General features: G+C 36.4%; 2 protein-coding genes across 3 annotated transcripts; one reads left to right on the plus strand and one right to left on the minus strand.

Annotated features, from left to right (window-relative positions):
• Positions 1-12426: 12426 nt before the first annotated feature.
• Positions 12427-27556, minus strand: LOC131079223 (DDB1- and CUL4-associated factor homolog 1). Of its 2 annotated transcripts, none has more exons than XM_058017134.2 (14): positions 27142-27556; positions 20497-20578; positions 20035-20151; positions 19692-19867; positions 18621-19551; positions 18423-18520; positions 17917-18340; positions 17172-17771; positions 16897-17076; positions 16158-16721; positions 15802-15918; positions 15574-15692; positions 13846-15463; positions 12427-13411 (listed from the first exon to the last, which is right to left on the minus strand). In XM_058017134.2, the coding sequence occupies exons 1-14, from the start codon at positions 27387-27389 to the stop codon at positions 12737-12739; spliced, it is 5949 nt and encodes a 1982-aa protein (XP_057873117.2). In that variant the 5' UTR covers positions 27390-27556; the 3' UTR covers positions 12427-12736. The 2 variants fall into 2 exon arrangements, with proteins under 2 accessions (XP_057873117.2, XP_057873110.2); XM_058017127.2 differs by having other exon boundaries at positions 16158-16724.
• An 8265-nt stretch (positions 27557-35821) lies between these two features.
• On the plus strand, positions 35822-38454 carry LOC131860240 (uncharacterized). Its single transcript, XM_059214620.1, has 6 exons — positions 35822-36567; positions 36684-36823; positions 36962-37403; positions 37575-37819; positions 37998-38062; positions 38167-38454. The coding sequence occupies exons 1-6, from the start codon at positions 35822-35824 to the stop codon at positions 38452-38454; spliced, it is 1926 nt and encodes a 641-aa protein (XP_059070603.1).
• Positions 38455-72089: the final 33635 nt, after the last annotated feature.

The raw sequence follows: 72089 nt of genomic DNA on the forward strand, positions 1-72089 counted from the left end.
ATAGTCAACAAGTCAACATATCTATTACATAAGAGGGTAAATTGCATTCCAATTCTTGCAATCCACTTGCTATTCATATCCTTATTTCCTTTGGATTTGGATCTAGTGGTTCAAACCCCTCTTTTGAATGTAAAGTATATCCCAAGTGAAAATCATCCTAGTGATTTCCTTTCTCTCTCCTAGGTGGGGAATCACTAAGGCTCAATTTTCCACTTTACAGTATGCATCCAACTTGTACAAGGTTCCTATCCAAACACCTCTAGCAAAAACCATATCTCCTCTTGTCACCTTACATCCTCCACTTAAGAAAAAATTTTGCATCCCCACATCATCCAATTTACTTAGTTAAAGGAGGATCCATACCAAACCTGGTATATGCAACACACCATCAATCCCTTTAACTCTACCATCAAGGAATTTATTTCTGACTTTTTCACGGAGAACTATCTCTAGATGAGAATCATCACTAAGTTACACTATTCCAACACCATATTCTTCATACTTTGAGAACCAACCTCTATGTGAGCTCATATGAAAAAGATGCCTTGGAATCTATCAACAACACATCTTCTAATGCACCTGTTGCCAAGTTTGCAACCAATACTTCACCAAAATAATCATTCTCCACTCCAATACCTAATGTGCTTGTCATCTTTTTCTACAATAGTATATCAAGAAAATCACTTCTACAAAATTCCCATTGAACTTATCTTACTACAAAAAACCTAATAAACCCCACAATTGAGATAAAACTTGATCAAGATTTGATACCAACTAAAAGGAAACTAGGTGATAGAATATAGTTTTCTACACTAATCTATACAAGAGAGAGTTGTAAAATAATTATAAACCCTATAACATTTAGAGTTTTAGATGCACATTCAATCAAATAAGAACATATATTCAAGACGAATTTAACACATAACACAACATATATGTGGGAAAACCCTTTCGAGAAAAACCCACATTACAAACACCTAGCTCAATTATATTAATCAGCAACAACAATAGTTACAATACAATTTCATAACTATGCTCTTCATGAGTCTTCACACTATCTGGAATAATTTTGGCAGCATAATAATGTCTCTTACAATCAACAACTTGTCATACAAATGAAAGCACCACATATTTATAACCACTTCAACATGGTCCTCGTCGCCTATGAAGAAGCTTCAGGACAGTTCATTAATAGAGGTAAATGTTCCCTCTTTTTCCTGAATGCTCCAATTGAAAGGCGGCAAAGAATAGCTAACATACTGGGGTGTATAGTTCGAGACTTCCCTTCAATTTACCTGGGTCTTCATTTAGGGACTGCACTGCCAGATTATTTTTGGATGTCTCTATTTGATAGATTTAATAAGAATCTTGTTGGCTGGAAAGATTCTATTCTCAGTCAAGCTGGTAAAATTCAATTGTTAAAGGCGACCTTGCAGAACCTTCCAGTCTATGCCCTGAGCCTATTCAGAATCCTAGCTAAATTTGTTGATTTAATTGATAGTATTCAAAAGAGGTTCTTGTGGTTAGGAGTTGAGAATAAAAAGGGAATTTTGTTGATTGCCTGGAATGAGGTGTGTAAACCAAATAAATTAGGAGGTCTTGGGTTGAGGGATATTAGATCATTTAATGAGCTGCTCTTGGCAAAGTAGGTTGCGAGGATTTTTTCAAAGATAATGGAATCTAATTCAATATTGCACAACAAATACTTAAGTCAAGTTACTTCTTTCAAGGAATTCATCACCTCTGATTATTTGTCCCGTGGATCCTATCTCTGGAACAACATCATCAAGGTTAGAAGTCTTGTTGCTAAAGGTGCAAGTTGGAAGTTAGGTAATGGTTCTAGCATCAATTTTTGGGAAGATCTCAGGATTGGAAATGAGCCTCTTTATCTCAACTCTTCATCCAACCCCTTAAGAGAAGAGTGTATAAGAATATTTGGTCACATGGTAGTGGATTATTGGAGGAATGGTTGTTAGGTTAATCTGGTTCAGATCCCTCTTCAAATTCTCCTAAATTCAGTATGTGTGGACCAATTGAATGATCTGATGGTGTGGAAAGTTGACCCTTCAAGTTTGTATTCAGTTTCTTTTGCCTTTGCTATTTTCTCTTAGAATCATAACTCCTCAAGCTCAATTTGGGCCAAGGCCTAGATTAAAAACCCCAAAGGTGAATATCTTTACATGGATTCTTCTCCAAAACAAGATCCTTACTACTGACAATTTATGCAAAAGGGGATTACATCTTCCCAACATCTACCTCCTTTGTATGGTCGATGCAGAGTTTGTTTCCCATCTTTTTATTGGGTACCCCTTTGCTTAGGAAATTTGGGGGAGATTGTTTCAATTATGGGGTCTATGTTGGTTCTTCTCTTCCTCTTTGACGGATTTGTTCCATCAATGGAGATCTCCTAGCAAAAATCAAGTTATCAAAATACTTTGGTCCTATACCCTTCCTTATCTTGTTTGGGGCATATGGAAAGAAAGAAACAATAGAATTTTTAGAGACTCTGCATTATCAGTTGAGGTAGTTTTCCACAAAATCCGGAGAGTTGTGAAGGAAAATTTCAATTGTCTTAATAGTGCCCAATTGAGAAATGAGGTTCAAAGTTGCACTGATTATGATTATAAGGTTGCAAATGCTTGGCAAATTCAAATGGATATTTCCAGAGTTTTCAAGCCAATAAGAAAGAGGTGTGATGGTAATTGTTGGCATGAGCCTCCTTCAGGTTGGGTAAAAATTAACTTTGATGGGGCGGCGAAGGGTAACCCGAGTCCTGCTGGGTGTGGGGGAGTGATCAGGGATATTAGTGGCAATGATATTTTTGTTGTGGCAATCCCCTTGGGTTGCCAGGCAAACCACATTGTTGAAGCCATTGGAGCCTATCAAGTCCTTTTAATTGCTAAACAGATAAATTGCACTAAGGTGTGGATTGAAGGAGATTCCAAAAATATAATTCATTGCCTCAAAAAAGAAGTGAATCCTTCATGGAAAATTGCTAATTGGATTGGCTTATCTCATAAAATTATTGACTCTTTTGATAAGTGTCGAATTTCCCTTACTTATAGGGAAGGTAATAAAGTTACAGACCATTTGCCAACCTTGGAGTTAAAGCCCATGATAAAATTATTTGGCGAAAAGGGAGCCATCTAGATGATGAAGCAAGATGGTTAATAAGGTTGGATAGCCTAACCAACTGAGAAGTTAATGTGTCATGATTATATCTAATTTGGACATGACTCATTTTGCAATGAGTATTAGTTGTGAGTGTTGTGCGAGGGACAAATCATGGGCATTCTGCATTTATTACTATTCTAGAGCCTTCTCCTTGCACATTTTATGGGTGTGATTGTATTATTATTGCATTCATTCTCAATTTTGGGCCATTTCTTGTTTGAAAAACGCTTGTGCTTCAGCCATTTGCAGACTTCTTTTTGGGTACAGTGGTGGTATTCAAATGGATAATGCGCAGGTTACAACTGAGAATAGCCCCTGGTTTGACAAGGAGAAGGCCTATGTCATCAATTTCCTTAAGACCATAATGGAAGCTTTTGATAACTTTAAATAAGACTATGAAGTTAGGATGGCTACTCAAGAAGAGCAAATTGCAAAAATTAAGGAGTTCATAAAAGTTGTTGTTAAGACCAGATGTGGTGTAATTGGTGCCATAGTGGAAAACTTCAAAAACATGATTTGTAGTCCTGAAGAGCAATTCTAGTTAAAAGATGTGGTGGATGTGGAAACCAATAATGAACTAGACATATCCACAAGCCCCAGTAAAAGGACAAGAGGCAATTTGAAGAGAAAGGCAGCGGGACCTCCTCCTGACTTTTAGAAGCTTAAGAATGTCACTAACACTATGATTGAGATCGAAAAAGAGATCGAACAATTTATGAAGCAGCTGGAGTAGTGTTGGTTTTCTGTTGTCGCTGTGTTGGTTCTAGTTCTTCTGGTGTTTTTGTGTCTAGTTTTATCTGTTGGTATCTGGTTTTGTAATTTTGGCTTGTTTAGCTAATGCCTCTTTGATGTAATGTTGTTTTTTGTTTTTCTATGGGGCTAGTTGGATCTTGTGGTTTTCTTAGGCTTAATGCCTTGTTAAGTCTAAACTACTCTTTGCTTTTCTGTTAAAGGGTTTCGGATCCCTTCAAAACCTATTTTTGCCTTAATCAAAAACCACTTCAAAATGAATAATGGATGCCAAACTTCCCAAAAATAACTCTCATGCCTAAGTGTGAACAAGAGTCCAATATGGAACGCTCTCATTGTGAGGACTTAGTAAAAATAACAATTTACCAATTCAGCAATTGTCAACTTATTACTATGAAAACTCAACATGCACGTGCTCAAAATCAACCTGCTATTAAGAAACTAAACTTATCCTTATTTGGACACATAAAAGTGATAAAATTAAATGCTACTAATTCAAACTACAATCCATAATAGAAACTCCATAACAAGACTCTCCAATCAACATAGGAAGTTGTCAAAACTATTTTTTCACCTTAATGGAAACACATGGCATCACTTCCCTATAAAATAGCACCAATTCATAAAAAATTGGAACCTTGTCATATTTTTTTGTACTCCACATCAATGCTTTTGAATTGATCTCATATTGTACTTGAGTCAAGTAGTTTTAATGCTTTGGTCATTTTGGGCCTTATAAAAGTCTGAAAGATATAATATTTTGCATTGTAAATTGCACTAATTATGAAGTACCAATATTGTAATTTGGGGGAGGGGATTTTAAAAAATAGAAAAAATTGGGGGTATCCCATGTGTGTATTGTTTTGTACTTTTCCTTTTGCATTTCAATCTATTTCTTTGCACTCGTGGATGCATCAACTATTCCTATTTTAACACTATATAATTATTTTCAACATAATAAAAGACGATGATATATCTCAAAAGGCATGGATATCAAAGAGGGTTGAATGGGACTTGAAACAAAACCGAAAGATGATGCAAAAAAGATAAAATGGTTCAACGAATTTGATGAAGATTTTGGTACTGTATGTATCTAAATATCTCTTGACTTGCTTTTTCACATCAAATTTGCCACTACACTAAAAGGAGTATGGATGATATTGGAAGGGAAAACCTCTTTGGTAAGTAGGACGAGTTAAGGGGTAATCAATTGGAGAATGAACTCATAGATTTAAGTCCCAACAATTTTGACAATATATATATAGGTCTAATACTACATATATTTAAAAGTGTAATCTGTAAAACAAAACAAAAAAATATGTTGTAGTTTTCGTCTTCATTGTTTAAATTATTAAATCGAGGGCTAACAAATTTGAGAATTTATTAAAATAATTGTGGTGTAATTGAAATTGTAGAGGGGTTGAATGAAAATGGCCTATAATAAAAAAAAAATGTAATATGGTTGTCCATATGAATTTAAAGATATCTTACTAGAAATTTACCAATCTTTACAAAAGAAGGATTTGTGAACAAAAAGCAATTTTTCTTCACTTTTTAAGGAATCAAATGAAATCATTTGAAATGTCATTTTTGTAATTATATAGGCCTTAATGTTGGTTATTTCTTAATAATAAATGTCTTTTTTCTTTTTATTTTGTAATGAAATCAAATTTTAAAAAATCCAATGACCTCTTTTCAAGATAACAAAAGAATTAGAATTATTAAAAAACTTCAAAAAAATGCATTATTTTTTCTTAAAATAAGTGAGAAACAAGGGTCTTGAACCCTTTGCAATAGGCCCACACAAGCCATAAATAATAGATAAACAACTAAAATCAAATAGCCAAATGCAAGGACCACTTGCATCCCACTTAGACAATCCTAAGGTAGTAGGGAGATGATTTATCACTCATACCACAAGTATGAGATTAGGGATATGAAGAAGAAAGACCTTTCATCTTTCCACAAGCTATTGTCGAAGTAATATTGTCATACAAACTCTTGTTTTTAATTAAGTGAAAAACATGTTTTGAAGGGACTGCTCAACCAAGGGGAGAGAACCACAACCAAAAAACAGAGTCTGCCCCGAAAGACAGCAAACAATCCATACTAGGACAAGGCCAGAAAAACCAACTCAAACAGCCCACTACAAGGTCCCTCAAGATTTACAACTGGCCTTGTGGGAATGAAGAGTCATATCAAAAGAAGGCTTGGACGTCTTTGAATGCTTCCCTTTAACAGTTATCCAACCCTCTTCAACTTTAGTTGCTACAGCAGACCAATCCAAAGACCCCGGCACCGATCTATCCGGAGTGGAAAAGGAGCAACAACTGTCGCATGAGAAGAAGCTCCCTTAGAGGGATCGTCAACACATGAAAAAGGAGCAACCACAAGTGCAAGACTAAGTGAAACAGTTGGGAATCGCCCATAGGGATCCCAACAACATGAGAAGAACAACAAGGAAGTTCCAAATTCAAAGATTGATCGATCTGCAAGGCGAGGGCATGGCATTCCACCCTAGAGTACAAGGGTTTTGAGGTCGAACCAAAAGCAAGAGACACATCATCCTGGAAGGAGTCACCCAACAAATCATTAGGAGCATTGACAGTTAAATGGTCATCAATAGTATCCTTCCACCATGTAGTGCCCTTGCAACGCACAAGAGGATAATTCGTAGCTAGGTGACGAATAGAGAAGCACCAATGACATCTAAAAGGGATGCTTGTCCCTCGCCATCAAAAATACATCTCTATAAAGGGGTTTGGAGATGTCATTAGCTACCAAAATGCATGCAGTGCCCCATGAATAAAGTAGTATCATCAACTTTCAAGAAGCAACCAATAGAGTTGTCGATGGCATCATAGCAAGAAGGCTCTCAAAGGTTCATATTTCTAACCCACATTGGATGCACATTTAATGGCTTGGTAAGGGGATTAAAGGAGGTTGTCCAAGGCTTAACGCAAAGAGAATTCTCCCTCCAAGCCCATAACTTTCTCAACACCAAATATTGATCTTCAAAATAGGCTAAAAAAGGAAATAAAAAACCTTTAGCACAAGGGAAGAATTTAATCTTACTCACCATAAGAAGCATCAAAAAATCCAGTGACATTTGTGAAAGTTGGAAAAAAAAGACTACCAATTGAAAAATCTACGCACCAAATCCCTACTCCTTTAAAAATCCACACTTTTCACCACATTTTAACAAACCACCACTAAACCACCACTAAAGAAGATTTAAAGAAGATTTGACACAAGAAAGAGGATGAAATGACACCATATGAAGTTGAGTAGCAGCAGAACCAGCCACACGAGAAAAATCTTGGACCCCCAGCATAGGAACAGTCCTAGCCGCCTAAGCAAAACTGCATTCACTGATAGCTCGTACCAAAGGAACAGCAATAACCCCATGCCCAAGCAAAGGTGAAACCCCCAAGGATGCCAAGGTCAACCAAATCACAAGGCGCAAGTAGAGCTAAAACCCCAGGGAGTAGAACACTTTCTAGTAAGACCCCAAGATTTGTCGACGCCAAGGCCATGTTTGAATCTGCTACAATGAGCACATGAGCAAGCGGGAGAGGCACCCTGATACATCATAAAGCCTTTTTCCTTTTGTTCTATTTAGACAACTTGAGCAGGTTATATTTCATTTAAAAGTGAGATAAGAGTGTCATGGTTAAATTGGAGGATGATGATGTAAATAATATACGAGGCTTTAGTCTACCAGATGTAGGAGATGATGATATGTATTTTTTTTATTAAAAAAAAAAATTGGGTAAAGTGTTTATGATTTTTCATATGTTGTTCTATTTTTATTTTTTTTTGGTTGGAAATGAATTTGATAAGAGTAAAATAATTTTAGGTATCGTATAGTAAGGTGGTACTCTACAAATTTTGAAAGTCGCTTTAATTTTTCAAGATCAACTTTTTGTAATTTTAGCCTTTTGATTTAAAAACCTTAGAAGATAGCATTGTAAAGTATTACTCTATCCATGTCCTAACACCTGCACTATTTAGTTTGAAGATGTAGTCTAAGATTAATAATAAATAAATAAATTATTCTAGTTACCAAAAAATATAATATTTTTTATGCATTTGTCATTGGTCAATGAGGCTATAGTGTTTCACAAAAACCTTGAATATATTCAAGATGATTGTAGATAACTCATTGATAATTAAGAAGATCATTAAAAAAACATGAATATTCAAGATGATTGTAGATAACTCATTGATAATTAAGAAGATCATTAAAAAAACATGAATATACACATGAATAATTTTTGCCATTTTATTTCAAGGAAAAAATAGTCATGCTTAAACATATAGCAATGATCCCAAAAAATTAAGAAATGGGTGAGAAATATTTTCTAGGCTTGCTCTCCAAATAGATTATTAAGATGATAGCTATCAATTATAACAATTTTTTTACACCCAAAAAATTTAGAGGATGATTGAAGTTCATAAAAAATATTAAGAGAAAAAAGAAAATATAATAGCCAAAAGATGCTTTGAAAGTTTATGAAATTCTACCGTTTGTGGATATATAAGAGTGTAACTTTTTTCCCCTACTTTTTGATTCATCTATCATCCTTATATCTTAGAAAAAGGTAATAAATTCGTCCATTTCAATTTAACAAGAATGGGAATTCTTTGAGAGAAATAATAATCTGCTTATATAGTTGTGAAAGTATATTATGCATTTGGATAACCCTTTTAATAAAATATCATGTGCTTCTATACTATTTTAGTTGTAAAATAACCATCTGTAAATAACTAATATCAAATGGTATCAATACCCCAACCGTTCAAAATCATCTAAGGTTCCTATTAATTTATTCACATACGAGGTAAATATCAAATTCTAGAATCTTTTTCATTCTCAACTAGGATACAATTACAGTAATATGATTTTAGGTTCCAAGTTGCTCCATAGTAACATACCAAAAGAAACTTCATATGTATGATATATGAAAAACGAATGCAAGAGCAAAAGAAACTATGAAGATGTTCAGAATTTGTTAAAGAACTTGCTAGGCATTAGACTAAAAGCCTTTGGAAAAAAATGATCATATGACTGAACAAATGAACATCAATACTTCAACCTTATCAACCTCTTTCATGAAAAAAGATAATATCATATAATATTTAGGACAAAAGAATTTAGAGATTGCATTAATTATCTTTGATAGCAGAAATACATATTACTAAACATAGTTCACTAAATGATTACCCAAATCTTCTATGATGGGTTTAATTTCCTTATAAATTGTCTTGGTCTTAGAACAATGTCATAAATATCCTATCCTAAACACCATTTTATGCCTTAAGACAATCTCAATATCAGAATATATAAGAGATCTAATGTAAATTTGAAACTTAATCACATTCATCCAATGATTGATATTTCTCGAAATATCAACTCTTTAAAAGAACATGCTTATTTTCCTTCTATAATTTCACACTCTAATGGAAGGCATATATGATGGGCATGGAAAGATGGTATGTTTTCAATATCAAAGTTCCAAGCAAAATTCTATAATGATATAACCAAGATAATTTGGATTCACTTGAATCAACAATTATTCAAAAATACCCATTTAATGAATAAAAACTTTGGAATAGTTATTTTAAATGCTTATAATATAAATGTAATTGATGAACCAATTGTTTTTATCAATTAAGTAAAGTATGTTTTCAATCATCCAAAATGACTTTGGTCATGAGCTAATGAATTGATAACACTAGCTTGAAGAATTTTGTAATGATATTTGTGAGCTAGTATTCATAGATGGGCTTTATTGTATTACTTCCATACAAGGTTTGATAAATGAGGAAATTGGGTCTTATGCACTTGTGCTTGTATCATAATATTTTTATTAAAAGGCTCATTAGATTTCAATCATATTTTTGATATTTCCTCTCTTTTATTCATGATTTCTATTGCAAGTAAAATGTATACAACATTTAACTAATAAATTTATAATTCCATTAAATTATTTGCTAAGGCTTGATCTTCCCTTCATAAAGGGCAATCTTTAGAACCTACAATAATCCTCCTCATAAGACCCAAAGAAAATCATTTTAGATATCTCACTTGAAAATACTTCAAGATTAATTGTGTTAAATAAACTTTCCTTTAAAATCAACAATATTGGTTGGTTGGTGAACTATAGATAAAATAAACACTTTTATCTACCAATTACCCACTATGTAGTTGATGACATGTATACTGTTATTTCCACACTTAAGACTACATAACAAAGCTTTTATATTACATGTTTGTTTTCAATCATCCAAAATGACATTGGTCATGAGCTAATGAATTGATAACACTAATTTGAAGAATTTTGTAATGATATTTGTGAGCTAACTTTGTAATGATATTTGTGAGCTAACTATTCATAGATGGTCTTAACTTTGTAATGATATTTGTGAGCTACTATTCATAGATGGTCTTTATTGTATTACTTTCATACAAGGTTTCATAAATGGGGAATGAATTCATAAATGGGGAATTGGGTCCTCTGCACTTGTGCTCGTATCATAATATTATTATTAAGAGGCTCAGTAGCTTTCAATCGTATTTTTGATATTTCTTCTCTTTTCTTCATGATTTCTGTTGCAAGTAAAATTTATACTACATTTAACTAATAAAATTGTAATTCCATTAAATTATTTACGAAGGCTTGATCCTCCCTTCATAAAGAGCAATCTTTAGAACCTACGATAATCCTCCGCATAAGACCCAAAGAAAATCCTATTAGATAACTCATTTGAAAACACTCATTGATTAATTGTGTTAAATAAGCTTTCCTTTTAAATCAACAATATTGGTTGGTTGGTGAACTATAAATAAAATAGACACTTTTATCTACCAATTACCCACTATGTAGTTGATGACATGAATATACTTATTTCCACACTTGACTACATAGCAAAGCTTTTATATTACATATGCGCGCCTGAAGCTTACACCTTGGCAACCTCGTACATTTTAATGTCATAATCACATCATAAAGCCTTCCTTTTGTTGTATTTAGACAAATTGAGCAGGTTATATTTCCTTAAAAAATGAAATAAGAGTTCAGGTTAATTTGGAGGCTGACAATGATGCATCTTGCCACATCAACGACTGTGCGATAGATCCCACCTAGAAACCCTTACATCTGCCAAGACAACAAATTTTTTCATATGAGCCTCTAACATATCAAATTCTATCCATTTTCATCTTACTTTCATTTGGGCACATTGCAGGTGCAATCGAGAGCTTCACGTTTTATGTTTTAAAAGACATAAATTATTAATAATTTCGGTGAAACAAAATAAGAAAAAATAACGGGGGATTATTTCCGAAATGATCGGTATCTCGTTTTAATGGCTTGCTTCAGAAACGTCAAATGCTTAATGTATATTTCATTTTTTAAGTATTAAATTCTCTTTGTATTTAATCATATTTTTGTATTAAAGAGCTTGTACGCCATGTGAGCCCCTCTTATAATTATTACTGACACAGCAACTACTCAAGGAAGTAATCTTGAAATGAATTAAGACATTTCAAATCCTACAATTTAAAATCTAAAATCTTGGAAAAATTTGGATTGTATACGCAAACTGAACATTCAGTTTTCTGGCATTTCATTGCCAATTCCTCGAACTCGTCTTCATCATTTCATTGCCAATTCCTCGAACTTGTCTTCCTCGAACAATAAATTTGAGTAAAGAAATAAAACGATCTTGCCAATTCCCTGTTCCTAAATGCATGAACCAAACGCACAGATAGTGATTCAGAGCCATATATAATGAATTCTCAACATGAATGTTTATCATAGAAATTCTTCAGAATGATGATCGCTTAACGCTTCCATTACAAACTTGCCTGAATGCCCTACCTGTTTCTCCATGATATAGAATACGTACCACCTTGACTGCAAAATTTAGTTTCCTGCTCCAAGCAGAATTGCTAAGACGGAAAAACATATTCGTTGCTGCTGTTCATTTTGTGCTCTTGTGATCTTCATTCCTTTAGTAATTGTTTTTGTTTATGGATGAGCACAAAATGAGCAGCAAAAATGAAATGCTACATTGATCCAATTGAAACCATTACAAATCAGCATCATACTTTGAGACTGACCTACAAATTTACAAGATCAAGACATCAACTCAAGGCTCAAATCTTAACAGATGGCAATTCTGACATTTCAGATGCACCAATTTGCCAAGGCCATCAACATATTGTCTAGTCAAGGCTAATCCGAGTACTTCATGAAACAAAACCTTGTTTTTGTTTTCATCTTGATTGCATAAAATGGGCAAGTAATGAAATGCTGAACCAGTGTAATTGAATTTATTTAAATTGGCATCAGCAGTAATAGGTGCCCTGAGACTGACCTACAAATTTATAATAAAGATCAAGACTCAATGAGGGCTCAAGTTCCTTTTATAGTAGGGGATCGACCCTACTCTGACTTTCAAAAGGTACATGTTATATACAAGCAAAAATTATAATAATGCAGCAAATGGAATTTTGTATTCCCTAACAATGAAATAGATAAATCAACAGAACATCCCACGATAATAAGGCAGGCAGTGCCTATACAAAGCTCTTGAATTGTAAGCATGACTCATTTTACAAAGAAGGCAAAATTAGTAGCCCGCTCAAATAGCTGACCTCATCATTCTTGCACTGTCCATCCAACAAGTTCTACAGGAGAGCATAACCTCCACAACATCCAAAACTCTGTCCATTTCATCCAATGCATAAGGCTGTACACCATCTTTCCTTTGCAGCATAGCTATCAGATTCAACACCTTTAATCTAAATAATCAAAAATTCATCATCAAATTCACCCATAGAACCCTCTTCTTCACTACTGAAAGATCCCCCCATTCCATGACTACCATCATCATCTGAAATTATTTCAGCGATACCACCCATACCATCTTCATCATTGCTATCAAAATCTCCATCTTCGCCTTCATCAACACTATCATCTTCATCATTGCTGATGTCCATATCGCTTTCTCCATCATCTAAGCCATCTTCTCCTTCCTCTTCATCAGCTTCGGACTCACACTCATCTTCCTCATCACTCTCAAGCCCATCATCAGGATCTGAATCATCATCTGTTGGCCTTCGCCTCCCCACCTCGTAGATTCTAGCAGACGAATCCATCTCGTCACTGTCATCCATGGTAACTAAACCTATAAATGAATCTGTTGGCTCTGTTGCCAAATCCAATACACACCTGTCAACAACAGTTGTAGCAATATCTGAATAATGGACAGCATCCATCGTACGGAAAGCTTTATAGAGAGGATTCCGAGCCCGCCGTGGATGCAAAGCAGTCATAATATCTTCCAAGTTTCTTCGTAATGTTGCATATATAATGTCACCTGTAGGATTGAAGGTGATAACAGTCTGATCCAAAGATGGTACACTTCGAAGAAGCCTGAATTTCCTTAGATCCCAAACCTCTGAATTGATGATAACCTGCAACACAGAAAGGTTATATACTTAGAAGCACATTTATCAAAAAGTCATGTAACAGATAGATATCAGTGATTATCCAGATTGCATTCATCAATCTCCCTTGTAATTTATAAACTGAATTTAATAATTTATCGTATATCTATTTAGTGAAAACCACTACTGTCAAGATTTCTGCAGGTAGACATTGCACTTCAACCATTACTTCAGAATCAGCATGTGACTTGAAAAGAATTACTATCAAATATGATCAGATAAAATTTGACATGAAACGGTTAAAATCTTGGCTAGCAGTCAGTCACTACAGCAATTGTAAGAGATCATCCATGCACCATTAACAAGATATAAAATACTTGGCTCAGATTGTGGGTTATAATAAAAATTGCACAGGTTAAAAGATCCTTTAAAAATCCAAAGGACAAAACCTAACTACATACCTCATTTCCAGCTGGATGGAATCCCCCACCACCATAATCAGTGAACTGGTCAAAGCGGTGTACATGACGTTGAACACGATGATCCCAAAGAACCCCATTGCATAACAGCATTGTATCTGAAGGACTGAAATGAACAACTGATTGTGTCTGGCTCCGAATAAAGCCAGATGAACCTGAAGAACTGTCGGACAGAGTTTGTTCAAGTTTGCCAGATTGAACATCATAAAGAAGAATTTCTCGGCGGGATGTGTCCAACGAAATTGCCGCAAACATGCTTCCAGAATGATTAAATCGTGCTGCTCTACAGTTCTCAAAGGCATGTAATGGTCCACTGGCAATAGCAGAAGAATCCCACAGGCGGACATCAAAATTGCCTGATGATAGTAGAAGCTTACTTCCAGGAGTAGGCCAATTTCCACATGAAGAACATTCAACCAAAGTTACAGGTGACTGATGACAAACATGACTTTCTAGCACATTTCCACTGCTTGTATCAAAAATCTTCAGTTCTCCCATATGGCTCCCAGTAGCTATTCGAGAAGAACTGTCCAAAAAAGTTATTGAAGTCAACAGAGCAGCTTCATCACGACATGTACGCCAGGGTCTGAAACGGCTAAAAACAAACTGCCTGTCACGCCTGTGTCCATGCATACCACCATATTGTGTCCTAAACTCTCGAGTGCTAAGCCTTCCAGCTGTGTTAAAAGGAGCATCCAGAGCTCCACTTGGTTCAGGACATAGATGTGGATGCAACAAAGACAATGGAGGAAGAGTGGTTATAGGAGCAGGGCACTGTCTATGCTGGTGTTTCAAATATTGCACCACCAAAGAATCTAAGGTGGCACGTTCATTGTTTCCAGATTGTGGATCTGCTAGCAGACCAGGCTGTGAATAATAACTTGAAACCTGTCCAACACCAGGTGTACCATGGTAGGATCCTAGTATTTGCTGGTTGCAAGCAATGTCATCCACCTTATCTCGCTGAACATATGATGGTGTACCAGAAGGCCCTTCAATCTCCACAGATAGGTTACTTTTACGAACAGTGGGTGTCATGTAGATAGGTGATGAACTTGCAGGATCAGGGATAGCTAGGCGCTTTGTTGACAACGGAATTGCAGTGTCCCTATCAAATGCCTTCCGTTTCATAGGCAAGGTATTGGGGCTTTTCAGACACAGATCTGGAACTTCAGAGTTCAACTTTGGCACTGGAGTACAAAATTCAAGTGATTTTGTACTCCCAGATGTATTTCTTGCATCTTTGGCACCTGCAGCCTTGTTTGTCAATTGCTGTGTCGCTTGTGGCGTTTTGACACTGATGTTTGAGGAGAAACTAAGAGATTTTTTCCTCAAACTACAAAGAGAAAGGTCACTCTTGATGCCAGAATCATCTACATGACCAGAGCTTGAAGGATCTGTTAGAAACCCTCCAGGAACTCGGCCTGATGGCCATAGGAACTGTACACCTGATGCTTCTTGAACAGATGTCCGATGGGATAATGAAGAAGGTGCTGCTAGTGAAGGTAATGGTGTAAGATGTGCCTCCTTCAACAAAGTTACTGCTGAATTTGAAAGTCCTGAAGCAACCAGGTGCTCATGTATAAGTTGTAGTAGTTCCCTAGAAATAAATCAGCCATTTCAACATTTATTAGTTAGCAATAGATATGTAGAATCATGTTATCAAAAGACAACTCCAACACAGAAACTTAACGGGAACTAGACCAGTACTTTGAATGATAAGTTATTGGTGTTGCAGCTGCTATTGCGGCTCTCTCTATACGCCGTAAAGTAGGAGCAGCAGCATCAGTGGCTGCTAAAGTGCTTGCACGTCCCGCATTTGTTACTATCTGAATGTGCATTAAGTTTGAGAAGAAAAAAAAAATTAGGTATACAAATAAAAACATACATTACTATAAGCTAATTCATTAATAAATGCATAATGTGTGACAAACTTACAGCAATAAGCTCCATTGCTACTTGGCTAAGCTCGGCCTGATATTTTCCCTGTTCACCAGTTGCACCTGCTATTTGACTTCCTGCATCTCTTACTAGTTCTGAAAGAAGTTTCCCCACCTAATATTTGAGACAATAATTGGCATGTACATTGTTTCAGTTTCTTCCACTATAAAAGTAAAACATGCATAAATTTTATTAAACCTCCAAACCACATAGAATGACATATATAATATGGTGCGAGCAAAACTTACCTAACTGTGCAATTTTGTGCAACAAAAATTACAAGATCTCAAGAGAAATGGCCTTTTTGAAGTATAGCACTGAGAGAAAACAGTTTTGGGTTGCAAATCCCTTACCTGAAGTTTGGTTAGAATATGGGCAATTGTATCATCTTTGGCCAATCCAAGGAGGACACGACATGCAATTGCACGAATGGAATCCAAATTATTTGGATTTAGAAGTGTGCGTGGATGAAGCAGATGCAGAAGCACCTTGATCCCATTATTGGCCCGAACAGCTTCCCGTGCCTGTCGATATCCTTGTTCCATATAAGCAGCAAGACCAGCACAACCTGCTCCTGGACCCAATGATATTCTTCGGTCTCCAACTAAGGCTGCTGTTGGAGAAGATGCAGCTACCTGACTACTCCCTGGCAGAATGACCTGAGCAACTAACCCATTACGTTCACCATTATTATTCTGGTCACCATTCCGATCCCTTGCTTCATCCTGACCAAACAAGGGTAAAGCACGTTCTGCTGCATTCCTATCAACATTTCTCTCCCTGCCTTCAGAGAGGGAACCGTTTGGAGCTTGACTGGAAGGTACATTTGTGCCCTGAAATGTAGAAACTGGCTTGCTACTAAGAGATGGCGGGGGGCAAACAAGATTAACCAATACAAGCAAGGCAGCATGAATAACCTGCTGGAAAATAAGGTATTCATAACTAGTTAGTAACTGCAGGGACAAAAACTAAATTGCACAGATTTCAACTTTGCAAGTGAGTAAACAAAGCATTTTAGCGACTGCCTGATTCAATAATTTATTCTCTAGCCAAAAATCAATTGCATATTTATACGCTGATGGGAATACTAACTTCAGGGTCCACGTGGGAAGCACCACTAGCTGCATCCAGTATGACTGCCATTCCCAGACGTTCATTGCTCAGTGTTGCACCTACTACAAGTCTGCGAGCATTTGGCACCAAGGTGACAATTTGCAAGACCCCTAATGCATACAAGGCTAAGTCATGCAAGTAGCGTTCACCAGTAGGAGCCTACAAATATATTGCATAATAGAAGAGTAACCTCAATTAGCATCCATAATATATAATAAGAAATTTATTATTTATGGAAAGAAAATTTCAGATACCTGACTCAGTTCCAATAGAATTGTATGCCCATTGCAGCTAAGAAACTTCTCTACTGCAGGCCAACGAGCTCTGACAAAAGCTGGTCCAATTTTTCTGTCACGCTGCAGCTGCATAAATATGGCTTCTACTGCTTCATTGCTGATATCAATAGGCTTATAAGCAGCTCTTGTATTTGGAGCACTGCGTGCTCCACCACGATGACCCTTGTTTGGACGCAAAGTGTCTACAAGCAAAATCAGTTGAGCTCGAAAATATTGACGCAGCGCAACACATGTATGATAAGCAATCTGTTTCTCTGCCACTGTCAAAACTTCAGCAGATGTTCGATCATTTCGTGGACTTGTGCTAGACATTCCAGATGGTCCATTACCAACTCCTGATCTTATGTTAGCTGCATTCCTTAAGAGATTTAACATTTTTTGTAGACCATCATTTGCATCAAAGGCATCAAGGACTGCTCGGAAGACAAATGATGCTCCAAAGAATAAAGCAGCATGCTTTCGGGCATGATCTTGAGAACAATCAAGAAGTTGAAGAGCTAATTGAACCACAGTATGGACAATATCTAAGGGAAGTGCGCATACACGTTCCATGATAGCCTATATTACCATGACACAACATTAATACAGTAAGCCTAAAAAAATATATATGTAAGTTCAGTCCACATGTCAAGAGAGAAATATAGATCAATTTTGTTAGAAGAGTCATGAATAGTAAAAACAAGAAACTAGTCCTCTCATTTACCTGATGAGATCCAATAGCAAATAAACACATTGAAATCCCAGAGAAACTGTCTGACACTCTCGGAACTGCAAGAAGTTTCTGTACCCCACCACGATCAACAAACAATGCAGCAAATTTCCGATGAGCAGCAAGAGCACAAATCAACTTCAACACATCAGATAACATGGCAAAGGTAGTTGAAGAATCATCAGCTTTTGAGTGTCGCTGAAGTAAGGCAAGGCAAACATCTACCCCCTTTTCATGAAGCACGGGACCCAAGACTTCAACATACTCTCCTAACCTCTCCAAACACTGGACACAAAACTGCTCTCGCAATCTACCAATGGATTCTGAATCCAATATTAAGTTTTCTTCAAGCTCACAACCTCTCTCAAAGTCACTGGTTACAACATCATGCCCTTTATCAATAATATCAATTCCCTTCCTGCAATAGCAATGTGTACTGATTACATACCAACTAATTGAAATGAAATAGTTTATTGACAAACAAAACAATTTATCCTCACCTAGAAACATCGGTTGACAAGGCAGCATCAACAACTGTTGTTGCAGCTGTAGATGCAGCCTCAAAAGCAAGTTCTTCATCATTTGTGTTTGATAATTCCTGAAAAAGCAGAGCATTCCTATAAAAGGTCTTGAATAAGGTGAAAAATTACACATTTAACAGCAGAAACTATACAAAAGACAGGCCCTTAGACCAAAACCTCTGCAGCTGTAGTCTTGACAAGTTCGGCTGCAGCATCTCCTGCTGCTTTCACAGCTGCTATAGGTGCATTAGCAGCCCTGGCTTCAGCTTCAGCAGCCCTTCTTGCTCTCTTTACAAATTCAGAAATGTCCTTTGTTCCGACCTTACAAACTTTATCGCTGTCATCAATATCATCTTTATCTGATAGAACATGACCTACATCGCTTAGCTTGCCATCCTGCTTACTTCTATGATCCAAATTAGTATCTAATTTGCTACTAGTTCTATCCTTATTAGTTCTAATTTGAGTTCCTAAGCGTATTCCCGTGCCTAAAGCTGTCATACACTTTTCAGCTTCTGCTACACTCTCAGATGCCCTTGCTTTTCCTCTATGTCTTGAGACCCCTCGTTCAGCCCTCCGTTTAGAAGGATCCTCCCTAAGATTTTCCTCACCATCCTCATCCTTTAGAGATTTATTTCCAGACAATTTACACATTACTTCACGCCACTCTTTTCTACGTCTTTTATCTTCAGGAGTATGATCTATGTTATCATCTTCTACATGAAGCATTCCAATAACTTCATCCGAAACATCTACAGTATCCTTTGCCCTTATCAACTCATCGTCATCTTCAAGATAATCTTCAGCACACTTCTCCTTTATGGTCGTCCCTTTTTCATTATCCTTATCCGCAATTTGTTCCTCTGAAATTGTTTCCTCACTTAGCCTTACAAAATCTAAGCGGGATATGTCTGCCACATGCCTCAATCTGCTTTTTCCATCATCCCTTAATCTACCACTATTTCCTCCAACTGATTGCCTATTTTCAGGAACTGAAGTTACATCCTTCTGACTTGCATTCATCTCACCAAACACCCGCATCCGCAGGAAATGCATGAGCTTTGCTGCTAAACCAGATGTAAGAACATCTTCTACAACTGGACCATTCCTGAAAATTGTTTCAGAAGATCAACATATCAATTTTTATATAGAAACAAAAATAGCCAGTAATTAAGAGGTCAAAATAGAAGAACCCTGATGACTACCTTAATTTAACATGAATATAAACAACAGATCAAGTATGCCTACCCATGTAAGGCTAGTGCAAGAAGACCAGTTGCATATGTCTTCAACATTAGTGGATCACTTGCAACCTGTCCAGATGCTTCCAGCCTTAGAGGAAGGTCCTCGCCTGAGCCAAGAATGTCATCCATTGCCCACTGCTTTATATTTTCCAAAACATCATCTTCAAAAATATGGGGATACTACAAAACATAACCACAAATCAACCACATTTGGCATGTGAAGACAAAAAAGATTCCTAACTTATAAATTTTAAGCAAGATCAACTCATCAAAGTCAGAGAAACTGCTTCTATTTTACATTTTATAAACACAGAATATTAAAGAGAGATGTTTTAAAGGATACTAACCACCCATGTTGATGCACAAGCAAGAATTAACCTCCCTGCAGCAGCACGGACACCAGTTGTATATCTGGCGTCTGATAGAAACTTCGATGACACCAGCTCAAAAAATTCATCATTTTCCTGAAAAGCAAAAAGGAGGGTTCAGTCACACAACAACAAACAAGAACATGTAGATATAAAACCATGTAGCCAAATATAATACAACCCAATCCAGAAAATGATATAGACTAAAAGATCACCTCATTTAGCACTAATCACCCTAACAAATATAAAATCAAAAAAGTGTCAATCTTCTTCTAGTCCTTTTGAATTTACATTGATAAAGAATATAGTCCTCAGAAAAGACAAACATAACAACAAACTAATAAGTAATAAATATCAGTTAACCTGCAGCAAAGCAAAGGAGAGAAAAGCTATGCCGAATTGCATTTTTTAAGAAATAAATTATGTGACTATATATCTTACCCGTAGCAAATTTCCCAAACGCCCTACATTGTGAGAAGACCGAGCATTGTTTGAAGAAGGCAGACCTGATTCGTGGATGAATCTGCATTTATTTCAATAACAATAAAACCAAATAAACAGGAGACTTAGATATAAATGTTAATAATAAATCCATGTCATCAGCTAAAAAATCAGAAATGAAGTACTAATAATGAATTAATATATTATGAAATCAGAAGACAGGATAATATTTTCCATGGTGAGGATGGCTACAATTTAGGAAATTGTTATTTTCTTCAATTGTGTGTTACCAAATCAACCTGGAAAATTCCCTCAATCAGGTGCACAACATTCTGGGTATGGATGTGTAACCATTAGTGAATCTGAGCTCAAACATACATGTAAAGATTCACTAGTATTTCTCCAAACATTCTGAGTTCTCTAATAATATTACATCCTTTTTGGGAAGGTAAAACATAAGAGTACCTTTTTTATTTAATAGCCTCCTCAATAATTTATAGGTAAATCAACTTTCCAAGAAGGTATCAACCACTAGATTATCTATTAAGCATTTTATAAGACATCAGAGTACGCATTTTTCAGTTTAACAATTCTTATTTGGATTGGCTGATAACAAGATGTGCCATGATTGTTTCAAAAAAATTACCAGGAATATGCAGTTGTTATGGTAGTCCTACTCCTAGTAATTATACTTTGCAACATTTGTCTATTGATGTCACCACGATATGCTACGCCCTTTCAAATTCAGCCTCCAATCTCTTCTAGCAAACATTCTGGGTATGGATGTGTAACCATTAGTGAATCTGAGCTTAAACATACATGTAAAGATTCACCAGTATTTCTCCAAACATTCTGAGTTTTCTAATATTGCATCTTTTCGGGGAAGGTAAACCGTAAGAGGAGTACCTATTTAATTTAATAGCATCTTCAATAATTTATAGGCATATCAACTTTAAGAGAAGGTATAACCACTAGATTATCTGTTAAGCATTTTATAAGACATCGGAGTAGACATTTTATGGTTTAAAACTTTAAAGATTATTATTTGGATTGGCTGATAACAAGATGTGTCATGATTGTTTCAAAAAAATTACCAGGGATATGCAGTTGTGTCAAAAGACTTTCCTAAAGGAATGGCTGTAGATATTTTGCATTCATTTTCGGGTCAAGCCTGTAGACTCTAGCATTTCCAGCTTCCATTGAATGACCTGATATAGTCAGTACATTAATTGTCTGAAACCAACGTTTTTCATGATTTGATACTAGATATCGGAAATTGATATCATTGTTGATTGCAACATATTTTTACTTGAAATAACCAGGGACTTACTACTATAGCAGTTGCTCTGCAAGATCTTGGTTTGCTGAGGGTGTGAAAAAATTTGTTGGTACTTATTATAACGGCAAGTGGGTTTTATGGAATAAGCTTATAGTAGTGTATAAGCATCCTGAAACAAAACACAGAACTTTAATATCCTCATGAAGACCTTGAGACCTCGTTAGCTGGCCTTAGATTGGATTTTGACACCAAAATTTATGATAGTGTTAGATGGATTAGGAGTCTTCTCTGCTGATAATCATTTCAATATACTTGTATTAAAAAATTCAAGTTTTCTAGAGATATTGCTTAGCCCTGAATCAAACATAGTTATGGATGATTCTCTTCAAATACAAAGAAATAGATTCTTTGTTTTATGGTCTTTTTGCATTGAACCAAAAAAAAAATTACATCAGATAGTTCATAGTTGTTGCTAAATCAGAAATCCACAGTCGGTTCTAATGCCTGTTTTTCCAAATGTGAAATGACAGTTGAACCATGTTTAGTATATGGTGATGTTAAAACCATTAAGACCTTTTGACAAAGTTGTTAAACCATTTTTATGGCCCAGGTCCAAATCTGCTAGAAAAGACATGAATTGCAATGATGTTGTTTATGGCATCAGAAGCTGAGATACATTATATATATTCTATATAAGAAGCCTAGCTTGTCATTTTAACAGAGTTTGCAGTTACCTTGGAAAGAAATAAACAATGCAAGAAAAAAGGAGGGTGCTTAATAACTCCGTAAATGAATGTATCAAATTTGAATATTTCATGTTGCGGATATTTGAAAATCCCTAAAGATCAGTTGAGGCAATTCCTTGATACCTGCATTCATAAAAGTTATCAAATATTTGGGAAATACTGGCAAATTCTAGAATATTACTCCCATTATTAACGAGACCCAGAAGAACTCCAATAAAAATTAGGATGAGATTGATCCAGAGAGCTAGAATGTTTTGCAAAATGACTACTCTGAACAGGTACAGATGATACAAAGCACCAAGCAAGTCAATGCAACAGAACTCATTGAAATTGACAAGTAGATTGTTTGAGAGGAGCATTCAGGAAACTGTTGAAGACAATAATGTTGACTGTGGTGAAGCAACTGAGGTAAATGTAGAACGGAAGGTTTCCTCTAATTCAAGTGCTATTATAGCCCGTACTGATGGTGCTATATCAAATTGCACTCTTTCTTCATACTCTTCCTTACTTAGCCGACCACTTGCAACAACTGGACCTGGCTTAATGAAGGGGTTGATAGAACAAAAAGCACAAAGAAATATCAACAAGATGTAGAATATCATTGATGCCCTTCATCAGAAGACCATACCGCAGAAACAGGCTGTGGGACATGGTGTAAATCAAATGGAACCTGATAGGGGTGATGATGATTGGGCTGCAGCATTAGTCTGAATGCTGTGTTTAGCCATAAATAGCACCCCTGGACCTTTAGATTGTAGTGATCTCCTAAAAAATTGACTTTGATGATTGCTCTTGGGCCTAGTGCCTAAAGACTGGAAAGGGTTCCAATATGCTGTGTTAAGCTTTGCTACGATAGTGTTTTTGTGTTAGTGATCATGTACTTGTTTTGTAAACATTTCCTTCACTGTTATAAAAACCTAATCCAGAAAAGAAAAATGCAAATTCGGCAATATCATGTAGTTATAAAAGTCTCATAGATATTAGTTTACAGTTTACACTAAGCAGCTGTTGTGAGCAATGGTGACAGGTTTGTGATAAATAAATCATGAACAGTGAGGGCATGCAAATTCAGGGGCTCCAGGTGTAATGTCCCCACTTTGAAATATTAATAATAACTAATAATAATAATAAAATTAAAATATAAAAGGTACAACTTGAGTTGGCCTAGTGGTGGAGAACTTGTGCTCTTGAAATAGAGACCATGAGTTCATATCCCACAAAGGGGGTAGGGTATGTACACCTTATCGGCTTCGGCCCATTATCTATCAAATAAATATAATTAAAAAAAAAATTAAAATATAGAAGTATTAAAGAATATATTTAAAATTTGATTAAAGTTAATGAATGGTCAAAAGGCATGAGATGATAAGTTGTAACTCCCTCAAACATGAGATATAAAAGGGAGAAGAGGACCTCATTTGAGGGGGAGATAATTTTGGAAATCAGAAGTGCAGATCTGATTGTGCAAGGTTGTGTCCCTTCCAAAGGACAGAATTAATGAAGAGTTGCCCTCTTTCAAAGGGTGCTAATGGTGAAAGGGTGTCTCTTGCCAAAGGGCATACATGATGAAGAGGAGTGACCTCTCGCTTACATTGAGAGATATAAAGGAAAGGAATCAAAATCATCCAAGGGGATCACCATCGATCAGATCAGATCAGAACAGTTATTAAGTTACAGGCTGTAATGTCCCCTACTAGGTTTAGACATGTTTTAACCATAATTAATCTATTTTTATATACTTATGACTCAAACTAAATATATTAGGAGGCATTTACACCTTAGCCAGAATCCAATCAGTGATATTCCACTGCTCAATCAATTTAACTATTATTAAATAAATTGTTCATCTATCATACATCCATACTTCTTAGTGCAAGTGTCAAACCAATTGTAATGTCCCTACATGAAAACATCCCCTTTCCCAACTTCTTAAACACAGACAGTAGTAACAAGGATTATACATATAAACATATTCTCCTTACCATTTATTATCCTATGAGCTTTTTCTGAATTACAATCTAATATTGTTGTTTGTTTGATTAAGACATTATGTGTGTGTGTGTATACAATAACTTATTGACATTAACTATATATATTTATCCTTATTCTGATTTGAATATATACACAAATAAATATATTAATTAAATAATATAACCAATTATTGATGTATTTGCTAATTACCTATTATATACATTATTGAAACTACCACTACTTAAAAACATTAGTTATGAATATTTTCAGTGGCTGGTAAAAGGGTAGACAGATCTGACGCATGACAGATCTGGTCTGCCTGTAACTCAATAACAGTTCTGATCTGATCTTATCAATACTGCCAGATTATTAATATCTTATCTTCTCTCCTAATCCCCTCCCTCTTTAGAGAATAGATTCAACCCTTAATAGATTGAAGAATTGCAATGTTTGAATGCCAAGAGAGGTGTCCCATAACAGATCACATCTATTCATTATCAATTGATTTATACTAATGATCTTTCATAACTCTTAATCACTGCCACTTTAATTTTACATATCATATCTTAATGGTCATTGGTTATCATTACTCTTCTATCTTAATTATCCTTATCAATCTTTAATTCAGTCGCCTCCTTAATAAGGATAATTGTCGTTCTCTGTTAATCACTTCTTATAGAAACACTTCACTGTGATTCCTTTCATCGACTATGATATCATTTAGGGGCTCGATACTATGATCGCTAGTTTGAGTACTCGTTGCTGACTCGGTGGTTCCAAGTCATAAATCCTATCACTGAAATCGTTAGGTGGTTGTGTTGTATGACACAGTATTTGATTATGGTAGTTTCTCCACTGATCAATGCTATACAGCCTTCGATCATATTGTGATAGTGATTCATTCATCTTATCATATCGGTCTTCCTTTGTCTAACAAGGATATCGATGAGAATGTTGTCGTGTCCATTCTTCTTGTTAATGTCTCCCTGAGAGCATTATAAATATTTATTTGCATCTGATAACAGATGCTGGCAGCACTTATAATATTAATACATGATACTTGCGATAAACTCTATTGGGATTACGCAGCATCCACATATTCATGCTTGCCGTCCATATCATTGTTTTTAAGTCAAGTGTATTAGTCTACAAAATATTTGGGATATTTTTATTTGAATATTTCACGAATATTATTAGTAATAAATGTTAATAATTATTAATTAAATAATAATATTTAATAAATAAATTTCAAATAATCATTTGTTGATAGTTAATATATTAATTAATAATAACAATCGCTTCATTTAGGATGTATATATATAACGATCAAGGAGGGGACATGACACAGGCAGTAACATCCTTGTTCTTGGTGGTAAGCATGAGGATGTCCTTAACATGCATGCTTAATATATGAAGCCTGATAATGTTCTTATGTAGAATTTAATATTAATATTAATATAGTCTGCAATATGTATGACAGTCGTACTTAATTTCATATACATTCGTAATACTTGAAAGACCAATATATTAGATGGTCTAGTCCTTGATACTCCACTAATGCCTACGTAGGGATACGGGATTTGTACAGGGAGAGGTGGAGTAATTCTGTCACAAGACGGGTAAGTCCCAAGATAGGGTAAGGGCATATGTTTCTGAAGCCTTGAGGGAGAGTCACAAGATGGGCATAAACATATGTTCCTAAGAAACCTTGACGGAGCCCGCTCATAGACTGTTTCCAAGCACCCTGGCACAGTAATTCCACCATCTTCTGTAGGGTTAAGGAAGAAGTGAGGGCGAACACTGAATTTAATTAGTTATTCCTTGCATTATATATACTTCTAATCTCAATAACCTAATTTAACACATAATAATGTTAAATGATGTATGTGTAACTATTGGGAAACAGGTGGCGTTCTAATAGGGAACATTACACCAGGCATAAGTTGCATTGAGCCATTTGAGCACCCTCCATAGTATAGAGATGCAATATCAACTCAAAGTAGATCTTTAAAGCTTTATTGGTGGCGTGGACTAATATATTATAGTTACTTAAACAATTAGATTCATACAAAATATTTGATGCCAAATGCCACCTTACACTGGGTGCACATAACAATAATAGTCACCAGCAACTAGAAAAGTTTCTACCTTACTAAATTTTGTGAAATGCTCTGTATAGGTAATGGTAAAGGAAGTCTTCAAATCCAGCAACCCGGTGCCACACAAATTACCAAACAGGTGTATTAAACCTTTAAATTCTGTACTCTTGGGTTTGACATCTTGATCAGGCTCAGTTGTATAATGATCCAACAAAAACCGTGCATTTTAGATAGTAACAGAAGTAACCCTAGTGGAATTCAATATCTATACTAAAAAGCAAGCTTGCAGCCGAAAATTAAAAAATAAAAAACGACAGTTTGTTTGCCACTGCATTGCCGAGAGAAACAGAAAGCGAATGATGTGCGTAAGAGCAATTAAAGTAAAACAGCAAAATCAAAAATAGTTGCCAGAGCGCGCGAAAGCAAGCATACCAAACATACAAATATCCCAGGGTGCGAAAAATATAGAAACGATTACAGTCCCCATTTACGAAAACCAAGTGCAATAATTCCGGCTAGAAAACCTAACCCTAAAAGTTCAAAACCTAACCTGGCTTCTTCCTGCTCGAGCATCGACGCCAATGCGTGCAGAAGGCGTGGACTAGGCGCCGTGCGCGTCTCAATGATGCGCTCCATCATATCGTGTGCTTTGCGCATCAAATCATCTTCCCCGCTCTCTTCAGTTTTCGAATCTCTTCCATTCGCTTTCTCTTGTGCAGTTTGCTGCACAGCTTCCATGTGGGTGGAGGTCTCCGCTTCGACGCCGCCCGCAGGCGTCGATTCTACCGAGTTCTCCATGAACGTGATCACAGCAGAAACAAAAATTGCATAGAAATTCTTTTATTATCAAAGCCAAACAAACCCTTGCTTTTGCCGCTATAAACCCCTTGACTGGCAATGTAGAAAAAGAGTCGAATGCGAAGTAAATGTGTGTTTTGATATTTGTGTGTGACGGACAGGAATGGGAGTATTTGTATTTTGTTTTTGTGTTTCGAGGAATTTTTTATTTTTATAGTGTTGGGGTTTAGGGGGACGCGAAATTTTTCAAAAAGTAAAGTTTATTCTCTGCTTAGTTGTAGCCATGTTTAGAAGGCGCGGGAGTGTTGTGAAAGGTCGTTCTATTTAACTTTCTATTGTAATTAATTGAAATTCATAATTATATTCTAATTTGAATTTCATAAAATGAATAAATATTATTAGATGTATAAGGAAAGTAATGTATTTTGAAATAAAATTAATTAAAAAATATAGTTAAATGTGCATTTAGAATATACATTAATACATATGAAAAAATGGTGAGCGAGGCATGGCAGATTGAGTGCGAAAAGCAAAGGACAGAATGCGAAGCGCAGAAGGAAGTTTTCGGGGGTCGCTCGTTGGAGGGCAATCACTAGTAGCAGGCTAATGACCGTATACGAGGTATAGTCGATGGGAAAGGAAAGGAACAACCAGCGGATAGGAAGGCAAAGTGGCGAATATTAGAAGTCAACTAGGATAATCAGGGACCAAAACACACACTCCGTAATAACGATGAATTCTCAGAGGAGAAGGATGATGCCCCAAATTAGAATTCCACGGAAGAAAGTAATGCGTCGAGGATGGTAGAGATCGATTTAACAGAAGAAGTTGTCGATGACAAATGTATGTGGGAGGATCTCGCAATTATTGCCAGAATCATTGGCCTGAAGAAACCTAGGCAAAGCATTAACCCTTGGATAAAAGATAATTGGGGTAGTCAAGTTGTGGTGAAATTTTTGCCGAAAGGTTTTTTCGTGGCTATCTTCACAGAGAAAGGAACCAGGGATCAAATCTTAAATTCAAAAAATTGGCTTTTCGATAATTTACCACTTTACATCCAGCCTTGGACACCCAATTTTAACCCCCTCAAGCTCGCAATTTATGAAACTTCGGTATGGATCAAATTGTTTAATCTCCCAATCGAATATTGGGGGGACTCGTGCCTTGAGAAAATTGGTCGAACACTCAGTACTCTTCTGGAGATAGATGAAGAAATCATTGAAAAAGATTCGTATGTTTATGCTAGGATGAAAATTGCACTAGTCAAACAAATTTCTTCCCATATAAATCTTAGAACGGCTAATGGAATTTGGAAACAAGGCATTGAAATTGAGAAAGAACTTTATGTTTGCCAAAGATGTGGAAGTAGAACCCATCAAGCCAAAAATTGTAGAATTTTTGTGCGAAAGGGCATATAATACTAAGCAGAGATCAGAAGATAAGGAAAAAGAAATATGGTTAAAGAAAATGAATGAGAAGAGCCAGAAGCCTCTTGCGATAAATAAATCATTGTCGGAGACAAGGACGTTTCCTGAAACTAACTCCCAATGTTAAGGTTTCAAGCAGATCCGAAGCAAATATGAACTAACAATTATATGCAAATTTAAATACAAAAGATAAAGAAATAAAACAGGACACAGATAACACAGAGATTTAACGTGGTTCACCCATAATGGGTTACGTCTACCATACACAGCCGTCCAATCTTTCTTATCATCCAGCAAAAATAGTACATCAACCTTACAATGCCTTAAGCATCCCAGTCGCTTATAACATGTGTTTTTAGGGCAACAAACAAAGTCGACCTTTTTAGGGTTTTATTACAATGTCGGTTTTCATCAACGAAAAACGGCAAAAAAAAAATTCGCGAGGATACGTGTTGAGTGTACAGTACTTTGCTGATTAGTCACCACATTTCAACAATCTCCCACTTGGAGACTGATCAGGCTCCACACTGAACAATCTCCCACTTGGAGACTAATACTACATGACACCACTGTACATGCAACATCTGTTGGATAAAACATTAGGACTTGACTGCTAAAAATTCCACAATTATCAATCAAGAAGACCAATAGAAACTTATGAAGAAATCAGCTTCTCCTGTGGAACTACCTTTGTGAACATATCGGCAGGATTCTCACTTGTGTGAATCTTCTCAAGCCGTAACTGACCCTCCTCCAAAATAGTCTGGATGAAGTGGTATCTGAGCTGAATGTGTTTTGTCCTTGAATGAAAAGCATAATTCTTTGCAAGATGAATGGCACTCTGGCTATCAGTATATAATGGGCTATCCTCTTGTGTCTGACCCAATTCCTTCAGAAAACATTGCAACCAAATCATCTCCTTGTTGGCTTCTGTAGCAGCAACATACTCAGCTTCAGTGGTTGAAAGTGCAACAACCTTTTGCAGCCTAGAAATCCAACTGACTGCAATTCCCCCTATAGTAAAAACATACCCTGTAGTACTCCTCCGTGAATCAATATCACCCGCCAGATCAGAGTCAACAAATCCACTCAAAGCAACATTAGATCCTTTGAAACATAATGCCTTCATAGTAGTTCCTTTCAAAAACCAAAGAATCCATTTCACAACACTCCAATGTTCCATACCCGGATTACTCATAACCTACTCACAACTCCCACTGCATGTGCAATATCTGGCCTTGTGCATACCATTGCATACATCAGACTGCCAACAGTTGATGAATACGGGATGTTAGACATTTTATTAACCTCTTCCTGTGCCTTTGGGCACATCTCCTTAGTCAATTTGAAATGACTAGCCAAAGGTGTACTAACTGCTTTTGCATCCTGCATGTTAAATCTTTTCAACACCTTCTTTATATACTCACTTTGGGACAAATTCAAGGTTCTATTTTTCCCGTCCCGTGTAATCCTCATACCGAGAATTTGCTTAGCTGGACCCAAATCCTTCATAGCAAATGACCTGGCTAATTTCTGTTTAAGATCATTTATATGTTGCATGTTAGACCCAACAACAAGCATGTCATCAAATAAAGCAACAGGATAATATAACTGTCATTATCAAATCTCTTAAAATATACACAATGATCAGAATGACATCTATGATAACCGTGTTCAGCCATGAAACTATCAAATTTTAAATACCATTGTCGGGGTGCTTGCTTTAGGCCATACAGACTTTTCTTCAACCTGCACACCAAGTTCTCCTTACCTTTGACCTCATATCCCTGTGGTTGCAACATGTAAATTTCCTCCTCCAAATCTCCATGGAGAAAAGTTGTTTTGACATCTAATTGTTCAAGATGTAAATCATCTGCAGCCACAAGACTAAGTACAGTTCTAATTGAAGTCATTTTTACAACTGAAGAAAATATTTCATCATAATCTATACCCTTTTTCTGTGCAAAACCTTTTACCACAAGTCTGGCCTTATATCTTTTCTGACCTCCTTCCTCCTCCTTCAACCGATAAACCCATTTGTTAGGCAAGACTCATTTTTCTGTAGGTAAAGGGACTAAGTCCCAAGTCTTATTTTTCATCAAGGAGTCCATCTCCTCTTTCATGCCTAGCTCCCACTGTTGTTTGACATCTACTTGCATTGCTTCTTCATATTCTTCTGGTTCACCAGAATCCGTTAATAAAATAGAATACAAAGAAGGAGAAAATCTTTCAGGGGGTCTGCTTGTCCTTGTAGAACGTCTAACACTTGCAGGAGTTTGTGGGACAATCTGTTGTTGCTGAACATCAGGTACCTATGGCATTTCATTTTCAGGAATCTCATCCAACACCACATATTCTTGTTTGTCATGTTCATGCTTCTTTTCCTGCATCTGTTCTTTATACATAACCTTCTCATTGAATATAACATCTCTACTTCTAATTATTTTCTTATTTTCAAAATCCCATAACCGATAGCCATATTCATCTATCCCATATCCAATGAAGGTACATTTCTGAGATTTAGCATCAAGCTTGATTCTGTTTTCTTTATCAACATGGACAAAAGCTTCACAACCAAAAGTTTTTAGAAAAGAATAATTTACCTTTTTACTAGTCCATGCCTCCTCTGGAATACTACCATCCAAAGGGGTTGAAGGTCCTCTATTTATCAAATAGACAACATTATGTACAACATCTGCCCAAAAATGTAAGGGCAATCCAGCATGCAATCTCATGCTCCTCGCGCGTTCCATGATAGTCCTATTCATTCTCTCTGACACACCATTTTCCTGTGGAGTTCTTGGAACTGTCTTCTGCTTTCGAATCCCATTTAAGGAGCAGTAATCTTCAAATGCTTTGCTGCAATACTCACCTCCATTATCTGATCTGAGACACTTCAACCTTTTTCCTGTCTCATTCTCAACCAAAGCTTTCAATTTCTTAAAAGTTTCAAAAACATCTGATTTTTGCTTTAGGAAATATACCCATGTTTTTCTGGTTGAGTCATCAATAAAAATAACATAACAACAAGAGCCACCAAGAGATGATACATAAGCTAGTCCCCATACATCTGAATGTACAAGCTCTAACTTCTCACTCTTCTTCTCTTTCCCAACCTTGAGAAATCTGACTCTTTTCTGTTTACCATAAACACAGTTTTCACAGAACTCTAAATCAATCTTCTTTAGTCCTAGCAATAGATTTTTGGAGTGAAGGATTTTTATCCCTTTCTCACTCATGTGCCCAAGCCTATGGTGCCACATTATCGAATCTGTTCTTGCAACATTTATTGTTGTTGTCCCTGCAATAACTTTATCTGTAGCAGCTAAGGTAGAGTAAGTGTTACCAGTACACAGATATAATGTGCCTACCTTCGCACCTTTAGCTACTACTAATGATCCTTTAGTGACCTTCCACATACTATCTGAGAAGGTAACTATGCAACCTTCACTACCTAGTTGCCCTGCAGAAATTAAATTTCTTCTTAAATTAGGAAAGAAACCAGTCATTACCATTCTGCAACTTGATCTTTATCTTTCCTTTTCCAACAATTTGACAGGGCTCATCATCACCCAAATATACCTGTCCAAAATCACCTTGAACATAATCTAGAAAATATTTTCTATGGGGTGTAGCATGAAATGAAGCCCCGGAATCTATTACCCAAGAATCATTAACATTATCCAAACATTAGATTAAAGCATCTTGTAAAGTATTACTTGCAATATTAGCTTCTTTACTATCATTTTCATTTTTGTCTCCTTCTTTGTTTTTCCGAGACCAACAGTCCTTCTTTGTTTTTCCGAGACCAACAGTCTTTCTTTAGACGACCAAGCTTTCCGCAATACCAGCAATCTTTCTTTCCTCTAGATTGAGAGTGTCCTTTATTTGACTTCCCTCGCGACTTCTCATTCCCAGGGCCTTTTCCTCTTTCCTTTGATCTTCCTCTGTTCTCCACATTCAAAACACTACCTGATGATGTTGGAGTCTCACCTGTGCTTTTCCTTCACATTTCCTCACTTAGGATAACACCAACAATATCTTCAAATACCAAATTATTTTTACCAAAGACAGAGTTACTTACAGCCATAACCAAGCTATTCCAGCTTTCTAGCAAAGAACATAAAATCAAGAGAGCCCTAACCTCTTCTGCAAAGGTAATTTTTACCGAAGACAATTGACTGGTAATTGTATTAAATTCATTTAAGTGCTCCGCTACAGATCCTCCCTCACTCATTTTCAAATTAAACAAACGCTTCATAAGAAATACCTTATTTGAAGCCGAGGGTTTCTCATACAACTTAGCCAATGTTGCCATCAAATCTATAGTCATTTTTGCTTCTGTTATATTGAATACTACAGATGATGCGAGGCACAATTGAATGGATCCCAATGCCTTTCTATCTAAAATGTCCCACTCTTCGTTTGACATTATGGTCAATTTCTTTGTCTTTCCTTCCAATGGCCGCCACAAATCCTTTTGATACAGGTAATCCTCCATCTGCATTTTCCATAACTAATAATTCTGGTCGTTAAACTTTTCGACCTTGAATTTGGAATCCTCCATTGCTCCCACTCAAATCTGAAAGTCCTGCCAATTTACAGAAAACCTCGCTCTGATACCAATTGTTAGGGTTTTAAGCAGATCCAAAGCAAATATGAACTAACAATTATATGCAAATTTAAATACAAAAGATAAAGAAATAAAATAGGACACAGATAACACAGAGATTTAACGTGGTTCACCCAGAATGGGTTATGTCCACCATACACAGCCGTCCAATCTTTCTTATTATCCAGCAAAAATAGTACATCAATCTTACAATGCCTTAAGCATCCCAGTTGCTTATAACATGTGTTTTTAGGGCAACAAACAAAGTCGGCCTTTTTAGGGTTTTATTACAATGTCGGTTTTCATCAACGAAAAACGGCAAAAAAAAAATTCTTGGGGGTTGCCGCCCCCAAACCCCTGCCCGGGGCCCGAACCCCGGCGAGGATACGTGCTGAGTGTACAGTACTTTGTTGATCAGTCGCCACATTTCAACACCCAACCCTATCAGTTGGAATTAGAAATTAATAATGAAGAAAGAGTGGCTATACCAAGCCAAGATCTATCCCCTATACCAGGTTCTCAGGCCGTAAACACTATTGAGGAGTGTATAAGCGATACTAAAATGAGTAGTTCAAACCGGGAGGATGAAGATGATATCTTGGACAACCTAGATCCCAGATGCATTAGCCAATCAACCAATACCCTCCTAGGCAGAGCAAAAGGGGTAAAAGGCAAGAAGAGCAATAAACAGATCAGAGAAGAAAAAGCGTCAGAAAAAGGTATTGTTAGCGTTCTAGAATACATGAAGAACTCCAAGGGAGGCAGCCCCTCCCTTGGACAGAAATGAGAATCACATCATGGAATGTCAGGGGCTTAGTAGCCCCTGACAAAAGACGCTTGGTCAAAAGATCTTTGACCAAGTTAGAGTCTGAAATGATCTTACTTCAGGAAACTAAATTAAATGGCCATAAGGTGACCGAATTCATCAAATTCTGCAATAAGTGGGAGGGATTATTTCAAGATGCTAGAGGATTTGTTGGAGGCCTTGGAATTTTGTGGAACTCAGAGGTTTTTGAGGTGATCCCATTAGAGTCCAATGAGTTTTGGATGGCTTGCAACATTGTTTACAAACCAGGAGGTATCGGTTTTCCCCTATTTAATATCTACGGGTCAATTAAGACAGATGAAAAGCTAAGAGTATGGACAAAGATATATGAGCAATTGCAAGTATTAGAAATGCATAAGGTAATCTTGGCTAGGGACTTCAATGCAGCCCTAGATATTGATGACAAGGAAGAAGGGTTGAGAAAGAGTACAAAAGTAATGGAAGACTTTAGAGAGTTCATTTTGAATTGTCAAGTGGTGGATGTTATTCCGAAGAACGGTAAGTTCACTTGGACCAACAGAAGAGTTAACTTCTCAAAAATCTCTGAAAGATTGGATCGCTTCTTTGTGGGGTAATGGTGGATCAATGGTAGCTTCTCCATTAACACTAAAATCATCCCGCAAGCTGGATCGAATCATCTCTCAGTTACTTTGTCTATTAATCATGAGGCTCCTAAGAACAGAAATTACTTCAAATTTCAGAGTATGTGGTGGAGGGACCCTAAATTCATTGATCTACTTAAAGCATGGTGGAAGGAAAGCAATACCTTTTCGGGCTCCCCTAGCTTTTGTTTTGTAAAAAGAATTCAATATATCAAAAACAAAATTAAGCACTAGAACAAGACCTCATTCAAGAATATATTCTCTGAAAAACTTCGAATAGAAGAGGAATTGGAAGAAATCAATAATCGAGTTATGCTAGTAGGGATGGTCAGGGAAGACTATCTGAAGGAAAAACTCCTTAAGGAACAGTATGCGGAGCTGCTAAGAAGAGAAGAAGTCTATTGGTGAGACAAATCGAGAGCATTATGGATTGTTGAGGGAGACCATAATACAAAAATTTTCCATGCAACTTCAAGAGTCAAAAGGAACAAGAATAAAATTACTGCAATCTTGGATGGAGAAGGGATCTTGAGAAATACTGAGGCAGAGTTAGAACAAATGGCACTCGACCATTTTGTTAAATTATTGGGAAATTATTGTCAGACTGGAGACATGTTGGATAATAGGCTCTCTGATTTAGTGCATAAGTTGGTAGATGTGGAGGAGGCTAAAATGCTCTGTGAACCATACTCTCTAGAAGAAGTTACAAAGGCCACTTTCGATCTTCACCCTCACAAGGCTCTGGCCACGAATGGTATGACTATTGAGTTATATCAGAAGTGTTGGGACTTTCTGGGATACGATGTCTGGTTGGTTGTAGAAGAATTCAGAAAAAAGGGAAGTTCGCAAGAGAAATGAATAATACAGTCATTGCTTTAATTCCCAAAAAGCAGGAATGCACTTCAATGCACGACCTTAGACCCATATCGTTGTGCAATACCATATACAAAATCATCTCGAAAGCAATGGCCAGCAGACTGAAGAAGCTTTTACCTCACCTCATCCTAAAAAATCAGAACGGGTTTACCCCCGGAAGAGAGTTAGCGGACACCATTATTTTAGTGTCTAAAGTCATGCACTCCATTCATAAAGAGAAATCAAAAGGTATGATCATAAAGCTTGATGTTGCAAAAGCTAATGACAGGGTGGTATGGCAATTCTTGGTTAAGGTTCTTAGTTGTTATGGCTTTCCAAAGGAATGGATTGACTGTGTTAGTTTCTGCATTTCCACGGTTAGTTTTTCTTTGCTTGTCAATGGTGCGGTTTGTGGCTTCTTCAAAGCTACCAATGGATTAAAGCAAGGGGACCCTTTATCCCCGGCTCTCTTTGCTCTCATGGCAGAAGTCCTCAGCAATTTAATAAAAACTAAGCAATCTGCCAAGCATTGGAATGGTGTACGAGTTCATAGATTGATAGAGCCCTTCGCCCATTCACAATTTGTTGATGACACAATCCTGTTTGGTGAAGCAACGATGAAAGAAGCCAAAGGAATTAAAGAGGTATTAGATGAATATTCGAAGCTATCAGGTCAGGTAATGAATGTGGATAAATTGCAATTTTTCTTTTTTAACACAGGAAGGTTGATACAGAACCGCATTTCACAAATGCTTGGCTTCAAAATTGTTGATCTTCCCATCAAGTATATGGGGATCAGAATTAACATGGGCAGTAGGCAATCTCAAATTTGGAAGATGTACTTAACTCTTGTGAGGTAAAATCAGAGCAATGGAAGAATAGATGGCTTACTCAAGCTGGACGACTACTAATGATAAAATATGTGTTATCGGTTGTTCCAATCTATAGTATGCAATGCTTTCAAATGTCCAGTTCAGTTGGAGCAAAATTAGATGGGCTTCTAAAAAAGTTTGTTTGGGACGGGGCCAAGGATCATAAGAAGATACCTTTGATAAATTGGGATACAATGTGCATGCGAAAAGAGGATGGGGGAGCAGGGCTAAGAAAAATGAGTATACATAACAAGGCACTAGGAGCGAAGCTGTCTTGGAAAATGTACAAAAGCCCCAACAAACTGTGGTGTAGGATCTTTTAGAAAAAGTATTTGGCCTTTGACGATCTTGAACGTATCTTCACAATTGCAAATGCAGAAAGGGGCTCTCCCACTTGGAATTTCCTCTGGAACAACAGGGACATAATAACAAACCACATCTCTTGGAAGATGGGCAATGGAACTAGGGCCAAGTTCTGGCGGGACTCATGGGATGGGGAGATGCCGCTATCAAAATGTTTCGAAGATCAAGTTTGGTTCAACACCATCGAAAATGTTATAAGCACGCAAGTAGCCAACTATTTTGAGAATACTAAGCACCATGGTATGAGGTCTTGGAAAAGGGTAACTATCGACAATTCGCAAATGTGTAAAAAACTCGAAGAAATACTTAGTAGCAGATCAATATTAGCATCAGATGAAGAAGACAACTTATTCTGGTGTGCAGCAAAGTTAGGGGAGTATAGTGTTAAGTTGGGCTATGAAGTCCAAAGGCATAAAGCTTTCAATCTGAATTGGCCTAGTAAGTTGTGCTGGAACAGGTGGGTGTTACCCAAGGTAGGGGCATTCCTATGGATAGCATTGAATGGGAGGATACTCATTGGTGACAGGCTAAAAACCATAGGTATACAAGGGCCAAGCTAGTGCGTGTTATGCAACATTGGGGAAGAAACGGTGGATCATTTACTCTTCAATTGTAGGTTTGTTCACAGGTGTTGGGACTGGTTCCTTGGAATGGTTAGCCTATATACAGCTAGAAGTGTGACTCTAAAAGAATTCCTTGTTGCATGGCCACGATCTAGTCAGTCAAAATGGGGCGTCTTATGGTTGATCGACCTAGCAATAATTGTTTGGTCTATCTGGAAAGAGAGAAATAAGCAGATATTCAAAGAATCATCCAAGCCAGTGGAATTAGTCATAGACAATCTTAAGGCAGGCATAGAAGAAGTCATTTGTGGTAAGTCACGAAATGTCAGAAAATTCAAATTCAATGATTGGGACATGGATATGGAAAGGAATTGGTCCTTCAAAAATGCTTTATTTCATTATCCCAAGAAAGGAATCAATAGGAGTGAAGTTAGATGGGAGAAACCTCATAACAATTGGGTAAAACTCAACTTTGATGGGGCCTGCAGAGGCAATCCGAGACAGGCTAGCTTTGGAGCAGTCATTTGAAATGAGGATGGGAATATGGTGTTTGGTACGTATGGAAATATTGGGTGCGCTACAAATAATGAAGCAGAAATAAGAGCCCTTGAGGTTGGGATTTTACTCTACAAAGGGAATGGTTTAACCAATGTACAGATTGAAGGTGATTCTCAGATAATTATAAACGGGGTAACTACCGGTAGATTAATTAATTGGAAACTAGCTAAATGGTTGCCTCACATTCGGTCCTTACTTCAAGCAATCAAGCCATATGAAATATCACATATACACAGGGAGGGAAATCGAGTAGCAGACTTGTTAGCTAATCTAGGAGTCAATTCATATGCTGCAGAAGTGTCAGTAGATCCCAAGGCATTGAGTTCAGAGATTACAGACTTGTGCAAAAAAGACTTATTGATAAGAAAATGCGACGGAGTGGGATGATGGACCTTGTACTAGGCCTACGAAGGTAGGATATATGGTAGAAGTCTTGTGCACCTCAAACAAGTTGATTCATCGAAAGATGTAGTGATGGCAGTCCGAGTTACAGAGGATAGGTAGAAGTGACGAAATGGCAGATTCTAGTAGACTGCGGGATCTAGGTTGATTAGGCAGGAGAAATCTTCTAGAGCTTTGTAGGCCTTTTATTGGTCTTTTGCAAAGAAAGAATGCAAGATGAGTAAGGAGCTCTGAGGGATTTCACATATCGCATAGTGCAAGAGCTGGACTGCGACCAATCCATGGCCTACTTTGGCAACATTGGATGCATGAACTGTGAAGAGACACTGGATGCACAGCTTCGTAGCTTGTTTGTCACAGAGGATTATGTTTATGATGCTATAAAAGGGCTCATAGGGATCACACTTAACTTTGATCGCCACTGGTGTGATGCCATGATTTATGAAGTCGTTCTTATGCCCTTGGTCAACATCATTGAGTGCAGGGAAAGAGCGGTGGAGATCCTGAGCAGCTTTGTCAAGCCAGTCAACGGTAACAGCATCGCAGACTCCATCCTAAGTTTGTCGAAGAACGAATGGATTAGCATTCTCAAGACTTACTTCCAGCCGAGTTACTTTCTGCCATCGAACTCTAAAGAGGAAGAAGAGGAGAGTGAAACTGATGGGAGCAATGAATCAGATGACAGTGAAAAAAGTCGGGCAGAGCGTAGACGCGTTGAAAGGGAAGAGTTAAAGGAGATGATGAGAACATTTGGGGAAAACACATGGGAAGTGTTTAGATGCGTCATGCAGAACGATAACATGGCCCCTTTTCGCAGAGTAACTAACTCAGAAACATGGTGGTTCACAACTGGAGCTACTGCCAATGTAATCAACATCAGGGAATTTGCTGAGGTTATCATGCAAACCCTCAATGGGGATCACTAATATGCATAACCAAGTATGCCACTGTCAGTATCTGTTGTTCAATAGGGTGGGTAGGTAATAGTAATCACTGCAGATAGTAGTTTTTGTATATGGACCTGCTTGTAGGCAGTGAAGATGCCTATAATATTTTCTTTTTAAGCAATACAAGGGCGATATCCCCATACTGATAGCTCTTACCATTGAAAAAATAAATGTGCATTTAGAATAATGAATAGAGATTGCTTTTTTTAATTCTTATTTTCCTTTTTTAAAATTTAAATATATAATTTTATTTTCTTTTGAGAAATTTGTCTATGTAGAATTAATTTCATTGTTAGGATGAGAATGTGGACTTCTTCATTTCTTGATGACCCGGCTTAAAGAAAAAAATTGCAATATCATCATTTTATCTATACATATAATTTAAGAGGAAAGTCAAGAGTATAAGGTTTTCACATTTTATGAAATAGGCGAATTTACTTACACATTGGAGAAAATAAATAATAACTTTTTTACATAAATTTTAAGATAAATCAAAAAAATTATTATAATTGGTAAAGAAATAGAAATAGTGATTTTTTGGGGTTCATTTGGTTGGTTTGGTTCCCTATTTTAAATGTGTGGCAAATCAATCAATCCAAGTTCAAACTGTGTTTTAAATTGTCAAGTGGGTGTCAAATATCTTAACTTGGACCGAGGGTAATATGGGCTTGCATCACCTTTCAACACCTTTTGAGTGGGTGTTGGATCACTAGGTCGTTGATTCTTCCAATGATATAAAAAAGAAAAAACAAACAAACAAACACAACTACTTATGTTTGTGTCTTTTGTTGAAGAAGGTGAGGAGCAATACAATCCAAGAAGAGGATGATTAAACGTACTATTTGAAAGTTGTAAATGCATGAGGCAGTAGGGGATGTGTTGGGAGTAGAGGGGACTCGTTCAAGATAAATCTCAACACAATTTTTTTATTTTTTTCTTCTAAATAATGGTTTTTTGAAAACCTTGCGATTGAGTGACAGGCACCCCTCAATCCTTACTAGGAAGTGGGACAAATTGGCAGCTACCAAAATGATAATATTTCAACAAACAAAAAATTCTACCAAGGGTACAAAAATAACCTTAATCCTTTTAATTGTATGAAGAATTTTGTAAGTATATGATTGTCTAATATGAACCCAATTCATCTCCACTTTACTGGCAATTATTTCTTGTTCTTTCTTTTTTTGGTGTCCCTAAAGGGGAAATATTGAACACTTTGGTTGGCAGGCCTCATAGATACCCTTCACTTATAGAATCTACTATAGGGGAATGGATGTGTTGAAGAAGTTAGGCTTTTTACAGAATATGTTTTTTGTATAGGAAATATTCAAATTTAATTGTTTTAATTCCATCGATTTGAACATTCATACAAATAGCTTTCAAATAAAATATAAGGAGTGGGAAAGTTGATCCTTGGCTAGAAAATTCTTGGGTAAGAGACTTAATGGGTTTTATAAGTGGATGGAGGATGTGTGGAGCAACATTATTTTCCCTTATTTGGCACTATTATCAAAAGGTTTCTTTATATTGCAATTCAATCGACCATTGATCGGGGAATTGTCAAAATAAATGATTCTTGGATTTTAACAAAAGTAGTTTCTAATATTTACTTATGGAAGCCATTTTTTATTTAGAGGATGAAGTTATTACAAATTTCCCCTTATATATACACCTCTTTGAGCTCCCTCTGAGGACATTAATTTAGAAAAGGTCAAATTATTAGCTGGAAGAATCGAAGATTTATCAAACTTTATTAGGAGGAAGCCATATTTTATTTGTAAGAGTGTACATTTTTGTTGATAATTTTTAATCCCTCTTCTATTCCATTGAAGTCACCTTTGCACATGAACATTGGCTTAAATTTTATAATTATTAATGATTCACATTCAATTTTTTCAAATTTAATCATATGGAGCATAAGATCTCATATTACAAATAACAACCTTACTTTTTGCCTTAATTTTACCCTTAACGATACATTAAGAAGTTGGTTTTCAACAATGCAAAACAATTGTGTTCCCTTCGTGTTAGTAATGAAGAGGCTTCCCAAGCTTCTAAGAGTCCAATTCCTAGTAGCTTGATTCAACCTTTAACATTGAAGCCTTTTGAAGGATGATCTTGTATTGAGATGGTAGGTGGTGTTAAGAAGGGGCAAATTTTGGATGAGTCAAAATGTTTGGTTGAAGAATTGAAAAATCAACTAAACATCACAATGAGGACATTAACCACAACAATTAAATATCATTACCATACATGTGATAAATCATAAAATAGAAATAATAAAGCATTGCTAAAATTAGCAATGCATACCCCAAAAGAAGTCAGCAGTGTGGGGCTATGGATATCACTCTACAAAATAAGTCCCTTGGAGCAAAATTATTTTGGGACCTCTAAACAAATCCTATCCTAAAACATTCCAAGATTCTTCAAAGTATTTCAACTCAAATGATCCTACTTGAATCCTAACAATAGGGAACTTCTTAAGAGGGTAACATATTTGGAATTTTATATGCTACAATGCAAAAGCATTATTATTATTCTACATGTGACTTGGGGAATCAAAGATGGCAAAATCGTAGTGCTTTGAGATATTTTTAATGGAATGGTTATCCAATGTTTGCTAGTAAAAGAGATTTTAGTGAAGAAAGGGAAATACTTAATGTAAATTGAGGATCTAAATTGAGAATTGGGCATTTCAAAGCGGATATGGAAACATGTTCAAAGGTTGGGAATCCCATGCAAGCCTATGGTAATTCTAAAGGAAGAATTGCTAAAAAGGTCATCTTTGTCAAGGAAGAACAATATAGACTCAAATGGTGGTGGACTCTTCCAAGACTAAATGTCTCCCAGTTAAGATCCTTTGCTTGTAAAGCCATCCAAAATAAAATTTAAGTATTGATAAAAAATTTACTCTCATTTTTATAAGTCCGTTAATGTTTTATCCATGTAGTATGGTGAAAGAAAGGATTAAACATCTCTTGGTTAATTGCTCCCTCACAATGTTTTTGTTGGCAATGCTTGTGTATTAAACTAGGATGGTTAGGATCCCTAACTAAAGACCTAATTGAAAGATTTAGATCATCGCCTTAATTTAATGCAAGAGCACCTAGGCCCACAATAAATCTCGCATCATTAAAAAATGGTTATAGATTTATTTATTTTTCTTCAATTTTTGTTGTTTTGTTACTTGGAGCTTCTTGTCAACTCGCTTTCTCAAGAGTGCTAAAATAAAAATGTAGATTTTCTATATGTTCAATTTTCTTTTAGTTGTGATACATGCTTCTATCAAGTTGTTTTAGGTTTACTTTAATTTGGCAAAATATAGTTTCAATTTTTTTTTAATTTACTATGGAAATGCATAAAGGACCATCTATGTTTTTTCTACAAGAAATGTATTTCTACTTCGTGGACTATGTATTTTATACTATAAAACCTATATATTTAGATGTTTCTATCAATGGATTGTGTGTGTAATGTCTCGAGGCTATGACAGGAAATATAAGGGCTATTATAGATATAAAGTTGAGTTACATGTGGTGATAGTTAGATAATTGATTATTATTTATATGTGCAGTTAATCACTATAAGGATCTATTTTAAGAGTTGTCATTTATCTACTTCAAACTAAAAGAATTTTTTTTACTTTTTCTAATCTTGGCGGTAGTGATACTCGTATTACCATCAAATGGTTAGTAAGGATTAATCAATCAAATGAATTCAACCATTTTGAAACAATATCAAAGAAGAACGTTAACATAAAGAAAATACAAAACATAAATGTAATGATACTTCCCTCATGATGCTCTCAATGTTGTTTGGTCTTCCTTGTCCTCCTCGTCCTCACGAACCTCGTTGCTCCAAGATTGACGAATGAAGAGTGGGAGATTGGATGGAGGGTGAAATGTGGATTGCTCCCATTTGCATAACAAAATAAGGATTAGTGGATGTTGATATGGATTTGGATGCAAACTAAAAACATAATCTTGCTAATGGAGTGGATTTGGAATCAAAAGCGAATTATAAGAGTGCAATAAAAAGTGGATGATTTGAGATGAGTGAAGGCTTCAATTTATAGACTTTGGAGATACGAAATGGACGGTCAAGATTGGAAGGACGATGAAGGGCTCAAATTGAAGGAGAGAAGATAAAGTGGACAAGACACATAGCCTTTTTACATGTGGACCAAGAGTCAATCCTTGTTGTTGGAAGATTTTAAAAATTGGTTTTATTTGTGCTCTACTTATGTGTTGGAGCTTAGGGTTTTGGGTTTTCACTGTAATACCCTAAAATTGGTCATCTAAACCATGGGCCCCTAATTTCGACAACATCACCAAGGTCCTAACCAAAGGCAATTAAATCAACTTTGAGCACATAGTTAATTAATTCTTCAATCATCAAATGTCACATGGCAAGTGAATTATTCTATATTAATTAAATATTTATTTAATTTATTAAATCATTCCAAGAAAATCATTTTGATCAATTATCTTGTTTAATTTATTAAATATCCTAGCATATTTAATTAATTAATAAATTTTCCATTTAATCATAAAAAGGGAATTAATTTATTACAAAAGAAGAATTAATCACAAAGCAAGAGTTAAATTGAAAATAAAATAAAAGAATTGAATTGAAAGAGAAATCAAACTTGAGGTATTATTTCTTCTTCTAAATTGAGAACTTGAAATCAGAAAAACAATTAAAGGAATTTAATCATTCTCTAAAATTGGAACTCAAAGCTTTTGAGAAAAGAAGTTCAGTTGCATTGAAAAGACTCTTTTCTTGAATAAATCAAAGAATTGCATAGAATTACCCATTTTCATCTCAAGTGCATGGAATTAATTGAATTATATCTCTAATGCAAACTCAAACTTATAATCTGAATGCATTTTAGTTAAACTATAATTGGAATCTATCTCAAGGTTAACTGAATCTGATATCTCAATTATTTCAATTATCCCAAATTGTGCCTTTTCTTGATCTCTCTTGTGATTCTCTATAATTTCAACCTTCATCTCTCATTCAAAACACCCTGGAGATTTATTGTTATTATGCAGTTTTTACTCTGGAGTCATTGAAGATATTGTGCTTGCTTTTTGATATTATTGCATCTTAGTTTAATTTATTTTTGCATATTTAGTTCAATTATTATTGCTTGAATTTACATAGCTTACTATTCATTCATCTAGCATAATCTTGCATCCATTTAGCTTAATATCACGCTCATATAGATTAAATCCTTCATCTTGGTGTAGTCTAGTCACTGGTATTGCTCATACAAATCTGAGAGCAAGTCTATACTCACATCTTTTAGAAGGCAATTGGTCGATTTGTTATGGTTTTATTATTCATGCTTATATCTGTTTAACCATACATTAATGACTTAATTGAAGTGTTGTGTCTTACAGCTCGCAGACTTATTCCACTTTTCACACACACATTTTACAAGGGAGATTTTGTGTCTTTGAAGGGTTTCCCTTTGTTTCCCAGGGCAATGTTATGTTTTGTTGTTGACTTGTATCTGTCGGTGACATGGTTTTAAGTCGTCATTGGAAGGGTCCTTTGTCATTCGTTCACCAGCCTCGCGCGGTAGGAGTCACCGCTCAAGGTTGTTGCTTTAGTTTTAATTATATGCATAAGTATTAAGTGTCCCTTGTTGGCATTCTACACTCGTATGAGAATAGTTGATGTTGTCATTGATGGCAACCAACCGGCAATAGGTTTCTTCATGCACCGACACTGGCACCAACAGGCGCTTACACCGGCATTCAGATTACATCGGCAACAAAGCATACTGACACTTAGGCTGACATGGGATGAACTTTTGTTTATTGTAATATAATTATCTTTTGTAAGCTGACTTGGTATATTGTAAAAGACTCATATATGTATGAGATCTTATAGGTCATTTTGAAACGAGAAAAGGAGTAGGAAATATTAGAGATGTATGGTAGAAGATAATTGTTTAGTGGCAGCGAAGGTTTTTGGTTAAGGTATCTATTTGAGCTTAAACTGGTACTGAACTTGGCATTAGAGATGTTGTTTTGAGCAATACATTGTATTGGATTTAATTATCCATTTTGTAGTCAGTGAGACTCTTCGTTGAGCAATGAGCTCTAGGCTGTTGGCCTCCCAGCATGTGCAGGCCCCTTTATTGTAAGTAGTATTTATTCATTGGCCAGTGAGTAAATATTGTGGGTCAGAAATCCCACCGAGTTAATCCCACATCGGGTTTCCTCATTAAAGTATCTTGTGTTATGGTGTGTTTCTATGTTGTCTCTCTTATTTGTGTTTACTGCATTAATTCTTGTTTACCGGTACACTATTTTGGGTTGTAAAGTTATAAATAAGTTTAAATATTCATTAAACCGGTTAGACACCCCCCCCCTCTCGGTGTCTTTGGGACTTTCATTAAATCTACCAATTGGTATCAGAGCCTGGTCCTCTATTTGCAAAAGTCTAACTGCTTGAGGAAGATTCCGAAACTGGTACAAATGGAGAACTTAAGAAAATAGTTGGAAGGAGCTCTTGAAGATTTTGATGCAGAAAAATTGAAGAATATCAAACTTGAAGATAATCTGAGGACTGCTAAGGAATTCATTAAAGGACTTCAGGAGAACCTGGTTATAACACAAAATAAGAGAAAGGAACTTCATGAGAAAATACATAATGATGATGATGAAAAGGAAACTCTTAGAGACCTTGCAAATAAGTTGAGGCAAGAGAACGGTAATATGAAAAATGAAATGCAAGATATGACTATGAGGTTATGTAAGGATATTGAAGATAGGAAGAAGAATGAAGAAGACCTGACTAAGAGACTTAATGATGCAGGAAATGAAAACCTGAGACTCGGTCATGAAATTGATATGCTAAAGACAAATCTGATTCACATGCAACATGATAAAGATGAGCTTGTGAGACAAGTTGGAATTATGGAAAAAGAGTTGATCGCTGCAAATGAACACAAAGACAAATTCAAGAAAAGTTTCAAAAGGCTTGATGACATGCTGAAAAGACAGAAACCTGATGGAGATACAATTGGACTTGGATTTGAAATTGGAGAAAGTTCCGGTACTACAAATAATCAAGATCGGAACAAACCGGTAAGACAACCTAATGCTTATAAATTTAATGGGAAATGTTTCAATTGCAACAAATATGGTCATAGAGCAAATCGGTGTAGATTTAGAAATAATCAAAATACAAACTAACCCACCGGTCAATGTTCCAAATGCAACAAAGTTGGTCATAATTTAGAAAATTACAGAATGGATGTGAAATGCTATGTTTGTGGTAGATTTGGGAATTTATCTAATCAATGCAGATCACAAACTGGTCAAGGATATGGAAAGGCTATTCAGAGAAATAATGTAACTTGTTATGCATGTAACAAGATTGGACATATTGCAATTTTTTGTAAAAGCAAGACTATACCGGCGAACAATAAAGGATCTAGTGTGAAGGGAAAAGAAAAGGTAAATGAAATAAATCAAGATTTTTCAAAACAATGGATTAAGAAGGAAAATCAAAAAGTTGATGAATCTGTCTCTGCATTGGTAGAATAGAGTAACCCTCCACCGGTAGGATATTCTTCATCTAAATAAGGAATAATCCTTAGGGGGTATTGCAGCAAATTGAAAATCATGCATTCTACCCTCGGTTGATGGTGAGAAGATACATTTCTTCTTTACCGACAGATGTGTTGAGTTTTCACTTAACCGACGAGCATTTAATGCGGTTTTTAAAGAACCTTTTTGGCTACAAAGCACCGAGAAAACCCTCATTTTGACTCACCAAGCATTCAAACAATTAGAGAGCACGAAACTAAGCAAGGGCATCCTAAGGCAAAGCTGCAAAGTGATTTTCAAGCATTCAGAGAACTTTAGTTAAGAGGTATTTATCAAAATGGCAACCTCATCTTCTGTTCTTGAGTTTATTGCAAAACCTATCATTGTTCAAAACATCAAATGCCCTAGACCCGTGTTTAATACTATCCCCAAGATTGCAAAACAAGATTATTCTGTTGGAGCTTTTTCAAAAATTTCAAAGGGTGTAGCATTTGCAGAAGACCCTAGAATCTACATACATTGCAACATAGAAAACTTGGGGACTAAGGATTTGAAGAAAATGTTTAATGAGGTTATAACTGATGAACAAGGTATGATTAAACCCAAACATAAGATTGTGGAAGACTTAGGTTTTGTAGAAATACTGAACATTCCTAAATTTCCAAAGGAAGTTGTAAGACTTATATTGATCAGAGTCCATGGAGAGTTCACGTGGTTAGAGTTAGTTTGCAAGAAAACCAAGGAGGCAATTAAGGCAATTACTGGTTTACCTTCAACTGGTAGTAGACCTGATAAAACCAAGAAAATACCTAACAAAGGAGTTATGGAGTTAACTGAAGCCACGTCTGATAGCAGGTCACTTAGAGTCAATGATGTCAAGGACACAAATGTGAGATATTAGTATGATACTTGGATATAAAGCAACACATGCCAATAGACTGAATTCGGTTTCTAGCCTTTGTATTCACAGTGCATATGAGATGGTGAACAGTATTTCTAAGATAGATGTTTTTGAATGGCTTAAAGATGAACTAATTGACAATTTGAAGAAGATTAAGGGAGATAAGAAAGGTACTTTCCATTTTGGGAACCTACTAGTATGCTTAATGCTATACTTTACCAAAGAGGTACCCGACATAGGTCACAAGGATTTTGGTTATGACATCCTGGTAGGAAAACAGATACAGGAAGCTTTCACTGGCATGGGCACTGACTGTGATAAGAACATTGCAAATTACTTCAAAACATTTCAAACTAAAATAGAGCAAGAGAGAGATTACCACAGAGCATAGTTGATAAATATGACAAGCAAATCTATTTTGTCATTAAGCAAGATGAGACTTGGATGGAAGCAGTAAGCCCTAGAAATGTTTGGGTTACTGAGATGGGTTATGAGGTAGACCTACCTGTTATGGAAACATATGCTAAAGCCCTACTTGATGCACCTAGGGAGCCATCCGAAGGAATTTTTGGTAGTGCAAAAAATATGGCAAGTAATGTATCTATGCAGAAAGAAAGGAATAAAAGAGACAAGTTTATTAGAGATGCCTCTAAGAAGGCTAGTGAAATTAAGGAAAATGTCATGAATATCAGTGGTATATTAGCTAGTGAGCTTAAAGGACTACAACTGGAAGCACATGTTTCATCGGTTGTAACATCTTCTGATACTGACAGTGGCAAGGTTGATGAGTTTAAGAGAGTGGAAAGGAAAAGGAAAACCCCACCGGTACCTTTTCCTCCTCCTAAGAAAACAAGAACACTAAGGAAAAAGCAACAGGCAGTCAGGGAAACCTGTAGTTGTACAAACTAAGAACCAATCTGAGGCAGAGGTTCATGTTGAGTCTGGGAAATCGATAGTTGCATAGGTACTTAATCAAACTGAGAAACCATCAAAGGCAAAGGCACATACACAGACATATCCACCGGAAGAAAATGTAAGTAAAGTGGATGTATCTGATGGAAATAAAGAGGATATAGTGAAGGTAATTGGTCAAACATCTGTTGAGAAGAAACCCATAGTAGAACCGAGCACATCGACAGGAGAATTCAGACCTACTAACATAACAGAGGTTCTGTTGGATTCTATCAAGAGGATAACTGATTGCAATGCCTTAGCATTTAAGGCAATTGATAACACTTTACCTATCCTGAAGATGATTACACCTAATTGTAAGATAGAGCACATTAACGATTCTTTATGTAAATTGGACACATTGTCCAAATTCATTGCTGAAAAAAATGTCATCTCTGGAAAAGGTGAATGGGGATACCATTAAGGAGAGAGTTGACAAAGATAAAAATACATTCTTTGAGAACACCATAAAGAAATGTACCGATCACTTGGACACACTTTTACCGGTACTTAATTCTACAATTTTGGAGTATAAGGAGTTATATAGAGAAGCATGTAAACCTCACTATTTGATAGAGGACATTGATGAGGAGATTAAGAAGACACAAAAACAAATTGATGACATTGCGGATAATATGATAGGTTCATCGGGACTTATATCATTTTTTTAGCAAGAAATGGCAGTTTTTGAGGAGAAGTTGGAAAAACTTGAGAAAGAAAAAGAAAGAATAAGGTCCAATGCCTAGGAACTAAAGAATAAACTTGGTCTGAGGTTAGATAGTCTGATTACTTAGGGAGCTGAAATGAATAAGGCAACAATTACTGGAGAACGATCACCGGAGCAACAAATGTGCTATCTCACTGGTATGATCCAGCAGACTGAGGCAACTCTAACTAACAACAACAAGTTTATGTAGAGTTTGAATCTAGTTTTGGTAGACATCTTTCAGATTGTAACCAACTGGTTATAGGTGATGAGGTAGCATTTTTGTACTCTTTTGATTATTTATGACATCCTTTGTCATTGATGTCAAAGGGGGAGTAGTAGAGAGAAAAATGCATGTACAGAGGAGATCACTTGCTCAAGGGGAGCACATCTTTTTGGACTTCAGTTTTTGGATAACAGTTTTGGGTTTTTCTCATGAGTGTTTCCATCAATGCCAAAGGGGAAGATTGTTGGCATTCTACACTCATATGAGAATAGTTGATGTTGTCATTGATGGCAATCAACTGGGAACCAACTGACAATAGGTTTCTTCATGCACCGATAGACACCGGCACCAACAGGCGCTTACACCGGCATTCAATTACATCGACAACAAAGCATACCAGCACTCAGGCCAACATGGGATGAACTTTTGTTTATTGTAATATAATTATCTTTTGTAAGCCGACTTGGTCTATTGTAAAAGACTCATATATGCATGAGATCTTATAGGTCATTTTAAAATGAGAAAAGGAGTAGGAAATATTAGAGATGTATGGTAGAAGATAACTGTTTAGTGGCAGCGAAGGTTTTTGGTTAAGGTATCTATCTGAGCTTAAACCGGTACTGAACCTGGCATTAGAGATGTTGTTTTGAGCAGTACATTGTATTGGATTTAATTATCCATTTTGTAGTCAGTGAGACTCTTCATTGAGTAGTGATCTCTAGGCTGTTGGCCTCCCTGCATGTGCAGGTCCCTTTATTGTAAGTAGTATTTATTCATTGGCCAATGAGTAAATATTGTGGGTCACAAATCCCACTGAGGTTTTTCCCACACCGGGTTTCCTCATTAAAATATCTTGTGTTATGGTGTGTTTCTATGTTGTCTCTGTTATTTGTGTTCACTGTATTAATTCTTGTTTACCAGTACACTGTTTTGGGTTGTAAAGTTATAAATGTTTAAATATTCATTAAACCGGTTAGACACTGATTCGCTCCCCCCCTCTTAGTGTCTTTGGGACTGTCATTGAATCTAACATCCCTGTGGTTTTGCCTTTTAAAATTATATAGGACGGCTCCCGCATACGAACACTTTACCCTCGACTAGTCTCCATGTGCTAAAATGATACACCTAAGTGCCCGCTTTAGTTTCATAGTTGTGCGAGATAAGTGTGCTAAAAGAAACACAAAGAAATGTTATCCTGTAGGCTTTTCAGCAAGAGGTCTCGACCATGCGGGATAAGGGATTCAGAAAGCTCAAAGGACAAGGCTTACCCTGTGACACCTTTGAATCCATGATTAAGAGCCGCGGAATAAGAAGGGGGCAGAGGCAACAAAGGGATTCTTATCCCATAGTCATTTCATAGCAACAAAAGGCTCGCGCGGGATAAGGAATGTTTGCAGATATGGTAACAGTTTTCACTATGTAGTGGGACCATGCGGGATAAGAAAAGGTAAAGAAGCAGAGAGGAAGGTCTTATCCCGTGATGGTTTTAAGACGCCTTGATGGTCCCGCAGGACAAGAAACAACTCAGAGTTATAAAGTAAAGTTATCCTGCTATGTTCATAGGCTGATGCAAAGATGGTGTGGGATAAGAGGTAACAAGGTAAATGCAAAGAACCTTATCCCACAAGGGATTTCTTCTACTCAGTGATGATCCCGGGATAGGGATTACAAGGCGAGATTGATAGGATCTCTTATCCCGCACGTTCCCGCGGGGATAAGAGATGGATCGGGGGATAAGAGAGGAAAATCTTAAGAGGCTTATCCCGCACAAAGAAAAATTATCAAGGGAAGGCACCTTCAAACGGGAAATAACAGGGATTTATGAGCAATACGGGATAAGAGTGATGCAGAGCATCATGGAAACCCAACCAAGAACCCCAAAACAACCACAGTGTTCCAATTCTAGGGTGCTCACTGACCCATTCAACCTGCAACTTAGTTAGGTTTGAGGCATCTAACAAGATCAAACTCATCTCACAAAACCAACTCATCCAATACCCAATCAGTCCTTAATCCATTCAAGACAAAATCCAACATCTTTCAACTCAATGAGAATCCACATTATAAATATTCACAACATAATCTTATACACCTAATTCGAGGTCACATTTACAACTTGATTCCATTACAAGAGTTAGGCCTCAAAACCTATTTGGCCACATTGCCAATCAATCACAAAAACCATTACCTCTTACCTTGTAAGAATCCTCCACTCTATCATTTAATATCACATCCTTCAACTTTTATGTCCTCGTTTTATTATTTGCACACAAACTCAAGGTCCATTAATCCTCCATAACATCTCCACGGTCCTTCCATTGCCTCCAGTAATGTCAACTTCCAATAGTATGATCAACAACATAACAATGACATAGTCTTCCAAAACATGAAACATATCTCATTATATCAACCTCAATACTTTACACACCAATGAAGATCATTTACCAACTTCCTAGATGATTCATGAGTCCAAAATCCAAACCAAAACAAACAAGAGTTTCCATTCTTTATGACTGTCCTAGTTATGACAGTTTTGACAGTACTATAGTATGTCATTGAAAACTTTCCTTCCATAAATTATTTGGAAAATCCCTTCAGTGAAGGTGTAGATAAATAAATTTAACAAATCATATCCAAAATTTAGGAAAATCCAATAGTTAAATAAACATTTATGACCTCTGCACGGAGACCATTTTGACTGTTACAGAAAAACAAGAAATGTGCATGCCTAGTCTGCCTAGTGCATCAAATATCTCGTGATTTACATAATCAATCACCTTAAAACCAAATTCATATGAAAATGTTATTGCATTTACTATTATATTCCAGAATATGGCAATTTTTGAATGTTTGTATCTTAAGATATCTTCAAACCCTTGCATACAACTTGGTTATAGAGGGTTTCTAATCAGATTTTGAAAAATCTAATAGATCTCTTACCACAATCTATGGCACACGACCGAATTGAATCTTAAAGGAAGCTAACTCACTGTTCTTTGTATTCCAATCATTAATCAGGAGTTCTAAATCCATTTACATACAAGGAAATGTCATATAGCAACAAGAAATATGCCTGCAACCAATAACTGTCAACTGAATGAATTCAACACAAAAAACTTTTATTAGTTTCCCAATAAAATACATTACAAAATTGATTTTTTGGTGTTAATTTGTCTTCCTCAATCTCCCTTCTAAGTACATGAAGATCCTTTCCATTTGGATGCACAAAAACTTCATGATTGTCACCATAAACCTGTAGTATGGGTGACAGTCAAAGGTACAAATGATGTAACCTCTAAATCCTCTCCTCCAACTTGATCACCATGACTCAGATTTGACCATTACATGAAATATATAATATATTTCCCTATATAATTGATTAAATACCCCTTTAGGACCAAATGGAAACCTTTTATATCAATTTTTGCAACTTTTTGCAATGTTGTTCTTTGCAACTTTTTGACATTTTTTGCATTTTTGACATAAATGACTCTAACCCTTACATGAACACTTTTAACACTTCGAGATGGACCAAATATGATATATTACATTCAATTTACCCTTCCTTGGGCAATTTTTCCTACTTTGACCCTATTGACCAATATTGACCTTATGAGGACCTAGGTGAACAACTTTTACAATTTGGCTTTCTATAGCCTTACATTGGATTCAATTGGACTCAAAATGACTTTAATACATAATGAATGACTCAAATGTAATTAAATTTCTCATGTTATAACTTTTAACCTCCTAAAACCTCCTGGTGCATAGGTGCTCCTACACCAAAGAGGATATTCAAAGGATATGCAAAGGCCTTATTCCGCGAGAAGAGACAGCGTTGACAAATGTGTTGCAGGATAAGGATAAAAGGGTGGCGATAAAGAAAATATGGCAAGACCTTATCCCATGAGGGCGAGAGGAATGCTTTTGAGTACCGTAGGATAAAAAATAAAGGTAAATACATAGGGACCTTATCCCGCGAGGATTGTCAAGATAGCAAAAGATGGTGAGGGATAAGGAAATAAAGAGAAATCTAAGGAAGGCTTATCCCGCATAGATGGTAAAAGACATAATATCATAAAAGTAGGTTCAAATGACATGAATTTTGAAAAGCCTGAGTTGGCCAAGGACAACCTAATAAATTCCATGTCATCATTCAAAGGTTGTCAAAGGCAATCTCGACCGTTCAAATCCTGAATAACGGATGAAATTCAAATTTGGCGCCAGCAATTTGCTCTGTCCAGCACAAATGAATTAATGGCGTCGCCATAAAAGAGAAATTAATCGATTTTCTCTCATACCTTGCATCCAAAGAAGAATTAAGAGCATCCCTGAGCAAGAAGAAGAGCGAATTTCAGCAAATCAACGTGTCCTCCAGTAAATCCAACCCAGCAAAAGAAACCAGTAAGTTAATTATTCCACCATCCTTGTGCATTTGGTAGGTTGTTGTAGTTGTGATATGAAGAACTATTGCGTGTGCCCTAGAGTCTATAGGGTTTGTGTCTATGTTTAGTTTTCTAGGCTCTCTTTCTTTTTTAAAGTTAAATTGACCTCTCCTGTCAAGGACTTTGCTACTCCCACTGCTGAGAATACCCCCGAAGTTGGCACTAGCTCTGCAATGCCAAAGATCACCCATGTCATTCCCCTTGATGTAATTTTGCCTGTGCCGGTAATTGCAAATGTTCTCATTGTTGAACCAAGCCCTCAATATGCTCCGCAAATTTCTGAAGAAGCTAAAGCAAGCTCCCCTCCTAAAGAAAAAGCCACAAAGAGAAAGAAAAGGACAGTTCGAAAGATTGTCACTATTGTTTTTGACAACGAGTCTTTAGATGAGCCTGTCCCTCCTCCTAAAGCTAGGAAACCAATTCAAAAGAGGAGAAGGGTTTCTCAAAAAGATTCCATTGAAACACCTACCACTAAAGTCCATCGTCCTACAGAAAAGTGCTCCTGCTACTGAAAACCCACCCATTGAGGAAACCCCAATTCCTTAAGAGAAAACCCCCTAGAGAGAAAACCTTGTTGAACAAGTGAGGGAAATTGCTCTTGCAAAAGAACAAGTGAGGGAAACTGCTCCTGCAAAAGGGCCAGATCTCAAATCTCCCAAGAGACCTAGAAAAGCATCTAAAGGAGAGTCATTGGCTCGGGCAGAGCAACCAAAAACAGTGCCAACTACCCCTCTAGCTCCTAAGATGACAACAGAAGAATTGCAACATGAAGTTGAAAAGAAGTTAGAGGCTACAAAAAGACCAAGTAGACAAACAAGAAGCCTCCATCAAGACATGTTGGAGTTGTTTGAGGGGTCCTCTATGAATGACAACATCAGAATTGCCTTCAATGACAAAGAGGCAGGATGCAGAAATGCAATCACAAAGGAGAGAGGATGGGATGTATTTTATTCCTTTTATGGCAATAGAGACAAACTTGTCCCATTGTTGAATCCTTGGACATTGAACTTGGGGAAGCTAGTAGTGCTGAATGTTTTTGTAGAACCAATGTTAATAAGAGAGATAGCTATTGCCTATGACCCCCCAAGTAGAACTGTAAGATCTGAATATGGCTATGTCATATTGGACATTTCACATAGGGCTATTGTAGAATGTTTTGGTTTGGACACATCTTCCCTCAAAGAAATCAACAGAAGTAATCTGAAAAGGAATTACCAGTACAAAAAGGATAGGTATGGAAAGGAATTTGTCCCTCATTTTATGAAGAAACTTTTCAAAAATTCATAAAATTATATCCCGCCATCTGAGAGAGAGCTTTTCAGATTAGAGTGCTTTGAGCCTTATTTTGTTAAGACCTACTATGCATTAGGGAAGGTTCTTGGTGTAGATTGTGGGCTTACTCAAATACCCATAGATTTCATGATGATTGCCATCAATGTTTAGCACCCCTCAATAAATGAGCTATATGATTTTGCAGCTATTATTCATGATAAGCTCCATGAAGGGTTAATGGGAGCAAGAAATAAAAAAGAAAAGCTAGAATTCAGACACTATTCTTTATTGTGTCATATGATTCTTTATCAGAACAAGGCTTATTAGGGTCCAGAATTGACAATAAGGACAAATGATCCACACACAAGTCTTCCATGGCCAGTACAGAGATGGACTCATGTGTGGCACAAAGGATCCAGGTTTGGCACTTACTTTGTCTTCTTTGATCATTTTGTCATGAAGGTATTGTCAAAGCTTGGAGTAAAGCTACCTAGGCCGCCAAAGAATATTATTAAAATTTTAAGGATAAGGAGTTGTAGGGGTGAAGGAATGGTATATCGTATTGTCAAAGCTTGGAGTAAGGCTACCCAAGCTGCCAAAAAATATTATTAAAATTTTAAGGATAAGGAGTTGTAGGGGTGAAGGAATGGTATATCCAGAGGGAGCTTTCATCCATAATTTTGAGGACTTCTTTAGGTATGGCAACTGCACTATTATCGGGGTATACGGGTGTAGAAAGCACCCCATATTTTCTCGCTTTTTGTCTCTCCTAGGATAGTATTCATTGAATTAATTTGGATGGAGAGGACACAAATTCCAACAAACAAAAGAGGGAGACTCCTCCCCAGGGTGATCAATTTTGAAGAATTAACTGTAGGATATGATACCCTGGAAAAGGTGCAGGATTTCCTAGTAAAGAATTATAGGTTGAAGGTTACCCAAGCTTGGCATTTTGACCCCGAGAGATGTATAAATGACCTCAGAGCATACAAGCTAAAGGAGAAGGGCTATTTTCATTCATTTGATGAGCGAGAGGATTTAATAAGAAATGCTCACTCTATTGAAGCAAAACAACACAAGAAGAAATGGGAGCTCACAAAGAAGCTTGAGCGAGAGAGAAAGCAAGAGGATCCCAATTTTGAAAGCTTTTACAGGGAATTCCAGACTATTTTTGCTAGGATGTCTTTCATGATAAGAAAGGCAGATGATCTAATAAAAATAGAAATGGAGAGAAGGGATGCCAAGGACAAAGGGGTTAAATTTGAGACAAGGCCTATTGACCCTACCCCTAGAGTAGACAAGGTGAAGGGGCATACAGTAACATTTGAAAAAATATCTCTTAGCACTTATGGGCAGGCAACTGAATAGGTCAAAAAGGGAAAGGCAAAAATGTCTGATTTTGTAGATGTCACGGTGGATTTTGATACAAATGTGCCACCCCCTTCTCCCCCTCAAGAAATATTCCATGAACATAAGGTTGCTTCAAGGTCCTAAATGACTCGGATAGAGCCATTATCCCAAGTATAATCCCCGTTGAGGAGGTAGATGATGAAAGGATCATTGCCTCAAAAAATTTCATAGCAGATGACAGTTTTGTGAACTCTCCCGAGTTCAAATCTTTTTGGCTTAGGAAAAAGTTGAAGGATCTATCTGATGAGGAGATCAAAAATTTTGATAGGAATAGCTTTAGATGCACCCCTGAGGAAGGCAGAAAGATTATTAGAAATAACGGCATGCTTCTTGTCCCTGGCTAGGACTTCGAGAAAATCTTTTTGTTAGATCAGATTATGCGGCAGAAGGAACCCAATCTTGCAAAAGAGTTAAATGATCATGGGTCTGGGGTGAGTGTAGGCCTAAAGGCTTTTTCTTTATGGTCAAAGGCCCCAAATGTCCAAAATCCTATGGTTTTGCAAGGTGGACAACAAAAGACAGGGGATGCAATAATTAGGACCCTAGAGGACACCACTGCATCAGAGGCCATAGAAATCACTTCACATGCGATCCAGTTTGCTCAATTAGAAATGGATGACCTTGAGCAAAAGAATTTGAGATTAAAGGATATGCATGTAGCTCTCAATGCAAATTACAATAAGTTATTCATTGAAAACTGTGCATTAAAGGAGCAAATAAAGAAGGTGATTGCATATTCTTCAAGAGGAATTAGGCCTGAAGAATTAGAAAGAATGAATAAAGAGTTACAGAGAGTCAAGGATGAAGCTGAGAATGACTATTTTGAAATCAGGAAAGATTCAATTTTGAGGATTTCAAATAAAATTATTGTTAAATTGGATGAATTTCACACTTCATATTCTTTGACATCTCAGCTCCTGAGTCGGCTGGATGAAATTGTTTCATTCTTTCAACCAATAAGAGTTACTTGGCTACCAAAGGGTCAACAATTGAAAGAGGTCATGCTGACAGTAAAAAATGTGGTCCAACCACCCCAAATTGTAGGGGTCACTTGGAAAACTTATAACTAATTGACTAAGGAGTTGTCCAACATAGAAGAAGAAATTAAATCATTGTCGGGAATGATCAATTCTTTTTAAGGGCTTAAAAAGTAGCACGTCCCCATAATTTTGATAGATGATGGACAGATCAAAGGCCTAAAAGAATGGAGGCAAGGTTTCCAAGATGCAATCAATGCAGTTATAACATCTTTGGCTACTGATCCAAACCAAGGGGATACCTTTTTTAATATTATTGATAAGATTATGGAGGTGGATCAGATGTACCGTAGATTTGCCTTGGGAGTTGTAGTTGTACTTGCCCATAAAACAAAGGAGGCAATGAGAAAATTGCAAGGATTGAGGGATTTTTCTTGGCTGATTGATGAAATAGAAGCATTGCATAAAAGGTACTGCTCCTTGGAAGAAGAGCAGCCTGAGGAAGAAGACTAGTCATAGTCTTTCTATTTTGTTGATTGTAAATTTTGTGTAGGTTGTTAATTTTGAGGAGGACTGACAAAAGCATTCAATCATCAAGGACTGTTCTCCAGGTTACCTACTACCAAGCGTTAAGGTGTACTTCAAATCCTGGCAGAGGCATGTGTCAAGGTACCAATGAAGAGGCAGATTTTGCGGACCTGCAGTCCAAGGCTTCCAGGATGGTGACTTCCTAGCCACCTGCATTTAATGAAACTAGGAAGATTGCACGCATGTTGACAAGGACAAGAATGGTCCGTATAGAGAATTGTAATGACTTGTACTTTTGACATGTATCTTCTTGGTTTGAGGCTTGTTTTGCTCCCTTGTGTTGTAAAAGGGAATTCAGGGCCAAGAAGAATGATTTCTAAAATTTTGCTTAGTATGTTCTAGGATAGCTTTGAAGTAATATTATGATAGTTAGTCTTTTATATTTTTTTTGAGTACAACAATATATCATGAATGTATCAAATTTTTCTAAAATCAATAAAGAGGACATTCATTTTTTCTTGCTCATATCTTTTGTATGGTGCTGTATGAGTTGTTATGTTAATGACTTGTTCAATTTGTCTTCTCTAATGGAGAATGTGTATATCTTGATGGGTTTCATTTCAAGTGAATGAATTAAATTTTGTCTTGAATACTGCAACGTTTGTGTGAGAGGTTTTGTGAGGAATTGTGAATACATTCTCTGTCTGAGCATTTTAAGCAAGTCTTGAATGTTTAATATTGGATTCTAATGCTGATACCATGATTTTATCTGTCTTTAGACCTGTTATTTGACTCTGTATCTCCCTTGAACATGCACTGGTCATACTTTTCTGGGTTTTAGGATCGTTTCAACATTCTTATTTCACCTTTTATATTTCATTTTCTAGTTTTTCTGCATTAGGAGTTGAATAGATTAGAATCAGTTTTCAATGCAAGAAAAGTAGTACAAACTAAGGTTCAAGCCAAAATTCATAGTATATCTTACTTTTCCTTGGTATATTTTTATTGAAAGCATCTACTAAACATTGTAATGTCTGTCCATGTAAAGTTGAAATGTCGTGAAACATTGCAACAGGGATACCCACCTAGGTCCTGCAGAGCCTAAAGAGTAGAAGATTGCAACCTTTATGTTGAATCTTGTTCGTTGGCCAAAACCAATCCTACATATGTCTATGAGTCAGTGGCTATTTATCTAGGATCTAGGATCTGTTGATTTGGGAACCAACACTTGGGAAGAACACTTGGAATGGGGAAGAGGACAAGGTGTTCTCACACATGTGTGAGCACATCTTGAGAAGAACACTTGTCATGGGGAAGAGGGCAAGGTGTTCTCACATGCGTGAGAAAATCTTGGGAATTCCATGAGGCTGACAAGTGGAAACACTCTTAGCAAAGTGTAAAGGCTATGGAAAGGCGGGTTATGACATGTGGACTAAAACGGAAAGTTGTAGGGTGGCTCCATGGGGAAGAGCATCCTCACACATGTGTGAGCACTCCTTGGTCAATGGTGAGGTGGAGAGGTGAAATTACTTGTGCATGTAAGTCATTTATGAGGGGGATCACACGTGGAGTTACGTGTGGACTTGGGTAGGTGTGTAGTATTTAAAAATTGAATAAATACTAACAGTGATTAGGCTTTGGGTTAATTAACTTAACGAGGGGGATTAAGAGGTGGGTTTGTAGGAATCATAAAATTAGTATAATTAAGTATGAATTAATTTGACTAATTGGGATTAAGAATAGGTTTGGAATATTCCCTAAGGCTGAGTTTGGCTTATTAAAATAAATCAAACTTTAGGGATAATGGAAGGGGGTTAATTAAATATGATTTAATTAATTTAGGCATTGAAAAGGGATAACATAACTGAATTAATTGATTATGCGGCGTGGGATAATTCATTGAATATTAATTTAATTAATTTTACGTGTCTACATTTTTCCCCTTTGAGATATAGCAACATGAAGTGATGTTATATCAAAGAAGAATAAAACATAGTGGATAGAAAGTTCTAGTAGCATGATGCCCCAGTCATTGGTGGGTTGAGGTTCAAGATGATGAGGAAGCCATGGTATGCCCCTTTGAGAGGACATGTGGGTTCCAAGAACACGGGTGTGCTCTTGGAATGAATAGGACTATAGGATGGAAGGGAAAGGGGGAGGTATAAGGAAGGTAAACAAACTGGAGCCTTGGGTGAATAGGGGAGATGAAATGAAAAAGGATATGATGGGTTGAATGGAAGGCTTATGAAGAGGATAGGATTCTAGCATACCTATATTTTATAAATAAATCTTATGTAGAGGATGTCAAGAGATATCAAATTTAAAAAATCTTTAGTTTTAACATAGATTAATTAATTTCATATGGTTAATATTTATTAGAATTTAGTCTTATTTTAGAATATGAAATGATTTGCATGCCAAAAAAATTAAAAAAATTAGAAGTTTCTTTTAAATCTAGATTTAAAAACGCAATTTTTCAAATTAGAAACTTCTTTTAAATCTAGATTTAAAAATATAATTTTTAAAGTCTTATCTTAGAATATGTAATGATTCACATGCAAAAAATAAATAAATAGAAGTTTCTTTTATATCTAGATTTAAAAACATAATTTTTTAAATTAGAAGTTTTTTTTAATGTAGATTTAAAAATATATTTTTTGTCATTTGATAAATAATAATAATAAGTAGCCTTTTAATTTAGATTTGTTTCTTTTAAATATAGATTTAAGTTTTTTCATATTTAATAAACAATAATAATAGAAAGTTAGCTTTTTAATTTAGATTTTACTCTTAAACTTATTTTTAAATTATCCATTGTCTAGTAATTATTATAAATAATAATAATAGAAAGTTTTTTTTAATTAAGACTTTAGTCTTTAATTTATTTTTAAATTTCTGGTCATTAAAATTACATGGAAAAAAAATGGGTGGGTGCCACTGTAGTGTTATGCCTCTCAGCGTAATTATGTGAAGAGCAATCCTAGGTTTGATTTTGCAAAGGATTATAGGAATTGAGATGTTATGAATATCCGATGTGTGGACTAGACTCTTAGACAATAGGTTATCTCAATGCACACAAGTTTGCAAACACCCATGATGGTGTAAATGTGTGACTTGTTGGATCGTACAAGAGAAACTGCAAACACACCATACCACAAAAACTATGCCCCAATGTACACCAACCCAAACATACCAAGATATAGGATGATCAAGGCAGCCATGAATAGGTATAGTCCTAGGACAAAAAATAAAATCAAAGGGAAAATATTGTTCAAGGAAACGATTCAATTGGCCAACAAACATCTATTGCCAAGAGTAGGACATAGATTTGGATAACATGCTAGGCACGGGAAGGATGTGTCCTGATGGACATGATGATGGGATAGAATGATGGGAGGCAATAGATAAGTTGACTGGGAGAGATGCTAGTCAAGATGATCTTTGCTTGGATTTGGTTAAGACATTGTGGATAGATGCTTGGATTACATGCAAGTCTAGGTAAGCTCAGATGGATGGGGAAAAGCTCAAATTGATGGGAAAGCTCAATTTGATTGGGATATCCTTATTCATAACATTGGATTAGCTCGTCATCTCATGGGGAAGGAGGCAGTGATAGGATGAAAGTGGTGTGTGCTAAAAGTGTGGGACTAGGGTGAAGAGTGCCTACACAAATGGGTAGGACTAGAGTTGTGATGGATGATGGGATGACTGGATAAAACAAAATGTGCATGAATTGAATGAAGGGGTGAGTGAGAATGTGATAAGTGTCCAAATAGATGGTGTGTTTGATTTATTTACCTTGACACTTGAAAATAGGTTTTCACAAAGGTACTTGACCATAGTGCCATACAATGGTTTTCACCAATGGACAAAATGATTTTTCTTTACCTTTCTGCATTTGTCATTTTTTTTTGTATTTTTATGCTTTTGTGATTTTTTTTGTTTTTTTGAAAGTTGGGATTCCTTGAAGATTTAAGAATAGAATCTCTTCAGATGGATTATATTCATTGGTTCATCCAATAGTTCTCCTTCAAGTGTAGCCAACTGATAGGCTCCATAGCCATATTTAGCAGTGATTACATAGGGTCCAAGCCAATTAGGCTCAAACTTGTCTTTCTTTTCTTGATCCTGGAGGTTTCTCTGATTTTCCTTGAAGACAAGATCACCAAATTCAAACTCTCATGCCTTGAATTTATTTTTGTAAATAAGATAAAGTGATTTCGATAAACCCCAAGGTGATTCAAAGCATTGAGGCACCATTCATCTAGCAGTTCCAGTTCTTGAAGTCTTGTTACTCTATATTCTTCATTAGGAAGAATGTTATGCAATGATATCCTCAGCGAGGGAAGCTCAATCTCAAGTGGTAGGACAAATTCAAAACCAAATATGAGGGAATATGGAGTGGCTCTAATGGGTGTGCAAATACTAGTGCAGTGGGCCCAAAGGGTAAGGTGAATCTACAAGTGTTAATCACGACTAGCTTCATTGACTATCTGTTTCAAGATTTTGATAAGGGTTTTATTTGAAGCCTCAACTTGGTCATTGCCTTGAGGGTAGTACAAGGTGGAGAAGAAATGTTGAATACCGAATTTGTGACAAATTTCTTTAACATCCTAGTTTTTGAAAGGTCTTCCATTATTTGTAATAATGGCCTTTGGAATGCCATACCAACAAATGAGATAGTTTAGGATAAACTTTGCTATTTGGGTGTCGGTGGTATAATTGGAATTTCTTCCACCCACTTAGTGAAATATTTGGTTGCAGTGATGATGAATTTATGGCCATTGGTGGAAGTGGGTTGGATTTTGCCAATGAGATCAAGCCCCCACTATGAAAAGGGTCAAGGTATGACGAATGCTTGTAATGCTTGAGATGGCGCATGTATCTTGTCTCCAGGCTTCTGACAGGGGATGCATTTATTGACACAGTGATAGGCCTCTTATTCCATAGTAGGCCAATAGTAACCCATTCTTAGGAGATTTTTAGCCAATGCGACACCACTTGAGTGTGCTCCGCAAATACTTTTGTGTACTTCTCACGGTGCTTTTTGAACTTATTCATTGTCTAAACACCATAGGAGGGTTCCATCGAAGTGCCTTCGAAATATGATTTCTCCAAGGATAGCGTAGTGAGAGGATTGGTGAATGATTGCTTGTTGTTGGGTTTTAGTAAGACGAGGAAGATGGTTTGGTTCTCAAGTAGGCATATGTGTCTTGATACCAGGGAGAGTTGGAGCCAAGAAGTTCACTGACCATTTTAGATTCTAGCATATCATATGCAAGTATCAAGAGACTTTCAACCAGTAATTCATATTTGGTACTATTCTTTGGCATTTACAACAAGGATCCAATGGTAGCCATGGTGTTTGTAGATTTGTTTGTTGCTCAGGGAATCTTCTCTAAATGGATTGAAGTGAAATGTTATTTAAGGTCTTCAACCATGCAGTGATATGGGAGCAACTTGTCATCCTCCATCTGATACTCATCATTAACCTTTCAAATTACTAACTAAGAGTCTCTGTAGACACATAAGTCTGTGATTTTCCATGTGAAAGGCATGTGAAGTCTTGTGATGAGGACCTCATATTCAGAGATATTGTCGGTGCATGGAAAAGCCAATTTATAGGACTTAGGAATGCAATCACCATGTAGGGTGACAAACAAGATGTTTGCACCTAATCCTCGTTGCGTGTAGGAACCATCAAAATATAGCTTCTAGGGAGTGTTCTATGTAACTGTCATTATGGAATCATCACAAAAGTCTATGATGAGAGGATGGTCTTCTTCAATCGGTACTTCTGCAAGCTGATCTACAATGACTTTTCCTTTGACTGCTCTTCGGTCGATATACTCAAAGTCAAACTCACTGAGTATCATAACCCATTTTTCCATTTTGCCTATAAGAGATGCCTTTGATAAGAGGTGCATCAAGGGGTCAATTTTGCAAATGAGCTTAGTTTTCTGATTGAGCATATAGTGTCAAAGCTTATGTGTGCTAAATATTACAACGAGGAAAGCTCATGTAATTGATGTGTAGTTCAACTCATAACCCACCAGGGTGCGACTTATGTAGTAGACAAAAATTTATTTACCTTGATCATTTGCTTGTGCTAAAAGTGCCCTCAGTGCAACTATTGTTGTTGATATGTACATGTGGAGCAGTCTATCTAAAATAGGAGCCATGACGATTGGCGGAGAAGCGAGATATTCATTGAGTATATAAAATCCTTTTTGGCATAAATAGTCCCACCAAAACCTTTTGTCTTTGCAAATTAAGTGATAAAATAAGTGGCATTTGTCAGTAAGTTGGGTGATGAATCGCCAAATGGATTGAACTCTATCTTGCAGATTATGCAATTATTTGAGAGTCTTGGGAGGAGGCATCTCCATGATGGCCTTCACCTTTGCAAGATATACTTTGATGCCTAGTTTGCACACAATGAAACCAAGGAGCTTTCCAGAAGTGACCCCAAAGATACACTTCTTAGGGTTTAATCTAAGTTTGTACTTTTCAAGGCACTCAAATATTTGTGTCAACACTGCAATGTGTCCTTCTCTTATTTTGGATTTTCCAAGATCATCCACATAGCCCTCAATAATGTCATGCAAGAGGTTGTGAAATATTATTGTCATATCCCTCTGATAAGTTGTGTCAGCATTCTTCAGTCCAAAATGCATCACTTGATAGCAGAAGATGCCCCACAAAGAAGTGAAAGTAGTTTTATGTTGGTCTTCGGTCGCGATCCTGATTTGGTTATATCTTGAAAAGCCATCCATTAAGGAGAGAATCTCATGTCCTATTTTGAGATCAACTATCATGTCAATGTTTGGTACATGAAAGTCATCTTTAGGACATGCTTTATTGAGATGTTTGAAATCGTTGCATATGCGGATGCACCCAGTCGGCTTGACAGCCGATACTATATTTGATACCCATTGTGGATAATCAATAGGGTGTATGAATCCTACATGGAGCATTTTATTTAGCTCTACTTTGACCAAAAGAGTAATTTGAGGATGCATCTTTCATAATTTTTGCTTAACAGGTTTAGCATTAAGACATACAACAAGGTGATGGGCTACCAGCTCTGGGTCTAATCCTGACATGTTTGCATAGGACTAGGCCAAGTTCTGCTTTATGTTTTGAAGGAAGGATATGGTGTTTTGTTGCTCTTGATCATTCTGTGTTTTAGCCATGAATGTGTTCTTGGGATTTTTAGGAGTGCCAAGGTTGACTTCTTCAGTTTCCTCTATTAGCATGGATGATGTATCAAGAGGAATTACCATGAGCAGTTGTGTGCACAAATATGTGACAGTCAATAAACAATAGTCTAAATGACACACCAATGAAACATTGTATTAAAGGATGCAATTAATAAGCAATTTAAGCAAACAAAACTTCAAAGAGGTTCCATTGTTCTGTATCTCCAAGGATTCCTCAAGTCATGGTTTTTCTCTCATATTATTGAGCACTTGACTTTCAGAATGACAACCCAAAGAATGAGTGCTATGATAATGATCTATATGATATGCAATTTAAGATCTATGAGATAATAATAATGCTTACTATGATTAATCTATGATAATAAAAAAGCCATTTTATTGATAATGAGAATGCTATGTTAACTTGAGTAATTGATAATGATAATGAGATTATGATTAAAATGCTTCTAAATGCTTAAAATGGTTGAGCTTGTGAGGGGTGTGAGAGAGACAAAAATCTAGATCCTTGACAATGAAGGAATGATCTTGTTTATAGAGGCAAGGGGCAAATGAAGGTTTGAGATTCAATTGATTGAAGAAGGGTTAGGATGGCTTGAGGAAGGGGTGATCCTCAATCTATATACTCACTTTCAATCCAATCACCTGTTGACAAGTATCAACAAGGGAAGGCTTGAGAGGAGAGTGACAAAGCATTAAATGTCCGAAGAGACATGATGGTTACCTTGGATAGTTGGGTTAAGGTTAGTGTAGACATATAAAAATGTCCACTTTCTTAAGTGAATATTTAATATTCATTTTTTAATTAAATCACTCACATTCATCTATTTAATTAAATGAATTACTCAATTTATTTAATTAAGTTCACCTAAGCCTTTCATAGCCTTTAATTAAATAAATCATTTTATTTCATTAATTCCCCTTTCTCCCCTTTTAATTAAATTTACATTTAATTAAATTGTTCATTGCAAATAAATAAATCTAATTTATTTATTTAAATCCCCCACTTGTATTTATGCAAGTTGCATCTATTTTAGTTGAAATAAAGTAATTTATTTTAATTAAAATTACCCTCCATCCACTTGCATTCTCTTACATCTCCCACTTGCCTCTCTAAACTCCCTTCTAGATTCTTCTAATCAATTCTAATTTTGCCTAACCCATCTCCTAAATATTGTCACATCCCTAAACAAAGGGAAGTCACTTCTCAAACCCTCAAAGTCTTTGAAAACCATTAAAGGCTTTATGTCTTCAACAAGTTAACCTTGAAAGTCTTCTAAACCATTAATGATTAACTCAACCCTCTTGCATGATTAAAGACTTTCTCTCTAACTCAACTCTCATCTAACCCAAGGATCTCATCAAGCATTCATTGCTTTGATCATGGTTATCCCTTTAACCCTTGCACAAGAATTTATCCTTTGGGTAAAATCTTTATCCAATGGATAACCCTAACCAAACCTTAACCCTTACCTCCTAAGGTAGCCATGAGGTCTTCTCAAGCATTTAATGCTTCTTACATCTCCTCTCAAGTAGTCTTATGTTGAAAATTGTCATCATTTCATTGGTGAGAATTATAAACATGGATTGATAACTTTCAATCCTAGCCCTTGTTAAGATTATCCAATCTTGACCCTTCATTGCCTTGTTTTTCATATAAATAGAGCCCTCATTCCTCCATTTTCATATCCAAGTATTTAGTATCAAACTTATAGACATTTTACTAACCATCTAATCTAAATAATTTTAATCAAGTATTTAGCCTCTCTTTGATAGAAATAATCTTCATAGCATCTTAAATAGGCATTGGCATTATCACATAATAATCATATTAGACTAGTATAGCATGCTAGGATAGTTTTGTTACTAATCCTTTCATTTTTTCATCATATCCATGCTAGTTTAAATCATGTTAGACTTAGTATCATGCATAACTAGGAATGCATCTATGCTAGATTGATCAATATCCCTCGTTTTCATGATTGTCATCCCTAAGTCACTTTGCTCAGTGATCTGAGAGCAAAGGCATTGGCTTGAGGGGTCTTGTGAGATAGAGAACAATGGAACATCCCTTGGGAAGTTGATTTATTCAATATAACTCCATAACTTGCACCAAGAGTCCCATTGGTGTGTGGACCTGTTTGAAATCACATTTTCCGTTTCACCCCCCCCACTTTCTCGCACACATTTTTAGCGCCCACCGTGGGGCTTAACCCCATAAATAACATCGTTTTTAATGCAGGACTAATATTGCAAGTATGCGAAAAAGCTGAGTTAGCATGTGGGAGTCCTTCTTTAGCGCATGAAAACCATTTTATAGCGCATATTGCTCACTGTTTAACGCATCGGGCCTTATCCTTAGCGCATTGAATAGTTGTATTAGTGCATCACTATTCCACTGGTAACTATAAAATTATAACGCTTTACGAAGTCAGTCTAGAGCATCCCAGCAATAGTTTAGTGCATAGGGTCTTTTCTGTAGCGCGTATGTGCTATTCTGTAGTGCATTGGTGTAACAGCTTAGCACATAGGGTTGGTAGAACAAAAAGGAAAAATTTTGTAACCGGGAAACTCATTTTAGGCTTGTGTAAGCCCACACTAACTTTTTATCATTGACTGTGTGCAATTTAATCTTTTATGCAGGGAAGGAGTTAGTTTAGAAATTTTTTTATTTTTATTTTTTTAATTTACTTTCTCTCTCTCTCTCTCTCTAAAAAAAAAAAGAGTTGGTTAAAAAGAATTCACTCTCTCTGTTTTTTGCAAAGTTAAAATAAACCGCACATTTCATTTTGGAGTACTTAAAATGAACATCAGACTTCCTTTTGGTGCATAAAAAGAAAACTCATTTTTTTATTGCAAAGTAAAAAGAACAACAAAACTCACTTTTTTGGCATTCTTGCAAGATTAGGAAGAAAACATTTCGTTTTGGGAAGCTATAAAAAGAACAAAGCAACTTTTATTTTGCGTTGTTTAAAAGAAACCTCACCATCCTTTGGTGTCTAAAAGGATCCATTTTTCATTGCACAAGTAAAAGAACCTCACTTTCAAAAGTTTAAGCAAAAAGAGGGGAACGACCTAAGTAGGAAATGACTTTTATCGCCAAGTGTTCCAACCCACTATAATCAAAAGTGGAGGATGACGAAAGTCCCTTCAACGGTTTTACTCAGCGATTAGCCTTCCTCCGGTATCTTTACGATACGTAAAGCCTTTGTTCTAAAGGTTGGGAAGCCTCCCAAGGGAGTTTATCACTGAAGACCGAACATGAAGTTTGATTACAAACTTTAGCAATAGAAACCTTGAGCTGAGTCAGTATCCAAACATCCTCAATATCATAGTGCAAGGGTGGGGAAGAATCTGCCCCCAAGATTACTCACCATATATCTCCCAAGATAACTACCCAATTGTGAAGCAATTCACTTTGGGTTAATTTCTGGCAAAAGGCAAAAAAATGGGCGCCCCCTAGGGGGTGACACGATTGTTTGAGCTGACAGAGTATCGAGACTAGTGTGATATGATATTGTTGATGATCCTTGAATAAAGAGTCTGTCTGATTTGTATTATTTGTATCCAAACCTATGAAAACATTGAGGATTTGTACACATCCTCGCAAAACATACAGTATCTATACAGTATCTATTTAGTATAGGAAAAGATCAAACAAGTGTTAAAAATTACCAAAAGACCAAAAATAGAGCAATCAGGACAAATTAGCGCATAAGAGCAACTTCTTGGCGCATTGGAAGCATTGTTTAGCACATACCATCTCAACTTTAGCACTTTTATCCATCAAGTTAGCGTATAACACTTCTTTTTCTAATAAACATTTCACTAGCGTTTCGGGAGACCATATTAGTGCTTTTAGGCATCAGTCTAATGCATTGGGGGCAAAACTTAGCGCTTTGAGTCCTAATTTTAGTGCATAGTCAGGACACATCAATGCATAACCATCCCTGTTGAAACAAAATTCTAAACTCTGAGTTAGCGTGTAGCACAGATAGCTTAGCGCATAGGTGGCTTTGAATAGCGCATCTAGATTACACAATAGCGCATCCAGTCTTTGTCTTAGCGCATAGGTGGCTTTGAATAGCGCATCTAGATTACACAATAGCGCATCCAGTCTTTGTCTTAGCGCATAGGTAAAACTTAGAAAAACAGAGAGTAAAACTGAGCATTTTTGAAATTTTTTATCATCAGTCTTGAATACCCTTTTGGATCTTTAGTCAAACTCACCAAATCAAAATTTGAACCAGAACATCCGAGAAATATTCCAACAATCCAGCAAGTGTCCTTAGAACAAAATTGTTGAATCCAAAACTAGCTAGAGATAAAACTTTCTCTGATGAAAATCAGGTAACATCATCACATTGATCAAAAGGTCCGCCAACTAAATGGATTCCATCAACCAAACATACCTAGTTTAAACTTAAGTCATCAAATCGAGTCTTCATATCGAAAAACTCTTATTCCATATCATTTGATGCACTTTGTTGTAGAGGCAAATCTAAACCTCTACTTGATAAAAGTAGGCTTAAGTTTTCAAACGAAGTATCTCAATCCAAACAAATCAAAGGAAACCATTGATCACTCGTGTATGACCACTCCTCATATTTTGAGAAGAAAAAGTCTTCATCACAACAATAAGTTGAAGAAACGACAACCTAGTTCCAAAACACTTGCCAAACGAAACAAATTTTTCTACATAAATCGTCAACTCTTCAAATCACATTGCACCTTTCTCCATCATATGCGGTTGTATCTTCAAGACAAGTCAAATGAATTTGACGAAGAACCATTAAGAAGCAGAGCCTTTTGCAAAAAATCAACATTCAGTCAACGCTTGAATCGTGGAGGAAAGATTAACCCCACTTTCTTCCCAGAAGTCTACATCACTTATAACATAGCTTGATTTGAACCACCAATCCTCGAACAAGAAGAAGAAGAGGAGTTTGTCCCCTTTGTTATGGAAAGTTTCTACTAAATGCCTATCATCACTCGTTGTTAACGAAACAAGCAAAGCGAACCACAACCAGAGTTCAGTATGGATCAAAGATTATCAAACCCATTCGATTATATTGATCTAGGAGAAACAGAGATCACTGAGGAGCTCCTTCAAGAATGTCAAGAAAACCCCTCATTCCAAAAACTTATGGAAATACTCATAGAAGCTGACAAAGAAAAATACATGCTCATGCTAACAAGAAAAGGAGTTAGACTTCCTGAAGACTTCGATACTAAAATCTTTAGGACAAGGTCTTGAAATTATGCTTATCAAGAACAACAGAGAGAAGAGGAAACACGTGACCCTAAAAACATACCTGAACAACATAACATACCTGAATAACATAACATACCTAAACACACCCATGCCCGAACTAGGGATAATGAAAGAGAAGAACCCTTCCCTCGGCACACAAATGCACCCCTAGTTGCTCTTACACAACAAATGCAAATGCTACAAAGACAAATGCAGGACATGCAACAGGGTACCACAATACGATATTCCTTAAATGAAATTTGTCCTTACCCCTTTGACAGGAGATTAAACATGATACCTTTTCCCTCGAATTCATATATACCCAAATATGATAAGTGTGATGGTAAGAGTGATCCCCGTGATCATGTTTGGGAGTTTTGTACCAAGAGCCTTGAATTTTCTCACGATGACACTTATTTGATGAGCCTGTTCCCAAGAAGTTTGGGAGGGCAAACAATGGAGTGGTTGTCTAAAGTTACACCTCCTATTAGATCCTTTGATGAGTTGGTCAATAAATTTATCACACAATACTCCTACAATATTCAACATGCAATCACCATGCTGGATGTATGTAATACCAAACAAAAAAATAATGAAACATTCATGGTGTTTCTTCAACGTTGGAGACAGATGGTTTCGAGATATCCTTGAGATGTGCCTGAAAAGGAAAAGATGGAAATCTTCATCGACAATCTAAATAGTGAGATGAGTTATATACTCAAGCTCGAGTGCATACCATCTTTTGCCAAGTTAATAAAAAACAGAATCCAAGTAGAGGAATCATGCATCAAGAAAGGAACATTGAAGTTCTTCAAAGAAGGAACTAATTCATCCAACTCTCACTTTAACAACCAGAACAACAACAACGCCTTAGAAAAATCCAGATTCTGGACCAGAAATAAAAACACTGTTAATGAGGGAGGAACTAATGCTAATGATATAAAGTCCAAACAACTAGTATTGGGTTTATCAGGTAATCCTTGGGCTACCAAGAATCAAAAGGGTGTTAACCAAGGCACTAACACTTATCCACCAAATACCAATCAGGGACCTTTAAATACAAACACCACCAACAATACCCAAGGTAACAACACAAATCGAGGACCTAATCCAAATCTGAGGGGTAACACCAACAATTTCCCAAATAGACGCATTTACACACTGATGCCCTCCTAAATGGCACAAATAGTTAGTTTAAGATCAAACAACACA

Source organism: Cryptomeria japonica, chromosome 11, assembly GCF_030272615.1.
Source record: "Cryptomeria japonica chromosome 11, Sugi_1.0, whole genome shotgun sequence".
In the NCBI taxonomy this organism is placed as follows: domain Eukaryota; kingdom Viridiplantae; phylum Streptophyta; class Pinopsida; order Cupressales; family Cupressaceae; genus Cryptomeria; species Cryptomeria japonica.

What these genes read in the sequence shown, in the direction of transcription:
- LOC131079223 (XM_058017127.2), bottom strand. Translation starts at nt 27,389, where the DNA reads ATGGAGAACTCGGTAGAATCGACGCCTGCGGGCGGCGTCGAAGCGGAG. An exon ending in CTTGCACTAGCCTTACATGG is followed by an intron (nt 19,552 to 19,691) that starts GTAGGCATACTT and finishes AACAATTTTCAG; the next exon opens with GAATGGTCCAGTTGTAGAAG. An exon ending in TCCATCCAGCTGGAAATGAG is followed by an intron (nt 13,412 to 13,845) that starts GTATGTAGTTAG and finishes TCTGTGTTGCAG; the next exon opens with GTTATCATCAATTCAGAGGT.
- LOC131860240 (XM_059214620.1), top strand. Translation starts at nt 35,822, where the DNA reads ATGGCCAGCAGACTGAAGAAGCTTTTACCTCACCTCATCCTAAAAAAT. An exon ending in ATGTACTTAACTCTTGTGAG is followed by an intron (nt 36,568 to 36,683) that starts GTAAAATCAGAG and finishes TCAAATGTCCAG; the next exon opens with TTCAGTTGGAGCAAAATTAG. An exon ending in CATAGAAGAAGTCATTTGTG is followed by an intron (nt 37,820 to 37,997) that starts GTAAGTCACGAA and finishes TGGGGCCTGCAG; the next exon opens with AGGCAATCCGAGACAGGCTA.